The sequence below is a fragment of the Sprattus sprattus genome, assembly GCF_963457725.1.
Source record: "Sprattus sprattus genome assembly, chromosome: 1".
NCBI classification, from domain to species: Eukaryota; Metazoa; Chordata; class Actinopteri; order Clupeiformes; family Clupeidae; genus Sprattus; species Sprattus sprattus.
This window is the reverse complement of record NC_137920.1, coordinates 46,105,529-46,177,617: the sequence shown is the minus strand read 5'-3', so window position 1 is coordinate 46,177,617 and position 72,089 is coordinate 46,105,529. Positions and strand designations below refer to the sequence as shown.

At 41.7% G+C, this 72,089-nt stretch overlaps 1 protein-coding gene across 1 annotated transcript; it reads right to left on the bottom strand.

The window, feature by feature from the left end:
* Nucleotides 1–31,144: 31,144 nt before the first annotated feature.
* On the bottom strand, nt 31,145–66,428 carry LOC308370025 (glycine receptor subunit alpha-4-like; the record flags this gene model as incomplete). Its single annotated transcript, XM_080844584.1, has 11 exons — nt 31,145–31,429; nt 31,852–31,944; nt 32,454–32,595; nt 33,011–33,141; nt 36,250–36,414; nt 37,815–38,029; nt 59,023–59,160; nt 60,175–60,257; nt 61,533–61,756; nt 62,211–62,278; nt 66,320–66,428. The coding sequence occupies 11 exons, from the start codon at nt 66,426–66,428 to the stop codon at nt 31,145–31,147; spliced, it is 1,653 nt and encodes a 550-aa protein (XP_080700710.1).
* Nucleotides 66,429–72,089: the final 5,661 nt, after the last annotated feature.

The following is a 72,089-nucleotide window of genomic DNA, read 5'->3' as shown; positions in this document are numbered from 1 at the left end:
ATGAATAGGTTTATGGTATGGCTAATAAAAGTTTGATTTCCATTATTGTTGGTCAGCTGTTGGCTTGGCACGCACACCTGGAAGAAAGTGTCACTCATTTGGGGTTGAGGAAGTTGGCAAATTGAGATTTTACTGTTAAACGTTATGCATTTTACAAGTAGGCCTAACTGACGCCAGCTAGATGTTACTTTACTTTACATTCTATTATTTTATATTAGATTAGATTTATCAAATAGTTGATAAACAAAGGGGGAGAGCACCCTGGCTGAATGCTTTCAGTTTTAAAATGTTTATAATTTTTGGTATAAGATTCTTTGTTTGAATATTTTGTCTCTTTCTATTAGGGCTGGGCGATAAAACGATAAAAATTATTATCGCGATAATGACTTCCCTCGATAAAGCTATCGTAACATTAATTAATTTTCAATAATGTCGATAGAGAATTAGGAGAATTAGGAACAGCAGTCCATTTCATTTCTGTGATGCAGCAGGAAGTTGCAGAGAAATGGTAATTCAGGGTGGCCGCCGGGCATTAAAAAGTCTCAAATTGCTGCGTTGTCTATGGTTAGGTCAGAGTGTAGACTACTGCGCAGCTAAAGCGTCTACATACATGACTAGATAGCCTACTACCCAGGTAGCAAAAAGTCCGCGGCCCGAAAGCGGCGCTATTCCGCCAGTGACACTCGGCCGAGACTCGGGGTGAATCGCGTTCCGATTCAGGGCCGAGCCTCTGGCGCGAAAGCGGCCCGAGTATGGATAACCGGATGCTAGGGAATCGGCCCGCTTCTGGCACAGATAGTAGCCCAGCAGCATAAACAGCCGCGGCCCGATTACGGTAAAAAAGTCATGTTGTTGAATCGGCCCGATGCCGGATCCCCGAGTCTACTTTTTCCCGCTTATATATGCGGCATAGGCTAGGTGCACGAAATACTCAGTGTGGGCAGTTTGTTTCCTGTTTAGCCAGGGGTGTTTGAACCTGCCACTATTCTGAATGTAATTAGTGTCTACACGTCCTTCTTTATCGTAACGCTGATTCACTAGGTGCACCCAACCAGCTCCGTAGACGCTAATTACATTCAGAATAGCGGCAGGTTCAAATACACCTAGCTAAACAGGGAACAAACGGCACACTAAGCATTTTCGTGCACCAAGCCTATTGGGAGGACAATATGAAATACGTACAACCAAGCATTTTCATACAAAACTTTTACTGAAACAGCAACATGTTAGTCATTACAGATGAATTTAACTAAATACTGTAGGCCTACATTATAAAATTAACAACTTCATATTTTTTTTTTTAATATGGGCTTCGGTTTCACATCTGAACTCTTCAAATACAATGGTCAGTATAATGTTTGTTAAAAAAAAAAAAAAAAAGTCAGTATCCTCAATTGCTATTTCTGAAGTGGCATACTGCTGGGAAGTGTCGTTTTGACTCTCAGTGTGCCATTTCAGAAATAGCAATTGGGGTGGTGCATGAGAGATGTACAACGGTGCATGACAATCATGAATCTCTGCATCTCTGCATCAAACATTTCAATATTCTTATATTTGTCAATATTTGTCAAGAGGCAGTAACTACAGAGTTCAGATGCAAAACACTGTCAGTCCATTTGCAGCGACTTAAACGAAATACTATACATTTATATAATTAACAACTTCATTTTAGATTTTTTTGGGGAATATGGACTTCAAGGGTTTCACATCTGAACTCATCAAATACAATAGTCAGTATAATCTGTTTGCTAAAGAAAACAAAACATAAAGGTCAGTCCTTGTCCGTAGCGTCTTTAGTTGGTGTGTGTGTGTGTGTGTGTGTGTGTGTGTGTGTGTTGAAGGGCTTGTGGCAGTGACTGAAGCGGTGAACTCTGACGATTTCCCCTCCGACTCCGACCTCCAACCCGATCAGAGGCCAGTTGGAGGCAGCGGGTGATCGCTCAATGTCCTTGTCGGTAGCGTCTTTAGTCATTACATTTCTTCTTACAGCATCTGAGCACAAACAAGAAGCAAAAGAGAGTGCTACATCACAATGCATGCTGATGAATTATGCACTCCAACGTCTGCAATAATTAAAGTAGCTATAGCTTACCTATTACCACACACTTCAATGTCGTGCTTTTGAAGGCCGTTTTCTCATTCGCACCGCTCCGCTCCAGTTCACTGCCTTTGCAGATGTTGTTGTCATCATTCGCGTCATAATACGCCACACAGTCTCCTTCACAGTAAGGCCTCCTACAATTCCAAGGTGTTTGGTCTAAAAGAAAAGCATGTATCTCACTACTCATTACTGACTGAATGATTAGTTTGTGATTATTCAACAATTAGGTCTGATCACACTATTTAGAAAGTCATATTTTGCTCACCAATTTCTTTCTTTCCTCTGGGTTTCTTAAAAGCTCCTCCAGGCTAGACAGGTCTTCCTGGGTGGAAAGTGGAAGATAAGAATTTGCCATAGTAGGCAGTGAATCAGTGTGTGGATCCCAAATAACTACATAATTTCCAGGCAATGGCCAGGCTAACTGTCTGTTTGCTGAAAATCTTACACGGTCTACGGTTGAGATAAGGGGCACTGGATTCCTTCGGACTGGTGAAGAGCTCCAGAGAGGAGAAAAACGAGTTGGACCTGCGGGGAGGCTGCAGTGGCTGTGGTGTTCATGGCATGGGTTGGAGACTGATCAGCTGCTGTGAAGGTGATCGTATCATTGGTGAAAAAATCTGCTGCTGTGATAGCAGTTCCAACGCGGGAGGACCAACGCGCCATGATGTCTGTTGCAGAGGAGGGAGATAACAGATTTCCTCTGGCTAGAGCTATATTGACATTTTAACATTACTTTCATTCATTTAATTCAGACACCTTTGTAAAGATGAATGGAAATAATTGCGCAAAAATGACTGCAGTCCAATGGGCCAAGAATGGGTCTATTTAAAACAGCAGTAATTTTCCCAAGAATTCGCAGGGTAAGCACAGGTGTTAATGACTTCCAATAATATTCTGATTCAGTTTAGCAGAATCAGGTCCTTATTGGATGTCATCAATAACACTTCTTGGAAAAACGGCTGCTGTGAAATATCTATCTACTCTATCTTTCTACCTATCTATTCTATCAGAATCCACCAGCCACACTATCTATCTATCTATTCTATATAAAATTGGCTGGTTTCCCCAAGGGATCAATTAAAAGTATCTAGTATCAACTCTATCTCTATCTATAAGTGGCTGGTTTCCCTAAGGGATCAATTAAAGTATCTAATCTCTCTACCTATCTAGTCTATTCATCAGAATCCACCAACACTATCTATCTACCAGTATCTACTCTATATAAAAGTGGCTGGTTTCCCTAAGGGATCAATTAAAGTATCTAGTATCTATCTACCTATCTATTCTATCAGAATCCACCAGCCACACTATCTATCTATCTATCTATCTATAAGTGGCTGGTTTCCCTAAGGGATCAATTAAAGCATTTATCTACTCTCTCTCTCTACCTATCTACACTATCTATTCATTGGAATTGACCAGCCACACTATTTATCTATCTATCTATCTATCTACAGTATCTACCTATCTACAGTACCTGCCTACTGTAAATGCAACAAAGGCATTCCGACATGTTTGTCCTTGAAGGGGAGGAGAACATATTTACGAAAGCCATTGGCAACTTTTACACACTTCAAACTCTCCGCTAACTGTGAGAGAAGAAACACGCCCAAGCAAGAGGAACTGAGGGGATATTTGTAAAATGGCTCAACAGCACGGAACTGGTAGTACACCAAGTATGTGTCGCCATCAAGCAAGATTATATTTTGAAGCAGGCCGATGTCATTGCCTATTTTAACACAATTATCTCCCACTGAAATTTTAACACAAAAGTGACCTGTGTGCAACTCTCTAAACTCCTTAATTGCTCCTCTAACAACTTGTGGTAAAGGCCCACCAACATGTTCTTTCCTCAATCCAGTTTTTACATCGCCATCATGGACCTTTCTGTTATTGTTATGCTCAGACATGCGACGGACCACCTGGGCAACTGGGAAATTTGGCCCCCTCACCATGCGCTTCACATCACCAAGAAAATTCTCAAACGGAAACCCGGATATCCCATCGATACACCCATGCCTTTTGACATCATCGCTCAAATGAACAAGCCCATGTAAATTGTACACCAAATAGCCCTCACCATAAAGTTGACCAAAATGCTCAACAAAAGACACAAGTAATGTCTTTGCACAATCGCATATCCCTTCATCCACTTCTGGATTGGCCAGCATTGAAATGGCAGCCGACAACAGCATAAAGTTATTGTAGACTGGGGCTGCCAGAACATCGACAAGAACAACAGGGCCTGTATACAATAAGAATTGCCGTAGCTCTGTAGCCTTCCATCTCCCCCTTTCTTCAAACGCTCTAGGCTTTCTTGCAAACTCGCACGGAATACAATTCCTCAACTCCACTAAGTTCTGCGACAGCACTTTAACGAGCTGACCAGGCATGCGTGTTGGCAAAGGCCCACTACACCACAGGTCAAACAACCGACGCACAACCCCTAGGCACACCAAATGCATATAATCATGCGGGAAGTCAAGAACCATATCTATACCGAGTCCAGTAAGTGGAGACTGTCCTACATGATGTTCTTCATCTAACATCTGCTGGAAACTAGTATCGGTCCTTAACGTTGCGTCAGTCAGAGGAAAAGTCGGTAACACTTTATAATAACCCTCCATAATAAACCCTTTATGAAGCATTTGTTCATAGTTTGTTCATCATTTACAAACCGTTATCCCAACATCTACAAACGTTAGTAATGTATTTGTAAATGAGTAGTTATGTATTTATGAACCTGTTTTCTAATGATCTATAAGAGTTCTTTATAAGGACATTAGTAAGCGATTTGTAAATAAGTATTAATGTATTTACAAACATGTTTGAAATGATTTCTAATGATCTATAACATTATATATAAGGACATTAGTAAGCTATTTTCAAATGTCTATAAATGTATTTATGAACATGTTTCATATGATTTTCTAATGATCTAAAAGATAATTTATAAGGACATTAGTAAGCTATTTGTAAACGAGTAGTCATGTTTGTATGAACATTTTTCAAACCATTTTCTAATTATTTATAAGATGATTAATAAGGTATATGATAATGGTCTGCTCACATTTTGTAAAATAATTTACAAATGATTAATCAAGCAGGTTTCAATGAGTTAGCAATGATTCGTAAGATCCTTTATAAGGTATGTGATAATGGTCTGCTCACCATTTATGGGTCATCATGCATAAGCTATCGTGCAATTCATAAGTGAAATAATATATGTGAGCACATGTAACACCTTAGTTTATGCCTAATATAGGTTTTTAGAAACCATTTTCTAATCATTAGTAAAGTGTTTTGCATGGGTTAATATAAAGTGTGCACTGTCTATACTTTATAAGCATTCAAAAATGTCCCGTAGCTGAGGAACATACTATAGAAACCATTTACTTATCATTAGTAAAGTGTTTTGCATGGGTTAATATAAAGTGGGCACTGTCTATACTTTATAAGCATTTACAAATGGCCTGTTACTAAGGGACATACCATTAGTAGACACTTCTGCAGCAACTAAAGTGTGACTACATACATGCTCCTTCAAAGCCTCCAAAAATGACCTAAGATGTTAAGTTGTTAAACATTTCAATGGCAAAAACACACAACACAGCATCAAGGAAATAGAGTGAAATTGGAAAACATTTATTTGAAAAAACTACACTGACAATAAATGTACATTTAACCATGCGTTCTAATCTGTTAAATACAACAAGAACAACTAAAATTCAACAATGCAACTGCAACTAAGGTGATCAGCCAGTCACTTGGCTTTACTTATTGGCAGGAGTTTGCCAGACTCTTTGAACTCTTTAATTTTTGTAACAATGCTGTCATCACCCTCAATGGCATCTTTACAGCTTTGTGTAAAACAACTGAGTTTATCCTTCTTGGGCACCTCTCTCTGAGCTCGGCAAATGTTTCTAGGGCAGCAATGCAAAGTTCTGCCATTGGGGCATTTACGACAATGGTGTTGCGGTCAACACCCACAGCTCTGAAAGCAGCGCCCATGGTCCTTCCTTTCCGGCAGATTTTCAAGACCTCTTTGTATCGGGCCACCACCTCTTCAGGATCTTGAGCTTCAAATTAGACAAGGTAAAATGAGTACAGCGCACATCATATATATTCTACGAATTAAATTATCAAACTTCATAAACTTGAAAGCGGGTGTAGACTTTCCCCCGTGTCCCATTTTCTTGCTGCTAAAAACAGAGATGGTTGATCAGTGAAAAATATAGGCATTTTGGTGGCACACTAGTAAGTGTGATGGTCTTTGGAACATAGTTTTCTCAGTTCAAAATCAACCCTTTACTGTTTTTTTGTTTTATTATTTACCATATTAAAAATATATACAGTGGGGTCCAAATGTCTACTGATCTGATGTTTTAACAAAGGTATTTTCCCCGGCATAAATCTAAGTCCTAAGTCAAAATATAAGTAGAAAACCTATTTCAGTGAAATATCTGTTTAACCAATAGCATGGCCCCAGGATATGTTAAATGTACAATTCAAGTGTATTGCCAAACATGGCAAAATTACTTACTCATAGCCAGTTGTTCCCTTAAAGTCTCTCTCCTTGGTCACTTCCTTGAGCATCTCCTGCTGCCGCTCTACCGTTTGTTTGGCCATCTCCAGCTCATGGCGTAGGCTTTTTGTAGTTATTTGTACATTTGGGGCCATTGAGGTCATAGCTAAACGCAGTGGCGGTCCGTGCATTTCACGACTAGGCCTTCAGCGATGTCCTACACGATGTTAAACTGAGTGAATCCACCTCATAATACCATCATTATGACGCCATGGCTCTCGAACCATTATATTTATACAGAAAGGCAGTATAAGTGAGCATTGCATCACCTTAACATAGTCGAGTACAACAGACTTTATTCATATTTCCGGAGCATTTAAAATCAATACACCCGTATTAACAATACATTAAGAGTAGTAAACTCTCAGTTATATGATCGCTTGGATATTACTGTCACAACTTAAAAATAGAAGGCGATTTTCAGGGATTAGTTAACAAAGTTTTATTAAGTCCACCGAAAGTAGCCTATGTGAGCTTTAACAAGTGTGTCCACTAAACATCGCATTGTCCCACCTGCAAAGCAGTTTCATTAAACTTCCCATCCTCACGATATCCAGTTTTTCTTGAAAGTTCCGTCTTGAAAATGGCGTTGTAATTGTATCAAAAACTGGAATTATCAAGTTGGTGTAAACTAGTTTATTTGAGTTGGTTAATGTTATATTTAGTCTTACCAATTGAAACAACTAGCATAATAAGCATTGAAACGATGTACGTCGTTTTCGCATTAGCCAGCTAAACTGAGCACTGAAGCACTGCACCGGTCTGCCTCAGTATCCAATCAAAGGACGTTTACGTGTCACGTTCACCGCGAGGAAAGAAATCTTCCGGGCCTTCTAGAAGGCCCAGTATCGCCAACTCGAAATCTGATTGGTTGTCACAACTGTCTGTTTCAGTTCATTCAACTTAAATTAACTGAAACAGCCAGTTGTGATAACCAATCAGATTTACACGGGCCTTCAATGTGAATTCTGAAGGCCTCAGGGAAGATTTCTGTTCTCGGGGAAGATTTCTTTGAGCGTGGCAACACATGATAGCTGAAATATGATTGGATGAAAGCTCTAACATAAATAAACAACGCTGGAAGCTATGCAATGAAGATAATGGACTATGGGGAATAATTAAATACATATTTATGAAAAGAAAATATTGAAATTAAATTTATTTTATTACATTTACTTTCTGATTATGTTTAGGCCAGCAGAGAAGGCCTTGAAGGCCCTGACGGACCACCACTGGCTAAACGTTAGAGGGAAAGAATAAAACAGACGTTTAAAACAACATCCATATAATCAGTTTAATTTATTTCACTGTCAATGTATTGACCACATGAGCGCTACACACAAACTGGGTAAGCTACCTTAAAGCTTGCCATGGACAGCTACTGATTGCATTCACGTGTTTCAGCTGTCTCACTCCCGAGTGTCGTTCCGACATGCATTAATGTACTTATTTACTACCTAGCTGGTGACCTTAGACTAACACAACTATTTCCCTACTCACTAAATTTGAATATCATTTACCTTTATTGTATGAAATTAGCGGTGTGAAAAAATTAGATTTTATGGACTATATCATACGTTACCCTAATTCTCATCCCTGGTTACACAGCTGAGTTAGCAGCAGTAGCCTATGTTAGGTAACTATCACTATTTTCCTTTTAGCCATTTTTGTGCAGAAAAATGATTTCCTCCTACCTTGAATAAACACACATATCTCATGTACATACTATATATAGCTATCTTGAAATTTGTCTGCTCTAGGCTTGTTTAAACTGCAAATTCTATGTCTCATTATCTCACTTTAAGGTAGCTTACTTATAGCTACCCAATTTGTGTGTAGCGCTCATGTGGTCAATACATTGACAGTGAAATAAATGAAACTAATTATATGGATGTTGTTTTAAACGTCTGTTTTATTCTTTCCCTCTAACGTTTAGCTATGACCTCAATGGCCTCAAATGCACAAATAACTACAAAAAGCCTACGCCATGAGCTGTAGATGGCCAAACAAACGGTAGAGCGGCAGCAGGAGATGCTCAAGGAAGTGACCAAGGAGAGAGACTTTTTAAGGGAACAACTGGCTATGAGTAAGTCATTTTGCCATGTTTGGCAATACACTTGAATTGTACATTTAACATATCCTGGGGCCATGATATTGGTTAAACAGATATTTCACTGAAATAGGTTTTCTACTTATATTTTGACTTAGGACTTAGATTTATGCCGGGGGAAATACCTATATTTTTCACTGATCAACCATCTCTGTTTTTAGCAGCAAGAAAATGGGACACGGGGGAAAGTCTACACCGGCTTTGAAGTTTATGAAGTTTGATAATTTAATTCGTAGAATATATATGATGTGCGCTGTACTCATTTTACCTTCTCTAATTTTAAGCTCAAAATCCTGAAGACGTGGTGGCCTGATACAAAGAGGTCTTGAAAATCTGCCGGAAAGGAAGGACCATGGGCGCTGCTTTCAGAGCTGTGGGTGTTGACCGCAACACCATTGTCCAGAGCAAGAGATGTCTGCGGAGGGCACGCAGCATCATCAAGGACAGCTCACACCCCAGCCACAGACTGTTTGCCCTCCTCCCCTCTGGGAGGCGCTACAGGGTCCTCTGTTCCCGTACCAGCAGGTTCAAGAACAGCTTCATCCCTGCGGCTGTCACCCTGCTGAACTCTGCTCCACGGGGTTAGCCCCCCGACCCCTTCTCTCACCTCCCCCTGTGACTGTTCTCCCCCCTCCCTCCAGCAACTGAACTTTTGCATTATACTCACTTCTCCCACCCCCCCACCCCTACCCTGGCTTGACTGCCACTCACCCTCCTCTAGCCATTGAACATTTGCACTATACTTCACTTCACCCCCCCCACCCTGGCTTGACTGCCACACACCCTCCTCCAGCCACTGAACATTTGCACTATACCTCACCCTTACTTCCCCCCCCCCCTAAACCTGGCTTGACTGCCACACACCCTCCTCCATCCACTGAACATTTGCACCATATGTCTTTTTAATACTGTATCACCTTTACTGCATTACCTGTATTGATTGTACTTTTCCACCTCATTCACTTGATTTCACTTGTTACCACCAGTTTACTTTCACCTGCACTTTATATTCTTATCATACCTCACTCTTACCTCAATTGCTGCTATTCAATTCTGTTTATATTACAATTCTGTGTCATATTCTTACTCTTACTGTACATATCATATTTATTCACTTAGTCCACCCTACATTTGCACATACTTTGCACTTTTATTGCTATTTTGCATTTACTGGTTAGATGCCAAACTGCATTTCGTTGTCTCAGTACTTGTACTCTGAACAATGACAATAAAGTTGAATCTAATCTAATCTAAAAATTGTCATAAATGCCCCAATGGCCGAACTTTGCATTGCTGCCCTAGAAACATTTGCCGAGCTCAGAGAGAGGTGCCCAATAAGGAGAAACTCAGTTGTTTTACACAAAGCTGTAAAGATGCCATTGAGGGTGATGACAGCATTGTTACAAAAATTAAAGAGTTCAAAGAGTGTGGCAAACTCCTGCCAATAAGTAAAGCCAAGTTACTGGCTGATCACCTTAGTTGCAGTTGTATTGTTGAATTTTTGTTGTTCTTGTTGTATTTAACAGATTAGAACGCATGGTTAAATGTGCATTTATTGTCAGCGTAGTTTTTTCAAATAAATGTTTTCCAATTTCACTTTATTTCCTTGATGCTGTGTTGTATGTTTTTGCCATTGATATGTTTAACAACTTAACATCTTAGGTCATTTTTGGAGGCTTTGAAGGAGCATGTATGTAGTCACACTTTAGTTGCTGCAGAAGTGTCTACTAATGGTATGTCACTCAGTAACAGGCCATTTGTAAATGCTTATAAAGTATAGACAGTGCCCACTTTATATTAACCCATGCAAAACACTTTACTAATGATAAGTAAATGGTTTCTATAGTATGTTCCTCAGCTACGGGCCATTTGTTCATGCTTATAAAGTATAGACAGTGCACACTTTATATTAACCCATGCAAAACACTTTACTAATGATTAGAAAATGGTTTCTAAAAACCTATATTAAGCATAAACTAAGGTGTTACATGTGCTCACATATATTATTTCACTTATGAATTGGACGATAGCTTATGCATGATGACTCATAAATGGTGAGCAGACCATTATCACATACCTTATAAAGGATCTTACGAATCATTACTAACTCATTGAATCCTGCTTGATCAATCATTTGTAAATTATTTACAAAATGTGAGCAGACCATTATCATATACCTTATTAATGATCTTATAAATAATTAGAAAATGGTTTGAAAAATGTTCATACAAACATGACTACTCGTTTACAAATAGCTTACTAATGTCCTTATATATTATATTATAGATCATTAGAAAATCATTTCAAACATGTTTGTAAATACATTAATACTTATTTACAAATCGCTTACTAATATCCTTATAAAAAACTCTTATAGATCATTAGAAAACAGGTTCATAAATACATAATTACTCATTTACAAATACATTACTAACGTTTGTAAATGTTGGGATAACGGTTTGTTAATGATGAACAAACTATGAACAAATGCTTCATAAAGGGTTTATTATGGAGGGTTATTATAAAGTGTTACCGAAAAGTCATACGATTCCTTATGTACACACCAGTCTGTATGCATTTCTCACATGCTGAATAGCCAGTGTGACCCTTTACGGCTTTCACAAATGCTCGGGCTGGAGCGTCACACACAACAGAACAGACTTGAAGAAAAAACAGCTTCCCCTTGAACCGAAAACCAGACTGAAGACTAGACAACTCATTCACCAGGTCCCCCAAGTACTCAGTCAACGATTTGGGTTTGCATTCCCCTCCAAAAACACCAATCATGAAGGGAGACTTACCTACATCCTTCAAAATACCTAGAATGGGCCACAGCTGTTGGTTATTACTCTTGAACAATGGGAGCCCATCAAAGTTCAATTGTACCTGCAGGGAATGCTTATCTGGAAGTTTCATCCACACACTATCAAGAAGGGCCGTCATAGAATTTAAAACACCAAAGTAATAGAAGGATCCTCCTGCTACAGGTCTGATTGTGTAATCTGTAACTGTTTTGAGGAGAGTTCTCCCGTCTCTTGGCAAATTGGGGTGGTGAACATGTAGAATAGACAACAAGGCCGTAAGGGCAACCATAGTGACATTAAACTCCAAAGCCCAATGAACTAAATCATCAGTAAGATCAGGCTCACGCTCAGAAGGGCTATCCCCTTCATCAAGATCACTGTCAAGGTCACACTCAAACTCATAACAGTCATCATTGTCAACACAGTCCTGTTCCATATTGTCACCTGCCAGGTCATCGTCACCTACATTTCCACCTACATTACTACAATTCTCAATTTCCTGCAACAAATTAGAGACTGATTTGACAGATTTGCTTCTCAGATTGGATTTAAAATAATGCATTCTTACCCTAACCTGTCAACTTTGAGCTATGAAAGAAATGAAAGAAATTAGCTATCTACCTACCTACTGTACCTATTATAATCCACTATCTATCTATCTATCTATGCATGAAAGAGATTATCAAAATACAGGAGAATGTTCTTACCTTGGATCTGTAGTTTTGAATAACTGTAGAGAAATACTGTAGAAAAAACTAGATGACCTGAGGAACACACAGAGGTTATTATATATATATATATATATATGAATATCTGTGTGAATGTATATACAATATTCCCTGGCCTTCAAGTGATCTAGCTAAACCTGCGTTTTCAGCGCTAACTTCCTTAATTAACTACTATGATGTCTCGACAACTTTATATACTCCTATAATACCGTACGTATCTTCGTCATGGTGGGTTTATTTTTGCAAAAAAAATGGTAGCAATTTTAGAACAACAGCACATGATTAACCTACATACACTGAAGAAACAATAAAGAAAAACGATTCAATGAAACGAATAAGTTATTTTCTTTGGTATTTTGTCATTCAGAATTTCAGATTTGCAATGGGGATTTCTGGGAAATATGTATACCGGTAGTTCAGCGCCTGCAGTACTGTTAATGGACAAGATCATTTAAATATTCGTCTCACGAGAAAGGTAACAGAGTGACATTAAGGCTGCTAACTGTCAATAGCAAAGGAGCAAGACTGCTATACCCTATTGTGAAGGCTACACGAGTAGTAAGAAAAGGCAAGAGAGAAAAGAACTGCAGGAGAAGGTGGCAAAGCTACCTAAATTAGATTACTTAGTTTTTTCAACAAACGTTCGCCAGTCCGTGGAGTCTGCTAGTGCTACGGACGACCCTCCTAGCACGCAAGGCTCGTCGAATGCCATTCAAATAGGTGAGTAGTACAATGGTATTTGATGGGCTGCCATGCCCCCTTTAACAAGTCGCAGTGGAGCACGCGTTTCATTTTGTGTTTTTCAGATGTGGGTAAAGCAGGTGGTGTGTCGCTTGTCAACCGTGTTTTAAGAACGCTTTAGCACACTTTGACCCTGTGTTTAAGTTACCGCGAGTCGGAGCGCGTCGCTATCCATGTTTCTAATACATTTGTCACTGTCCTGTCTACTTTAAAAGAGCAAGAGGACTTAGAGTGTGAGAGGTGTCGGGCCATCCGTGACCACACCATGGCCAGGAGGAAGGAACACAGAACGTGTGTGTCTGTGTTTAATAATTTCGTTAGTTTCATTGTGTCTGCGTTGCTTGTATACACAATTTAAGTATCCTATTGAAACTTCATCTTGTAAATATTGTTAATACATTGTTTACTGTTCTTCTTAATAAATTAGTTAATTACGTTATGTGGGACGTCTGTCATTTTTAAAATCAGAGTTATCGTAAACAGTGCTATCTAGGCTACTTTCTGACAATTTCTAACGAGTTAAACAAGATTTTGTTCTTTGTGTACACACCTGTCACAATCATATCGATTACAAACATCTTTGTTTAGCGTAATAGGGAACGCCAAAGTAACTATAGGGCCCGTCAAAATAGCGTGCACCGGGCCCGTCTAACCATGTTACGCAGTGTGCGAAATACCCATCAATATTCAGGGGGGTCCTCGATAGTTGCGCAATATCGATCTAAAGACAATCATAGCCTATGACAAACTTTTAAACTGTTCACCTTTCGGCGAAATTCCTCGTTTTTAATCCAAAATAGGTCACATGTGTGATTCGTGTAGATCTGCAATAAAAATATAAGTAATCTGCGAACGTAAGCTGTCCTGAATATTTTTTTCAACCTTGTTCGTTTGGCCATCCCATGTCATCTTGACAGGCACGCTTTTTAAGGCATTTACGGTAACGTGTGACGTTGGGAAAGCTGCTGGAACGTTATGCTATCTAGTGTCTACAAATATTTCAGGCCTAGGGTGCCAAAACAATAAGGGAGGCAGAGGCAAGCGAATTTGTGTTTGAACGGCGGTATTTATTCATGAACGAAATACACTAGTTCATCAAAAGGACAGCGGAACAGTCATTTGTATCGTTCTAAACCAGTAACTGCAGGTCACGGTATCCGCTCTCATAAAGGCCACGTCTCCCCTCTGCACCGGTGTAGCTCCTCAGCCGATCACAGCGGCCCTGCACACCTGAATACAAACGCTTGAGGAGCAGACAATCAGCAACAATTGTGGATGCACGTTGTTTTGTAATAAGGAGATGCAGAGTTGTGTATTCAAATTCAGAAACGAATTGACAATAGATAAAAGTCAGTAATAAAAATAGTAAAGAATTCACTCAAAGAACAATCAACTGTATGCCATGCTTATCCTATCGGAGACTGGCGCGCAATCAGTGCACTTGCGAATGACAGCCTCAGCTTGCAGTATGACCGATCGTGACATTATCTTACCTACTGCAAATTATACTTGTAGACAGATACATCATTGAACACATTCACAAAGCACATTCGTATAACAGTGCAAACACGCCATCTCTGAAATTCAAAAAGCACCACGGCGGATGCTGACAATTGACAAATAGCTCACAACAGGCCAAACATCACCACAGCGGGTTCAGGCCGACATAATGCAGAATCAGGCCAAAGCCTCTTACCTTAAGTTAAAACGGACCAAATATGCCTTGCCTCGACAGTTTGTTGTGGCTCCCGTCCTGGTTTCCAGGACGAAGAGAGGCGATGTCCTGCTGCAATCCAGCTTCTGACGAATGGAACTGGGTCAAATGTGTCCAGAGGAGGTCCGTTGAGGTCCACAAATAAGAGTGAAGACAGGCTGTCTTGGCGCAACCTGTTGCGCGTCTGGTTATCCGTATTATTAACTGCGGAAAAACCTTGCTCGCACTCAGCTGACGTGGGGAGATACGTGCGACTTGCAATGCAAATTCTTTCCAAGGTTTTCCCTGGTGCAGTGCCTTGTAATTTCCAGTCTTGAAACTGCTCCACGGCCTCTCTGGTTGGTTCTCCAAGCAGTTTCGCAAGGCTATGCACTTCTGGTTCGCCATGCAAAACCAAGTCCTCATGCGCTCTTGGCCAAAAACGCTTGTCAAGAGCTTTGAGCTTAAGGACCAAATTTGACTCCGGTAATCGCTTAGTTAGAGACACAATCACTGATTCATAAAACTGAGACCGGTTTATTTTCGCCCTGCGAACGTCCAGATGAGATGGTCTGTTCAGCCTTCTTGGTTGATTTCCCCCCACCAGATGTCTTCATGCTCGTCAAAACAGCGATAGTTGGTTGGCGAGACTTGAATCCACGAGTGACATTTCTCTTTTCTGCAGCTTGAGAGACAGGCCCTGGAGTTCACGCAGGATGTCTTTCATGACAGCCAAATCTTCAACGAATCCTGAGTTAGCAAGGTGCTTCAGAAGTCCCCTGTATTTTTGCCTGTCAAGATCATTGCGTGATGTGTCATAACTGGCTGTTTGGAAATGGAGTGCTGGTGCGGGGAAATCTTTCCATACTGCTTTCACGGTTTCAAAGCTGCTGGCAACCCATCGGATGGTGAATATTTGACCTATTCTCAGTATTTGGATGTCGAGCTCGGCCGCTGCTTCTCTAAGCAATCTTGCGTTTCTGGTTGACTGATTGTAGAGCGAGTATAACTTAATAAATATCTCAAACTGATTAGTGCCAGGCGCTTGTTTAAGAGCATCTTTGACAGCCAGTTCTAATCTATGCGCCATGCAGTGCACAGACTGCACGTTCGGAAACTTTTCCTTCAGTCGAACGACAAGCCCACTGTTCTTTCCTGTGAGCGCTGCAGCTCCATTGGTGGCAATGCTTATCAAGCGCGTCTTCAAAAAGTCATCACCCATTCCAGCTTCATGTAGACTCGCCATCAACGAGTTATAAATGGATTCAGCATCGACCCCATCTGTAAGTTCCACTAGATCCAGGAAAACATTGTCTACATCCCCTTTACCGCTGACATCACATCTCATGTAGACTATTAGATATGCCCTGCCATGAATGGTGCTTTCATCAATGGTGATTGACACCCGTGAATCGATTTTTTTAACATTGCAGACGAATTGCGCATGCATGGTCAGATTTGTGGATATTACCAATTTCGGCTCCATTCAGCTCCTGAATTCTCATGAGTGGGTTGAGCTTTTTGAATGACAGCCTTTCCTTTGCCACGGTGTACGCTGTTCTGAACTGTGGTTTTCTTAAGTAATTCGGACTGTATATCAATGAACGTATTTAAGAGGGTGTTCTGCTCTTGCATCTGGGCTATTTCCACTGACCGTGCGTGGGCCTGGCTGTCCCTGTGTTTATAAAGTTTCTTTCGTAGTCTCTTTGCATCCGAGCTAGAAACATCGCCATTGATCCACTCTTCTGCGAGGTGTAAACCCGTCGCTTTTCTGAGAGTAGCAACGTTTTTGCTTTTCTACACACTAAACACCCCAATTTTCCTGCCTTATTGTCAAGCCAACCGTTGCGATCTTTCCATTCGCCCACCTGCTTCGTTGTCAAACAAGCGGGAGAGTCACTGGTGCTAGCAGCAGTGGTAGAGCCAACTGCTGCGGCTTCGGAGCCTTCTGCCTCAACTTCACGAATGGGATCCTCTGTTCTGATAGCGAGCGGGCCCACTCCGCTATCTTCACCAGTATCGTCTACATCTTTGAGTGCCACCTTTTTGGATGTGAACCCAAAGTGTGTGAGTGATGAGCTCTGGTTTAGCTTCCTCTTACTAGCCATTCTTAGTGCGACTTCTTAACGACTTCTCAACGTCTCAACTAGCCAATTTGCATACGTCACAGGGCTGGTTCCGCTTGACATATTTGTGAGTAAATGTTTTGAAATTTGAATTATGAATACTGGACATTGTGAGCTTAAACACATTTAACTGAACATTAGTGACAAAAAAATAATGTTTTATTATTATCATAATTTTTTTTAACATAATTTGAGACCCCCCTCAAATTTTGCTTTTGAGGCTTTCAGGGGGTCTATTGGGTTAATCGGGGGGGTCGGACCCCCCAAGACCCCCCCGTATTTCGCACCCGTCGTTACGCCACTGAGCGAATCTGTGGGTTCACTTTATTTCACATAACCTTGACAAACATTTCATTCAATACAAATGCGTGGAGCCTACAAGGACTTATTCTTAACTTATCAAGATGCAACAAAACCATGAGCTAACAGCGTTGGCAGAGCCCGCGTCTTCCTATTAGACATTCTCTGGCGTTAGTCAATTGAGTCAAGCTTCCAGAGTTAGTTGCTAAAGTAAGCAATAAAGAACCCACCCACGAGCTAACTTTCAAGCTAAAAAGTTAGCTGTCTTGAGCTATAGTCTCAGTTCGCGCCATAAAAGTAAATCACTTCTAATTACCCCGAACATTACTTCTAGAAGGACTCTGATTACTAGAGCTACTAAGCTACTTAGAACTACCTTGATGACCGAATCGATACTTTTAATTGATTGAGTTCTACATTAGAGTTCTTTCAAGGATTCATCCGGAGGGCGTACACGTCTAACCCAGAGTATCGAAATGGTCGAATCAACTTTAACCAGAGGGTAGAAGTGGAGCAGTAGTAAAATATAATAGTTTTGTCAAATCTTTGCTTAAAAGGTAGCACTATTCAAAATAATCTGGAACAGTTATCTATGAGTTCAGATCAGGATGTTTAAGGATATCGAATTAAACTGTCATTGACGTCAAATGTTAATGTTTTATGAAGACAGGTAAAATTCAACTTACCAGTTCAGGCACAGGATCGAAAGGGGCTGAATCATGCTCAGACGCGAGGTTTTGTCACCAGAAGCGGGAACCGTGGAACCGTTGAAATCGGCTTCATGACGGCAAACCGTATCTGAGCCATCCCCCCGCTCCCGCTGCGCACTTCAGCAGGCAAAAGTGACTCGGCCCAATTGCGGTTGCCGCGACTCAGCCGATTCCGCAACTCAACCGACGGTGCCGCAGGTTTTACGGATGCGGCCCGATTCTCCTTGCTACCTGGGTAGCTGGCTAGCCTGCTAGCACTCTAGTCCTGTCAGCACTGTTTCCACACGCTACACCACGCCCGCTAGCAATGTATTCATTTTACCTTACAACGAACCAACAGTTTATGGAAATTAAACGGTGGTCACTTAAACATATTCATCACAGTGTGAGACAGAAAAAAAAATAACGTTACCACTTATTAGCCAGATGTGCTGTAATCTGCTGTTGCTCTGATCTTGGGAGGTGGTCTACCTGTTGCTTTGATCGCTAACTTGCCAATGTAACTCAATCCCTGGAATATTTTGAGTAGTAAAACACGAACAATGTCCTATGTTTCCATTGTGCACTTTATTCGCAAATGTTATTTTCTTGCTGTCGTTCAAAATGATCGGAACTTCTTGCTTTGTTAGGGCTGAATCTCGTAGCCTAGACTTGAGACAGAGCTGCCAAGCGTCACGCTTTGAGTTTGACAGTCACGCAATTTGACCCATTCTCACACCACATGCCACACTTGACATTTCTCACGCTTATTTCCCCTTTCTATACTCTACATTTTTTTTCTCCAAGATATTAAACTTTGGTCCTTGCGGCTTCGAGTCACTCTGATTGACTGACCGAGATAACCAATCCGTCAGTCCTTTGTGCCTAAATCTAACCAACCACGCAATATAAACCAATCAGAAGCAACGTAAGGCGAGTCTTGAAACCCACTCGACTTTTCCCCGCTTTCTAAAAGAAGTACGTAACTCAATCGTGTTCACTGTTGATTTGCTGTTTCTCCTAGACGAACCGGTTATTATCAGACATCAGTTTGTTTACTTGGAAAGATTACTGTATATTTCCACTTTTGATTTGTTTTGAATTTGAGAAATGTTGGGAGTTTACAATGAAAAAGAGACATTGAAACCTTTGGTTTGTACAGGCGTTCTTGTCTGGAGCAAATGAAACAGACTTAATTTTTATCGTCTTATATCGTTATTGAATGAAAATATAAATATCTATCGTGATATTTTTTTACCCATATCGCCCAGCCCTACTTTCTATACTGATCCTTTTTCGTCGTATCTATTGTGGGATATGTACAAGGAGAAGCACGGGACTAAGACGAGAATATTTTTTTTCGGGGGGGGGGGGGGGGGGAATACTTAATACTTGAATACTTAAGGCACTGTAACAGTGAGCCCATACAGCAAAAAATTCGCCCACTGCGTCGGCTAAACCACAAAGAAAGCACCACCATCTCTGAAGACTAATCTCCACTGCATATCGGCTAAATCACACATTATAACATGGGTAGATGAAATCAAGCATTTAGCCACCAGCAAAGAGCAACAGTGGTCGGAAGCAATATCATCAGAGACGAAGGGGACATGAGAAATGTTTTCCACGGTGCACAATGAATGGAGGAATTTAAATCAACATAAACAAACGTAAACAACAGCTTAGTCTATCGAGTCACAAGTCACTCAGTCTTAACTTTAGTTAATTAAGTTTACACAGCATGGGCTTAGGTTACGTGTATTAACCTAACGTTGTTATGCCCAGGGCCTACAAAGGATTTATGAATGATTTAGAATGGTTAAGGCCTGTTTAAATTAAATATTATTTTATTTGTCATTTTTGTAATTTTAATGGACACTTTTATCAAATGAGCAATGTGAATAAATGAGATGGTGCGAGATCTAGCAAGACCTGGGATGTTTACAGCCGACGCACAAATTAATGTCGATCTCCTAGCTAATCATCAACAAACTTTTGTTTGTTACAGACTTGATGTTCCTACAGGCTGATTTTTGGTCAGAGACGTAAACGCAAGTGCAAGAGGTCGCGCATGCGCGACTTTTCACGTCTTGTGTGTGTCGGGCGATTTTTCTAGACTTGCGCCATTTTACATTTTAGAAAAAACTTTTGCAAGTTCCGGAACAAAATAACATATTAGAAAACATTTTTGCAAGTTCATTTTTCTTACGGAAGGGGAATGCCCAAGCTCAGAGGTTGAGCCGGAAATTACAAGGAACGCGCTCGAGTCGAATTCAAGTTCATAGCGATTCAAGATGGACAGCGGTAGAGCAGCGTTTTGTCCGTTCTGTGGCCAATTTAAACATTCTAAAGACCTGCCACACGAAAAACAAAACCGTGTGAATAGTCTCATGTGTTGGCCACAGAACGGACAAAACGCTGCTCTACCGCTGTCCATCTTGAATCGCTATGAACTTGAATTCGAGCACTTTCCTTGTCATTTCCGGCTCAACCTCTGAGCTTGGGCATTCCCCTTCCCTAAGAAAAATGAACCTGCAAAAATGTTTTTTTTAACTTAGAAAACATATTTGCAAGTTCAAAAAAACATTTTTACAAGATGTTATTTTGTTCCGGAACTTGCAAAAGTTTTTTCTAAAATGTTATTTTCGTAAAAAACTTGTAAAAGTGTTTCGAAAACTTGTTAAAGTGTTTTACAAAATGTAAAAATGTTCCCGAGTACTCGTACTCGCAGCCTGCATTCTATCAACGAATGTTACGAGATGAGGTTACTAAAATATTCTGCATGTCTACTCAGTTTGACAGTGCTTCCCAAGTAAAGGTTTGAAAAGAACTTCAAGCTTCAGACTTTCTGTTAGGGAACCTGTTATCTATCTGCAGAGCAAATGTCAGGCTCATACAAAAACATTAACGTGAATGAATTGATGCTTATACCTAACGTATTTTCTACCACAGTAAAACATGCAATACTATGTGATTGTTTTTAGAAACGAATATGATGAGATTACTTAAATGTATTCTGCATGTCTGCTCAGTTTAACAGTGCTACCCGAGGAAAAGGTTTGAAAAGAACTTCAGACTTTCTGTTATGGCCGGTTCACACTACACGATTGTTGAACATTCCCTCACGATTTAACATGTCACACTATGCGATCACAGAGCCACGACTTCGGGCTTCGTCTTGATCGGAAGACTGGCCACACTACAAGATCATGAATCTTTGTATCCATTTGCCTAGGTAGCAGCTAGCTACTTTTGATAGCCTACCTCAAAAGTTTACGTTGCCTATCAAACGTCAATTTCCGGGTAAGACTGGAAATAGACTACTTTAAAACCAACATTTTGTAACCTACATCTATCTATAAATCCAGGAATCTCTGTGTGTCTGTCTGTCTGTCTAGGGCGTATCTCACTGACGGTAGTTATGTTAGTTACGAGATTTCGCATGTAGCTTATGCATGCCATGAACCTGTGCATCCTTGATTTTGAAGATTTTTGAATTTACAGTTTTCGAGATATTTGTATTTTACCGTTTCCCGTAGGAAACAATGGGTTATCGTTTCCCGTCCCGTCGGCACTATGGGTAGTGACGTCACAATCAAACAATATACGCGTAGTAACTATCCTGCCTTCACTCAAAGTTCAGAATAGCGTTGGATACGAGGTCCGCATTCAAATTCTTCTTGGTGAACAGATACAGACTTTTGCTCAGGTAATCTTAAGACAGTGATTGATTTGATCTATTCGTTTATTTTTAAGCTTCTTTTTATTAAGTTTCAAAGTAATGTAGCTTACGCATGTCATGAACCTGTGCATCCTTGATTTTGAAGATTTTTGAATTCATAGTTCGCGAGATAGGCCTATTTGTATTTTACCGTTTGCCGTAGCCTACGGTGCAAACCCATGTCACCGTTGTAGCGATGTAGTCTACTCCACTCTTGCGTTGTGATTTTGATTGGCACCCAGCCTTTTATTCATACACTCTAACAGGTTTAATGAACACAGAGCAAAGGCGATCACACACAGTATCTTCTGAATGACAGCCTCTCCCAGCCAGGGTAAATGCAGACTGAGGTTTATAATATTGTTAACCTTTCCTGCACTGTCCGTCTCTGACCGTAGTCGGAGATTGCAGGGGAGACTCTATTCAGTGCTCCAGGGCCGAAGTATCAACTGTTTATAACTTCGGGGTTAATTCCCGTACTCTTACTCTCTGCTGCTGGTTAGCAAATAACGCCACTGTATTCTTTGTTAGAGGATTTATTCACTACACACCGAAATAACTTTACAGCACATATGTTTTTCTCCGGTCGCTCACACAAAAACCATTCCACAGAATCACCTCTCTTCTCGCTCTCTCATCCTCGCTCTGCCACACCCACCCTGTACGTACGGCTCTTAAAGGAGCAGCGCCATTTTACAACAATATTGCAATAATGAGAAAACAAAGTAGGCCTACAAACGAATTACAACAGATACATCGGGACACTTTTTTGTGAATGATGTCATAGTCATAGAACAGTCGTCGTCATAGATGTTACCCCCTACGGGCACTGCACTAGTTTACAATAATAACAGTTTAACAGGCTGGACATTCGTTATGGGCCATAATGAGGTTTATGCTAGGTTTACGCTAGGTCAACAATGGATACGTCATTGCGATTCCCCCCAAAATTCTGACATGCCAGACTTTTCGTTGTGGGGTTTTCGAACGTCGCAGACGAACACATCGCAGGTCGCAAGTATGTCACACTACAAGACCTCGCCTTGTCGCAGACTTTTCAAAATCGGGCCCGATCCTGCAAATTTGTCTGCGACTAAGAAATCGGGGCAAAATCGGGCTGAAATCGTGTTGTGTGAACCGGCCATAATGGGGAATTAGGGAAACCGCTTTCTATCTCCCGAGCAAATGGCAACACGCGCAACCTTTGGGAGCATGAACTGCTATGAGTACATTTTGCGCAACAATTAACTGTAACGCAGTATGGAGGACTGAAAGTGCCACAATTCAATAAATAAATACACCATCAATAATTATTTAAATGTGTCATTAATTAATTAAAATGGGAATTAAATACATAAATGTTTTATTAAATGTGTCATTCATTAATTAAATAGCAATTCATTTTGTGTAAAAAAACATATTTAATTATTTCACTATTTAATTAATTATGTCATGATCCTGTATTGCAGCGCATCAATAATTTATTTTATCTGTCAAACTCACCCATCAAAGTTAGTGGGCGGGGCTAACGCTGATCTAGTCTGATCCATTGCTTTAGTCTGAAGTGCCTGGAGAGACATATTCACGATAAGCGACTGAAGTCTGTAGCTACAAGACTTATACATTTAACCAAACCTGATTTTGAATACAGCGGTAGCTAATAACTCACTTGATAAATACATCGGTTGGTAGATTAAGAAAATGTTACTAACGTGTTTTTACGTGAGTGAATGTAACGCTTGGCCAACTATTACCTCTGGTTATTACAGCACGTTAATACTTTTAAAATGGAGGTGTTAACAGTTAATTTCCATCAATTAGCATACAGTGAATGGACAGAAGATACATCTAAATCAAATCAAATCAATATTTGGAGTGACCACCCTTTGCCTTCAAAACAGCATCAATGATTCTAGGTACACTTGCAGTTTTTAAAAGGAACTCTGCTGGCAGGTTGTCACAAGCATCTTGTAATTCCAGGCAGTCTATGATTTACCGCATTTTTTCACACCTGCCTAAAACCTAAAACTCACCACCTCGGTTTCAATGCAACTTGGCTGAAATTACAGTTAACAAATACACATAGAAACATTGCAGAACAATGACAGTGTACAGGGTTGTTTTATCTTTTATTTCAATGTAAGACATTGGGGTGATTGCAGGAAGATAGGTGCCAGTCTTCAGGTGGAGGGTCTCTGTATGCTGAGGTCAGTCAATATGAAACAACAATAATCCTTGGCACTACCGTCATCCTCTTACTGAACTACTCTACTACCACCCCATACCCTTTCTGAACATTCATATAGCTATCAAATGAAATATAACAGGTCATTCTTCATGAATGATAATGCAAACATCAATGAATATAAATTAATATCTTAGTATTCAATAGAAGTGAGATCAGTATCATCATTTGGAGGTAGAGCATGCATGGTGTGTCATAGTTTTGGGAGACGACAATATTAAAACAGTGGACCAGACATAATATTCTAATGAAAATCAGGATCATAGGGACATTTACCTCAGCAGCCTAGTCTCTGCCGCTTACACTCCTAAGTGTGGGCGATGTCGAGGACACCGTAAAGCAGTGTACCATTTATATCGCAGCCGTAACCTCACTATGGCTGAAACATTAAGCATGGTAGCTCCTGACCAGTTGTTCAGCTCAAATAAATAAATGAAAAAGAGTACCCCAGTTCCAAGGATCCCCTCTTTAACATGCCAGTTTAGGTTGGATGTTTGTAGTGGATATGTAAACAAATGTGTAGTAAATATATTAACAATTGCATGCCTGTTCTAAGGGATACTTCAAGGGAGCCATAGTGAGGGGGAAGAGCGGCGTAAAGTGGGGGGCATGGCATGTCCTGATCTGCTTTGGGTTGGCTGCTCCGGTGCTTAGTTTGCCAGGTGTGGGTCCATGGATCACATTTACTAGTGTACTACTTAACTTGCACTTACAGTAGTTACATTTCTGCACTTTTTTTCTATTCCTTATGTAAAATGTATTTAAGTAAGAGATGCCATGAAGTTCATGGTGCAGAGCTGTGTTTCAACGGCAGTGCCTTACAGAACATCCTTTTTTTCAAATAAGGCATGACATCTGAACCCCTGCTCTGGTAGTGCTAGGCAGTTCATACCACCAACGTGGAACTACAAATGTACGTTGGATGATGGATGTATGGATGTTGCTATGGTTCCCAGTTTTGCCTCTCTGTAGGTAAACCTGAAGGAAAAAAGAAACACACATTAATTAATTTAGCAGACATTTACAAAATGCCAATCTGCACCATACCAAAAACGCAATGTCACTGAAACTGATGAAGTATATGGTTGACACTAGGGTTGTCACGATACCAAAATTATGACTTCGATACTATACCTGCCAAAATATCACCAAACCCTATACTTACAATACGATACCACAATACAATACCACAAATACGATGCGATAGGCTACTGGTATATTTATCTATGATAGTAATTTAAAAAACATCTGTAAGGTTCCCTTTTTTACCAGCTTGTTCCAGCTTTTTGAACACTTAACAAATGGCATTCGAATCAGTATTAGCCTACAGCAAGATATTATTTAAAACTACTTGGTGACATCATTGCATTGATTATACAGGGCTATGTAGACCTAGTGTCCGTATCTGACATGATATGACTACATAGTTATTTCCATAAGTACGAATTACATATTTGACAGATGTAAAATTCATTCACATTCATGTTATTTTTCCTTCACTAAAAGTAAAAGAATTAGCTCAAGATCCACCCTCAGGCTCCAACAGCATGTAGCCTATTGCATCAAGTGTGTATTATTTGGTACACTTTTGTGTGCATTCTGACCTCATGATCATATAGGCCCACATAAGTGAAATTGTAGGTTATTTAGCATGTATAGCGATTTTAATGTTGACAATGAACTTTGTGATGTTTGACTTTGTTAGGGAAGTTGTTTGCAACCTAGCCAACATGGCTATCACAATAACATGTCTTGCTAGCGGCTACTTGACAAACTAGCAAGTCAACAACATTCATAACACAGTCAAACATCAAGCAACTGAAACACAAGACAAGGCACTAAGGCAGACGTCCTCTTTTACACGGACATTTCCTCTTTTCGAGACCTAAATGCGTCCGGGTAAAAGAGGAGAAAACAAATACATTCCCGTCCCTGTCAATCAACCGTAGCAAATGGCATTACGTTTTAGGCCAACCGTCGCTAATAACAGTAGGCTAGCCCTACACTTTGCCTATGTAACAACAGTTCTAAGTTAACTGCAAAACATAAGATAGCAGAAGATAGCACTTACCTTTACAGGAGGTCGTACGTGTTAAGTTGAGGTTGAACTTGAAGTAGAAATCGAAACCTTGCATGCTCTGGATTTTTAGCGTCTAAGAAAAAGTTTAGTTTGACACCCAGTGTTTAGGAATGAGGCCTGCGTCAATCCACATTTCTGGAATCCATAAGCCTTGACTTGATGTGCAGGGTAACCAATCAGGTATTAGGAATCCGCCCACTGACTTTGATGGGTGAGTTTGACAGATAAAATAAATTATTGATGCGCTGCAACACAGGACCATGACATAATTAATTAAATAGTGAAATAATTAAATACGTTTTTTTTAACATAAAATGAATTGTATTAAATAAATGAATGACACATTTAAGTATTTAATTCCAATTTAAATTAATTAATGACACATTTAAATAATTATTGATGATGTATTTATTTATTGAATTTTGGCACTTTCGGTCCTCCATAACGCAGAACCAAGCAAGCTTTTTAATGCTGTTTGTTTGTTGCAGCGCAACAGCCACACAAAGGGGGACTATTTTCTCTAGGCTACTGAAATGCGATACACAATGTTTTGGTGGCTACAACTTTTGTGCGCTGAAAGGCAACTTACTATTTATAATGTAATTGTACTTAATATGTATAATGTCGCTGGCAACCGTGTTATAAAAGCAATAAGGTACTAACTCGAGGCAGTACTGTATCGTCAATAATGTACTGTTCGAGGGTTTGCTGACGATATTTTTATTACGCGTGTGAGTTTTGGCACTATTCTGACGCCATACAGTACTGCCTCTCGAACCTTATTGCTTAAGAAAGCACCACCTTCTCAAGACTAATCTCCACAACGCTACGCAATAATAAGCATAATGCGTCATTGGGGATGACCACTACAGATCCAGAAAAAATGCACACAATGATAATGACGGTTAACTTGTTTTTTATTTCTGAATAATACATTGTAAAATAGCCTCACAATAAATGAAGATATGGGTGACTTGTGCAAAAACGGGCAAAAAGCAAAAGGCGAGATCCGTAAAATGTGCCCGCAGCAAAGAGCTCGATCACAGGCTTACGAAGAACCGTCCAAGGAAGTCCAAAATGAAATGGCTGCGTCGAGGCAGCGGGTGTGTGCTCGGCTAGCCGCGATAAAAATCAAAGAAGGCCCCGTCAAACACTTATATGAGACGGTGAGGGAGCGGAGAGACACCGTTACTTGCCAGCTGAAAGCAGCGGAAGCACTGAACAGACTGCGTTTGTCGAAACTCCGCCAGCAGCGAGTTAAGGTAGGCTACCACATTTTGTAAAGTTTTAACTGTATCGACACTTCAGCTATTGATTTATTTTTTTACACGTTTTAAAAATCTGACCTCTTACACAGGCTAAAGAAATCAACCTGTTGGTCTGCTACCAGCCCACTGCATGGAGAGCCATACGCTTGGAGAAGCTCTTACCTCTGAGAGAGGGCCCAACGAGCTTCAGCAAAGCCCTCAAGAAAACTCAGGTCGGGCCCGTTGATCACAACTGCGTTTTGAACAGATTGTTTTTTTTTAATTTCTTTTTTAATTTCTTTAACGTGTTGCCTTGTTAGTAATATACTGCCTATGGATGCTTAACGTATCTAGCCTACATTAGGAATTGTGATAAGCCTTACAACGCAATTTGACAGACATTCACGTGATGTTAAACACTACCATGTGGCAAATTCAGTTTTCTCACCTTAGCCCTGTGATACTTATTCTTATATTTCAGAGACATAGGGTGGAGGAACTTTTAGACGATAACATGTGGGACTTATTGCAAAGGTACTAGTGGAGAGCTGAGGCTACACTGAGCTATTCAATAAAAACAGACCAAACGAACTAACCTCACTCGTTCCAGTTTATTTGTGGGCAACATCATGGCCCCTCAAAGATCTATGATCCGCACTGCTGAGAAGGTGATTGGCTGCAAGATGCCATCTCTACAGGACCTGTTCGCCTCTAGGACCCTGAGGCGGGCTGGTAAGATTGCGGCCAATCCCTCCCACCCGGGTCACAAACTCTTCGAGATCCTCCCCTCCGGCAGGAGGCTGCGGTCCATCAGGACCAAAACCTCACACCACAAAACCAGCTTCTCCCCGGCTGCAGTTGGCCTTATTAGCAAGGCCCGGGACCCCCACCTGACTTGTACTCTTGCCCCGCCCCCACACCTCAAGTCTGTTATGCTAACACACATTACATTACATTGCACACTGCACATTCACTTTTGCACTCCTGCCCTGCATTTTTGCATTTTACCTTCCACTTGACTTTTTGATATACACTCTTTTTTATATATATATCTGTATCAATATATACTGTGTTCTATCTGAAGTAGTTATCTTATGTGCAGTGCTTAGTGTGTTTCTATGTTTTATGTTATGTGTATAACTTATTGTGTGTGTGTGTGTGTGTGTGTTTCTATGTTTTATGTTTACTCTATGCACCCATACACCAGAGCTAATTTCAGGTAGGCATATGCCTACTTGACAATACATCTGATTCTGAGATGTAGACATACTCTCGCTTCAGCACCTTGGACAGCACTAGCATGTCCATTGCTTGTCTGTTGTGACCGTCTCTCAAATGAAGATGTGTGTGTGTATGTGTGCTGGACAGCTCTGCCCTAACTACCTCATTTTTTTTGTAAATGTAGAGGCTGGTCAGAGCATAGGTACATTCAAATAAAGTTGAATGCCTTTTCCGTTTGTAAAGTGCGTTTGAGTTAGATGTTTCATGGGCAATCAGCCTACCTAAACAAACAAACCATTTTCCTTTAGGAGCTAGTGCATTCATGTGTAGTTCACTTCAGTATCCACTGGGTGGCAGCAGTGACATGCAAGATATGCCAGACAAGTGCGAGGATCCAGTGTGCTTTAATTCAGTTCACATGTTGTATTTCTGTATTTAACGGCAATAGCAGTGAACTTTGTTATAAGGTTCTTCACAGAATCCAATACCAAGCCCGATGGACACAGTGATAAAGATAAACTCCCTTTAATTCCAATTAAGCAGAGCCCAGCTCAGACAGGGCTGAACTTGAATATTGTGTTGTTTATAGCTTCTGCATTAAGGCTGTGCTGAAGTCCACATACATTCTGAGATCCATTGTACATAAAAATTCGAGCCCACATTTGTGCTTCACTAATGTGGTACAGGACGAGGTGTCTATCACAAGATGCCTGACAAGATGACTGTCAAAATGAACTTTAGTAAACAAGAGATGACTGTTACTGAAGGTTGTAAATCTGAATCATGTATATGTGTGGAATCGTCCTGGGAACTTTAGTCCCTTTTCAAGTAGTTCATTTTTGAACCAAGATTTAACCAGGGCAAATATTATGGAACAAGCTATGATGTGATGAAATGGGGAAAGGCAACCTCTTGTAACCATGGCCACCTCTTGTAACGGTTTAATGATAGAAATGATATGACATGAATTCAGCCTGTGATGAAGCATTCGGCCTGCCAATCCAATGCCTTGACTATCACCAAGTATGAATAGCTCAATGATAACAGTAAGCCTCATCATTTGGAAGAATGAATAGCTCAATGAAATATGTATGCCCCAACATTTGTAAGTATGAAAAGCTCAATGAAAACAGTATGCCCCATGATTTGTAAATGTGAATAGCTCAATGAAAACAGTATGCCCCATCATTTGTAAGTATGAACAGCTCAATGAAATAAGTATGCCCTATCATTTGTAAGTGGGTAATATGTTCATGTTCCTGAGGTATGATCAGAATATGCCTAGTATATTGTGTCATTCAAGCTAAAAATAAACATGACAAAGGGATGTCTCCTTTAAAACAAAACCACTGATTTAGATATTTATTTGAAACACTATTTTCCAAAGGAGGTAGTCTCACCCCATTCTTCAACCAATCCTTCTCCATTGACAGTGCTTAGAATTGACCAGTGGTTTTTGATGTCTTCTTCAGGACATTACAGGCATATGTGCAGGGTGCAGAGGAGGAGGTATTTATATATTTTGAGGAGGTATTCTCATATAAAAGAAAGTAATAAATTACTCTAGGGTATCAGTAGGCATGAAAAATAAAAAAAATGCTTTGTGAAATGTATTAGACATTGAATTAGACATGTATTAGACATCTTAATGCCTGAGTACCTGTATATTCCTTAAAAGTAGTTCAGCATAGTGTTCACCAAAAAGTGGCTTTTTCGCCTGAGAATTCGTTCTGTGAAGTCGTCCTAGCTTGATGTTCTAGCCAGGGGAGATCACCATATCTGCATAATGCCAGTGGCCACAGGATAACTCTCTCCCACAGAAGACACCTTTCTCAGCTGCCTGAAACACCTCATTGAATTTCCAGTCCCTTTCCCTTGTTACAAGATGACACAATATTGTAGCACAATCCTTATTGCCCACCTAATAATGCCTGACCAATTAGAGCACACTGGGCGTCAGGAGTGTGTGTGTGTGGGGGGGGGGGGGGGGGGGGGGGCTTAAAGACACAGGAGCTGTAACAGAGGCTGAATAGAGATGTACTGTATGAGAATAATAATAACTTTGAATAATAATACAAAAATAAAGCATGTAAATCTATTAAAGATACCCACAAAATAAAATGATGAACATTTAAAATGAGCATGATAGGTCCTCTTTAATATAATGACCAAGGTGAGTCCAGTCAGGGCTGGTCTTGTGAGGCTGTGACTTTGACCTTTGACACATGAGAGTTCACAACCAGGAGACAACGTGTTGAAACTGCCAACTTTAAACGCATCGAAAGATAATGCTAACAGTAGGACACATACAGGCTTCTCCTGTAAGACTCACCTCTAACTTCTACAGTTTCCTGCCCTTTCAGCCAGAGACTTTCAATCTTCATTCAAGTAACACCATTTTGAAGTGTTGTTATAGTTCCTTTCGTTATCTTTGTATCTGTAGTTGCCATCTCCATTTAGTCCACATTTCACCAGTGTTGTCTCTGAACCATGCAGTACATCTGGCTATACAAGACTAAATCATAAAAGAGTCAATTCAAAGGCTTTTTTTTGTTGCGCTGCGCCTTATTTAACAGTGTACTGAGTCCATAGCACAACTGTTGAGTGTCGATGTTGCCCAGAGATTGAATCAGCAGGTTAATTGCCAGTGTTATTCATCATTTTGTCAGTTTCCATGGTTCAAAGGATACTTGAAAAAGGGAGTCTCAAATTGAAACCCAGTTGAAACCCAGTCAGTATTATTGACATGCTGTTCATCCAGAGGCATGAAAATCCTCATGACGGAGCACTTTATACGTGAACCAGTAGAGCACGTTGAAGAGCAAGAAGCTAAGTGGAAAGACGGCTCTGGAGATTGTGTCGATGCGTTTGGCCCGCTCGATGAAACGCCTGCGGATTTCGACGAGTGCGTGTCCAGGTGGCAGGTCTACATACATGGCCGCTGTCTCTGACAGGGGCCCATCGCCACCGATCGTGCACGGCTCCTCGCCAAAGGCGCTGAGGTAGAAGGGCTGGTTCTCCGGACCCAGCGGCAGCTCCTGTTGACAAAGAGAAAAAGCCCAAACTTCAGTTCTTAACTTTTTTTATAATCTTTTAAACACCTGAAAAAACTCTTTTAGCCATATTTGTTGCAATTGTATTGCTCTATTATGTTCACTTGCACTGTACTGCTTTCAAATCTATTACATTCATAAAGTTCTTATTGAACTAATTTCATGAATTCTTTGGCTAATTTCACTGTCTATTGTGTTCACTTGCACTGCACTGCTTTCAAATCTATTTAATTCATAAAGTTCTTATTGAACTTATTTCATGAATTCTTTGGCTAATTTCACTGTCTATTGCGTACACTTGCACTGTAGTGCTTTCAAATCTATTACATTCATAAAGTTCTTATTGAACTAATTTCATGAATTATTTAATAATTTTACTGTCGAGTATAGCGAAGTTCATGTTTTACCCGTTCACAGGCACTGCAGTGCTTCTGGCACCCCTTGTCGGAGGGGTTGTTTCCTTGCATGCCGTTGTTGCTCTTTGCTTTGGAGTTTGCTGCCTGTACGAAAAGAGGGAACAACTTTTTATCCCCATCTCAAGATTTACAGTATATGGGGTTATCATTAATTTATTTAGCAGACAAAGCAACGAAGATATATCATACTGTCCTACAGCTTTTTATGCCATCCTCACACAACTCACATAAAAGACAGAAGAAGAAATATTGTCATCCTCAGGATAATAGGTGGAAACATCAACCACATAAGCAACATGTTTTACTCTCCAGAATAAGAAGCTGCATGAACCAGGTATGCATGATAATTAAGACCTTTATCAGGTTTTTAATGGTACACACGACACCCTTGAACACACACGTGCATATATGGAGGCGACACAGGCACACACACGCAGGCCTGAGGTTGTGGTGAATTTATTTTCTGCTTTTTCCCATCCTGGACTGCCCTTCCTCAAGGAGCCCCCCAGGAGCAGTGGGCAGCTTGCGGGACCAGGTGAAGTGAACTGTCCATCTTTGGTTAGGGATGGACATGTGTAATTTTGCTTGCTCACATTCAGATCCGAACAGGAGTTATCACACCACTCCACCAAGTGGTGAAGAGCTGGGCCGAGGTGCTGGGAGGGGCTTGAGAGTAGAGCTAGAAGGACTGTGTCGTCAGCAAACTTGACCAAGTGACAGTTTGGCTGGGTGCACCTGCAGGCATCAGTGTAGTGAACAAGGGTGAAAGAACACAGCCCTGCGGAGAACCAGTTGAAGTGTGTAGGATATTTGAGAAGGTGTAATTGACTAGTGCTCTCTGTGACCTGATGGTAAAAAAGTCCATTATCCACAGAGTAAGTCCACCATCTGGCTGGAAACAAGTGAAGAGTTTCTTAGCAATAACGTGTGGCTGCTGTGTGGTGAAGCAGAGAAAAAGTCTGCAAACAGAAGTCTGTCTGCAGTGTTTGAACATTCCAGAGTCTTGTGGATGGTGTCTTTAGTAAATACTTTATCATTATCAACCCCTCTGCCTGTGCGATATATAAACTAGAGTGGATCCATTTGTGAGACTATTACCTTGATGATATGGTTTATGATTATCCAATATCATGCAGGGCCTTGATGGTACCCTTCCTTGGAATGGGAATAATTATCGAGTGTTCCCACAGCTGGGGAAATATGCCACCGGCCATGGAGCTCTGGAGCGCTCACCACATCCTCTGTGCCTATGGTGAGGGCAGAGTCGCTGGGCTTAAGTGTCTATGGTGAGGGCAGACTCACTGGGCTTGAGTGCCTATGGTGAGGGCAGACTTACTGGGCTTGAGTGTCTATGGCAGTGGCGAAACCACCGGGGTGGCAAGGGGTGGCAGCTGCCACCCTAAGAAAATTGCTTGCCACCCCACTTGCCCTCCAGGTTGTCAGAAGTGTCTCCTATAATATACTCTACATTTATTGAATGGTATAATATTTCTGCTACTTAAGCTGTTGATCTCTTTGGTAACTTGTTCTAAAATCTTTAAGTTCCCCCTCCCGCTTTGTCCGCTTTGACCAAAATATGTCTTCTCCCCCGACAGTTGCCCATCTCCCGCTCCATTCCAGTGAGGAAATAAACGGTTTGAAAGCATTTGAGAAGCCAAAAACAAACTAGAGACAAGCCTACTGTAGGCTTGCAGTGCTGAAAGAATGTACCATAGCTAAATCGTGAATAAAGAAAATGTAATATCATATGTGATAGACAGTTCCGTTGTAATTTCAATCGTTTATTGAATTGCTAGCTTGCAAAAGTCGGCAGCATACAGTAGCTAGCTCGCTTTACAGCTTGCTTGTGCGAACTAGCCTTGAAGTTACCACATTAAGCTTAGCTAACCAACGTCTTACTAACGTCTTTAGTACAGTAAGGTGGACTGATAGAAAATGTTATGGCAGTTTTTTTCTCAGTTTTTATTTTCATTACGTATGTAACCTAACTGTTAAGCTATTCCGAATCACATTTTAGATACCACTAACCGTTTTCTCACAAAAATACTTTTTCTGGCTGTTTTTAAGGTACTCCGTCATGTAGCCTACAGTAAACTCAGTAACAGTAAAAAGTGTGCATTCTTTTGTCAATCCTATCTTTCGCTAGCTAGTTAGTCTAGCTTTGGTATAAATTATTTTGTATGTGATAACCTAATACATACAGAACAAGCCATTAGAAATTAAATTGGCCATTAAGAAAAGTATTTGTCATTATGAAGGGAAATATGTCAAAATTACATTTAGTGCTGTGGGTTCCGAATGCAGTTTTCTTTTATTTTCTTTCGTTAGAGAAATCAAATTTGGACTTGGAAAAAAAAAACTAAATGTTAGTGTTAACACACATCTAATGGGCTCCATTACACCATAGCCTATTTAACTTACCATCCAAATGCCAGTAAGCACTAAATCAGTTGTAAATCAAACTGATGGCACTGTTCAGATATCGGATCCTCTTTAAAACTAAACCACTAGTAATATTGCAGTTTCAGGGCCCAAAAATGAAGTGAAAAGGTCAGAACATCAGGACTTTTTTTCAAGAAAAGGCTTTTTGTGACAATATTTAGACTTGGCAACACATTGCTGTTGTCTGTTTTCACTATCTGGACTTTAAATACATATAGACACCAGGCATGTGTGTGTGTGTGTGTGTGATATGCCACCCTTGAATTTCAACTTGCTACCCCATGTAAAAGGGCAGAGTCACTGGGCTTGAGTGCCTATAGTGAGGGCAGAGTCACTGGGCTTGAGTGTCTATAGTGAGGGCAGAATCACTGGGCTTGAGTGTCTATGGTGAGGGCAGACTCACTGGCCTTGAGTATCTATGGTGAGGGCATAGTCACTGGGCTTGAGTGTCTATGGTGAGGGCAGAGTCACTGGGCTTGAGTGTATATGGTGAGGGCAATGTCACTGGGCTTGAGTGTCTATGGTGGACTCACTGGGCTTGAGTGTCTATGGTGAGGGCAGACTCACTGGGCTTGAGTGTCTTTAGTGAGGGCAGACTTACTGAGCTTGAGTGTCTATGGTGAGGGCAGACTCACTGGGCTTGAGTGTCTATGGTGAGAGCAGAGTCACTGGGCTTGAGTGTTTATGGTGAGGGCAGACTCACTGGGCTTGAGTGTCTATGGTGAGGGCAGAGTCACTGAGCTTGAGTGTCTATGGTGAGGGCAGAGTCACTGGGCTTGAGTGTCTATGGTGAGAGTCACTGGACTTGAGTGTCTATAGTGGACTCACTGGGCTTGAGTGTCTATGGTGAGAGTCACTGGGCTTGAGTGTCTATAGTGAGGGCAGTGGGCTCGAGTGAGGAGATGATTGCAACTATGCCACCGGCCATGGAGCTCTGGAGCAGGAACTCAACTACGTTTCAGTGAATGCAAGAACAGAGACAGTCCTGAAGTCATTCATGTCCTTTAGGACATGGCTTGTAGTTCTTCTATTTTACTGCGGAGCCGCATTAGCCAGGATGACTGAGGGGAGCGGCTGATTTTTACGTTTCTCCCGCTAGTTGTTTCAACCCTTTTGTTGCTTTTTGAGTCTTCTTTTCTAAGGGAGACACACTAAAATAATCAGCAAGCATCCGAAACATCTAACTGAGCAATTAGTAACCCGTCACAAGCATGTGTGCTATCTCCAGCGCAGCAGTGAAGTGATGCCAATGCTTCTGCACTAGGCAGGGAGAGCATGTCACATTTTCTGCACAGTGAGCACAACCAGTTGGCAAAAAATGTCTATCAGGTTATGCTTTTAAGTTCTTTGCACTTGAGACCCACTTTTTCGCTTTTGCTCTCTCTTTCCCATTTTCACACTGCCATTATGCATGAATATTTTTGTTATGCAGGAACCTTTTTTTGACATTATGCATGAAAAAGTTGGCCATTATGCATGACAATGTGTGTGTTGGCTCTGTTCCTATTGCATGATACATGGGCCATTTAACTGTTATTAGGCTATGTACTTTGCATGGGCATGGGCATCGACCTTGCCTTGCCTCTTTCAATGAGAGAGAGAGAGAGAGAGATTCAGATAGACTGAGAGAGTGAGAACAATAATGCAAAGAAAGTGAACAGGATGCTAGCATGGTGACTTCTTTAAATAAACAGCCAAGGACTTTAGAAGCGCGCAAGAGAGAGAGAGAGAGAGAGAGAGCGAGAGAGAAGAGGCAGCGGAGAGGCATATTCTTCTCAGGTCACTGCTCCTCCTCAGCACCAGTTTATGAGACCAGACAGACTGCACTGCCATGCTCCACTTGCCTAACTGGTGTCACGTAAAACAGGTGACGCACAACAACAGAGAAGAGAGGAGAGCAGGAGAGTTGTGAGTTGTTTTCTTCTCTTTTCTAAAAAATGTACTCACCACTCTGAGACGCTGCTCCTCTCTAAGCTTCTTGAGCTTTCTGAGTTGGAAGAACTCCTTGTGTTGCCTAGAGACAAAGTTGACGGCAGCGTACTCAAGCAGAGCAGCGAACACGAATAGTAGGCAGACTGCCATCCAAATGTCTATGGCCTTCACATAAGAAACCTGGCAGGACAAGAGCAAACAGACAGATAGATGTGAACAACTTGTAAAGCTACTGGACCTAAGAGACTGCAGTTATGTAGACAATAAAGATACAGGAAAAATAAATTATCTTCCTTCATGCAGTCATGACCACGACCATCACGTAGATTTAACTATGCACCAACATGATTACTTATTTAAATTATCATTCTATTTTTGGTTTGGGCTGCATCAAATATTTGTGAATACCTTTTCCCTGGTGACAGTGGACATGGAAGTGGACATGGTTTATGTTTAGCTGATTATACATTCAATACATTGTTCAAACTAAATATTTGGTGTCCTATTTTATAGTGAGCTTCCTTAGTTTGCAAATCTGTGATACAATGAAAAGGCTTATGAGCTATAAAATGGACTAAAAAAGATTCAAATCCTTTTTATAGAATGCCAGTTTAAGGTCAAGTTAAAGATATTATAATATATTCTTCACATTTATGTTTTCTTATTTTATGATTAAATGGCAAAAAGTCAGATTTTTTTTTTTTACATTTGACCATTTTTATCATAAATCAGTGCCTTGCATTAAAAGAACTTTGGACCATGGGTACACAGATGTAACCCCCACAATTCTGTAAAAAAAAAAAAAGAGGTCTGCATGCCCCGGGTATTCCTAGCACTCTCACAAATGGGACAGCCTTCTCTGACCCAGCAGCCAACACCAGGGGCCTTTATGAGCTACAGCCAGCATTGATGGACAAAGCCCAAAGCACTGAATTTAAAGGTACAGTGTGTATGATCTACAGCCAGCATTGATGGAAATAGCCCAAAGCGCTGAACTTAAAGGCAGAGTGTGTAAGATCTACAGCCAGCATTGATGGACATTGCCTAAAGTGCTGAACTTAAAGGTAGAGTGTGTAAGATCTACAGCCAGCATTGATGGACATAGCCCAAAGCGCTGAACTTAAAGGTACAGTGTGTAAGATGTATTGGCATCTAGTGTTGAGGTTGCTGAACTGACTAACTGAATTCCCCATCCCTTTCCAAGTATGTATGAAAACCTATACAGTGACCTTTAAATGCCATAAATTGCAAAAGGCCCTTTCTAGAGCTAGAATTGGTTTATCTGTTCTCCATAAAAAAGGACCCACCCCCACTGGAAATGAAGGGCTCATTCTAGCCAAATAAAAACACAATGATTCGTAGGCTGGTTACATGTGATTATACACTAATGAAAACATAATTAAGAATACTATATTACTTATCGGCTAAGAAATAGATCACCCTAATTCTCCACACTGCACCTGTAGGGACACTTTAGAGACTGAAGTTGAATGTTTTAATGCTGGTTACGTGGCTTGGCAGGAAAGCACCTGTACACTGGCAAATAAATCAATCAAAAAGACTGAAGCCCTCTCTCCGACCTTGGGTAGTGATGCCCTGGAGCCAGAACTTTGCGTTGTCATGGTGAGCACCGTGGTGATGCCCAGACCCACTCTGGCGGGAGCGGCGTCCATGTTGATCCAAAAGGAGACCCAGGAGAGGATGACGGTGAGCAGGCTGGGGATGTACATCTGGATCAGGTAGTAGCCCATCTGACGCTCCAAGTGAAACTTCACCTCAATGCAAGTGAATTTACCTGAAATCCCAGACGGGGAATGAGGGGATATCAACAACCTCTTACTCTGCAGTTCACATGGCATGGAGACATTCAGCTGATACCTTAAATACGTGTAAAGTACACTGTATAGGCCTACTGTATAGAGACACAGTAAAAGTGCCTAAAGAGGGAATGCCTTTAATAACCAAAGCTGTGAGTCTGAGTCTGCTGTTGGGTGAAATGTGTTTATTAATGTCGGATGTCTTGTTTTGATACTGGGTGTAGTTGGATAGATGTGTTTATTGATGGCTGATGTCTTGTGTTGATGCTGGCTGTAGTTGGGTTAAATGTGTTTGGTGATGGCGGATGTCTTGTGTTGATACTGGCTGTAGTTGGATAAATGTGTTTGGTGATGGCTGATGTCTTGTGTTGATACTGGCTGTAGTTGGATAAATGTGTTTGGTGATAGCTGATGTCTTGTGTTGATACTGGCTGTAGTTGGATAAATGAGTTTGGTGATGGGGGATGTCTTGTGTTGATATTGGCTGTAGTTTGATAAATGTGTTTGGTGATGGCAGATGTCTTGTTTTGATACTGGCTGTAGTTGTTTAAATGTGTTGGGTGATGGCTAATGTCTTGTTGGCTGTAGTTGGTTTAAATGTTTTTAGTAATGACTGATGTATCATATTGATACTGGCTGTAGTTGTATAAATGTGTTGGGTGATGGCTAATGTCTTGTTGGCTGTAGTTGGGTTAAATGTGTTTAGTGATGAATGATGTCTCATATAGCAAATAAAACACATTAACGCAAGTTTTGCCTGCCATCTGACATCACCACGATGCCTCCCGTCAGTGGTGCACCTGGATGCGACTCCTGCCTCCTGCTCATCCAGCAGGTAGTAGAACTCAAAGTCAGGTTAGCGACGCTCTACCAGATCAAGCTGGATGAGCAGTTCATTGACTCCATTATCTCCGTGGGTCCTCATCACACACACACACACACTGGTCATCTCAATCCCTCTCCACCCTGCATGCACACAAACCCAGAACACACACTGATGGGGACCCAGCCCACCCTGCCTGTGAACTCACCTCCTCACCAGCCATGGAGAACAACAGGCAAAAGCAAGCGGGATGGAAGACGCTCGGGACGACACACTGAGCCAGGCCCACCCCTGCAACTGAGGAACCGCTACACTGCACTGATGGATCAGGAGGAGCCTCCTGGGCCTGATGACTCCCCTCCTCAGCCCGCCCCGAAACGCCCCTGCAGACCAGCTCCAGAGCAACACCAGCATCGCCCACGCCGCCCTGCTCCCCATCCTGGGCCCTCAACACAGTCATCATCCTCCCAACGACTTCTCCCGCTGGATGTGACAACCACCTCTCTGGTCATCGGCAGCTCCATGGTCCGAGATGTCCACATCCCCCCTTCGACAAGCGGCCCCTGCAAGGTCCACTGCTTCCCCGGAGCCAGGGTCCGTGACATTCAGCGTAGACTCCCCAGCATCCTTGCTGGCTACACCAAGGTTAGCACCATAGTTGTACATGTAGGTACAAACAACATCAGGGCAAGACAGTCAGAAGCCCTGAGGGCAGACTTCAAAGCACTCCTCACCACCCTCGCAGACACAGGAAGACGGATCGTCATCTCTGGGCCTCTCCCGACCTACCAGAGAGGTGTGGAGAGATGGTCCAGACTGTTCGGCCTCCACACCTGGCTGCAAGCGACCTGCGCCTCATCAGACACTAGCTTTGTTAATAACTTTGACTTGTTCTGGGAGAGGCCCAGCCTGCTGAAGCATGATGGCCTCCACCCGAACCGGAGCGGAGGCCAGTGTGCTGTCAGACAACATGAGGACCACCCTAAGGAACTGACATCCTGTAGAAAACATCACAGACTCATGCCCCCCAGGTAGTAACTCTAACACTTTCTATGAAAATGATTCTGAATCTGTCAATGTTTTCTACAGAGCATTATATGATTCCACTACCTCAGAACAGGCTGCTTCATATAATTTTATGGCATGCACCTATAATCCTATTCCAGTTTTAATCTCTACTCGACGCCTAATTAAAAACAAAGGCCACAGTTACAATAGTAAAAATAAAAGCCCAGCAAATATTCTATCTATTCCCCGGCATATTCCTCCTTCCTCCACTATATCCAGAAAATATTTCAATGGCAATACTAAATATTAGGTCACTATCAGGCAAAACATTTCTCATTAATGATCTTATATGTGAACGTAAATTAGACTGTATGTTTTTAACAGAAACCTGGCTAAACATAAATGGGTCTGCAGCTCTTATTGAAGCGTCCCCTCCCAATTATAGCTTTTTTCAGTCCATTAGAAATGGTAAAAAAGGGGGCGGGACAGCCACCATAGCCACGGATGCCCTGAGCATCTCCTTCGATGAGTTTGCCTCATTTGAATATCATGCCATAGTTCTTAAGTGTCAGCCTCCTGTTCTGTCAGTAACTGTGTATAGGCCACCCAAGCAATGTCCCACTTTTCTAACAGACTTTTCAGAACTACTCTCCATTATCCACACAAACTACGATAAGATTATTATCACTGGTGATTTTAACATACATATTGATAATGGGAACGACTCAAAGGCCCTGGATTTTATGAATCTCTTAAATTCCATGGACTTTACCCAACACATCACTGAACCCACTCACAACCGTGGCCACACCCTTGATCTAGTTATTACGAAGGTCTTACGACTGTTATATCGTCTATCTGTGACCTTGCTCTTTCTGACCACTTTTGTATTTTCTTTACAGCACTGGTACTTAAAGTTAAAAATAGTGCAGAAAGTTTTATTAAAGGCACAATATGCAACAATTATGCTTCAGGATTAGGGTTAGGATAAGCAGTTTAACCTTAAAATAACAGCTTAAAAAAAATTGGGGCGCTACAATGACTTTTAATATGGAGAATTGCGTCCGTGCCAATGGCATAGCAGGGTCGATAGGCATATAACTGCCTTCTGTAGTTTTGCCTGCCGATGCCCGCCGACCTGACTTTGATTACCTTCTGCCGATCTAGTAAGTAGCTTATTTGCCGTCTTGCTTAGTCTTGTGTTGCACATGATTGATGTTTGACTGTGTAAGGACAGTCGTTGAGTAATTAGTTTGTCATAATGTCAAAGTCAGCACATTTCAAGAGATTTCGTTAGTTTTAGCTGCTAGCATACCTTTAGCGAATAGCTATTAATCCTTAATGCACCTTTAAGAAACGCTATCTTAACTCTGCAGCAGCTGAAAATTTCAAAATAATGATAACTAGACAAGACACAACTAATACAAAAACGCCAGAGGCGGGGCCATCGTGTGTTAATGATCTAGTAACTACTCTAAATACAAAATTAAGGACAGCACTTGACTCTGTAGCACCATTGAAACAAAAAAAGGTTTTAGCCAAACAAAAAGCTCCATGGAGAAATGAGGAAATTATTAAACACAAGAGATCCTGCAGAAGGTCTGAGCGTGCATGGAGAAAGACCAAGCTACAGGTCCACCTTGATATTTTTAAGGATCAACTCTCAGTTTTTAATAAAGCAATAAGAAATGCTAGGAAGGATCATTTCTCTAAGTTGATATCTATAAGCTCTAACAATTCCAGAGTCCTCTTTTCAACAATAGATAGCCTTATAAACCCTGCACCCAAAGTAGATGATAGTCTTTTTTCCACCTCCAAATGTGAGGAATTTGCAGCATTTTTCAGAGATATATTTTTTAGAAATAATATTGCTCAAGAAATTCCAAATGTTTTGCTTTCCGATCCCCCTCCACCATGCTGTACCAGCACTGACTGATATAGAAACGCTGAACAAAGTAGTGTCACAAATGAAGCCGTCTACATGCCCTCTTGATCCCATTCCCACCAAATTTTTTAAGACCATCTCTGACTCTGTGTCTAAGGACATTCTAGCCATTATTAACTGTTCCTTGCTTACAGGTGTTTTCCCATCAGAACTTAAAACTGCCCTGGTGAGACCACTGTTGAAAAAAAGCAGTTTAGACTCTTCTGTTCTAAACAATTATAGACCAATCTCCAACCTTCCTTTTCTTTGCAAAATCCTAGAAAAAATTGTCTTTAAACAGTTAAATATTTTCCTAGATGCTAATTGTGTCTTTGACACTTTTCAATCTGGTTTTCGATCCTATCATAGCACAGAAACGGCATTAGTCAAGGTTGTAAATTATCTCAGGATTAATGCTGACTCCAAAAAGCTATCTGTCCTGGCCCTTCTTGATCTTAGTGCAGCCTTTGATACTGTTGATCATGATATCCTTATTGACAGACTTGAAAATTGGGTTGGCCTCGCTGGTCCAGTCCTAAACTGGTTTAGGACCTATCTAACAGGCAGGGAATACTTTACTTAAATGTATGGATGTCACAAAACTTTCTCCAGCTCAACCAACATAAAACAGAGGTATTAGTCATTGGTGAAAGAAATGAAAGAGACAAACTATCTGCACATTTAAAAACACTAGCACTTAACACCAAGCACCAAGCCAGAAACCTAGGTGTCATATTAGACTCAGATCTCAATTTTGAAACCCACATCAAAAATATAATTAAAACATCTTTTTATCACTTAAGAAACATTGCTAAGGTGCAACCGTTTCTCGCTCAGGCTGACACCGAAAGACTGATGCACGCGTTTATCACAAGCAGGCTAGACTACTGTAACTCTCTTTTGTCTGGTCTACCAAAAAAAGCCATTAGTCAACTACAAACAATACAGAATGCAGCAGCGCGAGTCCTCACTAAAACAAGACGGAGAGCGCACATCACACCAGTATTAAAATCCCTGCACTGGTTACCTGTTAGTTCTAGAATAGATTTCAAGATTCTCCTACTAGTTTATAAATCACTCCATAGTCAAGCACCTGAATATATTACAGACATGCTCTCAAGGTACACACCCAGTAGAACCCTGAGGTCCTCCGGCACTGATCTCCTAATAGTACCAAAAGCCAGGATTAAGAGACATGGGAGAGCAGCTTTTAGCTTCTATGCCCCCAGCATTTGGAATACTCTGCCAGAATACCTAAGAATGGCTGAAACGGTTGATACATTTTTTTTTTTTTTATCATTTATTTATTGAAGGAATTGCACAATACAGGTTATCTCAAGCAGTATCTCAAGCAATTTTCCTCCATGTTTTCATTCATTTTTTAAACACGAACAAAATTACCCTCACCCACCCTCCCCAATCACCTCTTGGCAGTTAGTATGTTAATAAAGACAAAAACAAAACTAAAACAGTTCTCAGTCATGAATGTACATTCTTACAGTTATGCATCAATATTATTCAAAACATAGGCCCTCATATGTCCATAACACCGTTATTGGCTCAAATATAGTAAATACTTGCAATGTGTTGACCATTCTGTGAGGCGATCAAATATCAATAGGAAAAGAAAATAAGCGATAAATAAATAGGCAATGAATAGATAGAAAAATAAACATCTAGGAAAAGATGGAGAGGGGGGAGGGTCTCAGTTACAATTAGGGACACTCACCCAGTGGGCAACTCTTTCAAACTTTCAAAGTACGACAAAAACGGTTCCCATTTCAAATAGAACCTTTCCACAGACCCTCTGAGTGTAAATTTTATCTTCTCCAACTTTAGAAAAAACATTACATCTTCCAGCCAGACCGAAGCTGATGGGGAAGTAGAAGATTTCCAAACTAACAAAATTCTTCGACGGGCCAAAAGTGAGGTGAATGCAATGATGTCTGACTGGTTTGCATTTAAACCCAGGGTTTCATCCGCTACACCAAATATTGCTATAAGTGGACAGGGTTCCAGCATCACTCCAAGAGCCTCGCTAAGGGTTTTAAAAACTATTGCCCAGTAACCTGAAAGTTGGGGACAAGACCAGAAAGAATGGACTAGGTTGGCTGGAGAAAAAGAACATTTATCGCAGCTAGCGTCCGTCTCTGGGTATATGCTGGCAAGCCTTGCCTTGCTTAAATGAACTCTATGTAAAACCTTGAATTGAATAAGCCCCAGTCTGGCACATGATGATGAAAAATTGACTCTTTTCAGTGCCTTTACCCAATATTCCTCCGGCAGATCTATACCAAGCTCATCTTCCCACCTACTTTTATATTTGTTTAAGCTTTGATCTTCAAGAGACATCAACTGAGAATAAAGTAGAGAGATTAGACCTTTATTCACAAAGGTGAGAGTAAGTTTGTCCAGCACTGTGACGGCTGGGAGATCGGGAAAATTAACAAATGCACTCTTAACAAAGTGGCGAACCTGTAGATACTTAAAAAAAGAACTGCGCGGAAGGTTATATCGTTTACACAAATTTTCAAAACTGTCCAATATGTTATCTGTATATAGGTCTTTGATGTATATGAGACCGTTCAAACTCCATTGTTTAAACGTTGAGTCAAGTGTAGAGGGAGGGAAAAGATGGTTCTTATTAATCGGGCCCAGAACGGATGCTGATGTTAGCTTATAGTGACAGCGAAATTGATTAAAAATTTTGAGAGTTGACAATACAACAGGATTGTTTATAAATTTAGAGAGCCGTACTGGCAAGGAGGAATACACTAAAGCTTGGAGAGATGTGGAACGACAAAACTGAGCCTCAAGTAGACACCAGTTTGTATCTGATTGATGGAGCCAAAATAATATCTTTTGTATGTTGGATGCCCAATAATAATGGATAAAGCTTGGAAGGCCCAATCCCCCCACCTCACGATCTCTTTGGAGAATGGACTTCTTAACTCTCGGAATTTTATTCCCCCAAATAAACGATGTTATGGATTGGTTGACGGATTTAAAAAATGACTTGGGTATAAAGACTGGCAGGCATTGGAATAAATAAAGAAATCTGGGAAGTATTGTCATCTTTACAGATTGTATTTTTCCTGCCATGGTAAGTGGCAGACTGCGCCATCTTTCAAAGTCAGCCTTCATTTGATTGACTAGGGGGCCATAGTTAGCTTCAGACAGAGAGGAGAAGGAGCGAGTAATGTGTATACCTAGATATTTGAAACCATCTTCAGATATGGGAAAGGGAAATGATCCAGTTTGAATATGTAGAGCTGAGTTGTTAATAGGGAAGCATATGCTTTTTTGAAAATTTAATTTATAACCAGAAAAAGCTCCAAACTGATTTAAAAGCGACACAATTCTGGGACCACTAGCCATAGGATCATTAATATAGAGCAGGAGGTCATCTGCATATAAAGATACACGGTGTTCCATTTCTCCCCTCTTAATGCCTTGAAATAAAGATGTTGATTTAAGTGCGATAGAGAGTGGCTCAATTGCAATGGCGAAAAGAAGGGGGGACAGTGGGCAACCCTGGCGGGTGCCACGAGTTAGTGGAAAATAGGCAGATCTACAATAGTTTGTTTGTATGCTTGCTAAAGGTGAATGGTATAAGAGCTTTACCCACTGCACAAATATTTTACCAAATCCAAATCTCTTCAAAACATCAAATAAATAAGACCATTCCACTCTGTCAAATGCCTTCTCTGCGTCCAGAGAAATAACTACCTCTGGACACGGAGAAGCCCTGGGCGAATAAACTATAGCAGCCAGCCGTCGAATATTAGAGAAGGAATGGCGGTTTTTAATAAAACCTGTTTGGTCATCTGAAATTATTTGAGGGAGGAGGCGCTCTAAACGGCATGTTAATAATTTTGCCAATATTTTAACATCTACGTTCAAAAGAGAGATGGGGCGGTAGGATCCACACTGGGTTGGATCCTTGTCTTTTTTAAGAAGAAGGGAGATAGACGCCTGTGAAAGGGTGGGGGGTAGAGTACCATTTTTCAAGGATTCTTGAAACATTTTTAGAAGGATTGGTGTGAGCTCCTCTTTGAATTTCTTGTAGAAATTTGTAGGGTACCCATCAGGTCCTGGGGATTTATTACTCTGCATTGCCATGATGGCACTTTTAAGCTCATCCTGTGTAAGAGCTTGATCTAAAACCTTTGATGCCTCAGAGTCCACAGTTGGTATTTCCAAACTATCTAAGAAGTGCTCCATATCTGTTGTATCAGAGGGAAATTCAGAAGTGTAAAGAGAATAGTAAAAGTCTTTAAAAATATTATTAATTTCTTTTGGCTTGTTTGTGGTGTTTTGGTGGGTATCTTTTATCAGGGGTATAAGTCGAGAAGCGGCTTGACGTTTCAATTGATGAGCCATTAACCGGCTTGATTTATCACCATATTCAAAGTAGAGACCACGTGTCTTAAGAATGAGTTGCTCTGACTGTCTGGTAGAGAGATAATTAAATTTCGCCTGCAAATCAGCCCGCTCCTTATATAATTTAGCAGAGGGAGTCTCTGAATATTTCTTGTCCAGTTCTAAAATGGACTGCTCTAGAGATTGCATTTCCTTCTTACGTTCCCTACTGGCAAATGAACTATAGGAGATTATGAGACCTCGTAAGTACGCTTTCAGGGTTTCCCACAACACAGAATATGAAACAGAATCAGTTTCATTAATCGTCAAGAATGTATTTATGTTAGTTGAGATAAAACTACAAAATTCCTCACTTGATAGCAGAAGTGGGTCAAATCTCCATGGAGGTCGCTCTCTAATGTTTAAAGGAAAGCTCAGATCCAACAACACAGGTGAGTGATCAGATATAACTATAGCGGTGTATTCAATCCGTTTGATCATTGAAATAAAGGAGTTATCTATAAAGAAATAGTCTAGACGGGAAAAGGAACGATGGACATGGGGGAAAAAAGAGAATTGTTTACTGAGTGGATTCACAATTCTCCAAGGATCCACAAACCACTCTGTTGCATGAAAAGTGAAAAAGATTTGGCCATACCGGAAGATATTTTCTTGGGATTGGACCTATCCAGCAATGGGTCAATAGCACAGTTCAAGTCTCCTGAGAAATTAGCTGGTGTGTATTTAGATTGGGTATAAGTGACAATATCTTATTTGCAAAATGAACATCGTCCCAGTTAGGGGCATAAACATTCACAAGTACAACAGGCTTCTGAAAAAGGGAACCGGAAACTATGAGAAAACGGCCATTGGGGTCACTGATTACACTAGAGGGAGAAAATTGAGTATTTTTGGAAACCAATATAGCCACACCTCTGGACCTGCTAGTAAATTTAGAATGAAAGATCTGACTAATCCAATTTGTACGGAGTCTATTATGATCTTCCAATCTGAGATGTGTTTCTTGTAAAAGTAATATATCTGGTTTTAATTGTTTTAAATGAGAAAAAATTTTAGCTCTTTTAACAGGACCATTAAGCCCCTTGACATTCCAAGATATAAACCTCACAGGATGGCCTTCATCAGCGTTCATCATGTTGGCAACAATAACAGACATATAGGGCAAGCAATTATAAACAATGTAAGCATACGCTGTATTTGAGAACACATACTGAGAAAAACAAAACAAAAACGACCATTTAAGGTAAGCTGCCATGGTGATTCCCCAGAACACCCATTAATAACATATACCCCCCCAAACCTAGATCTACTTCCCCAATTGAAGACGATCGCAGGTATTACAAAACTAGAAACTTCCAAAATCATTTCCTTTAAAACTAAAACTAACGTTTTGATCGAGGGTGGCTCCCTTCCTAGAACATTCTCATCACCTTCAAAGCACAGCCCGCTTAGCTACAGAAAACATCAGTTGAGCATGTACAATAAATAAAAAAACATTCTCATCTGCTGATTGAAAGGATACTCAGTCTTATTAAAGACTGTAAAGTAGGCTTAATTAAATGCAGCAATGCAGCAATCAAAGAAAAAAAAAATCAACAGGTTACCTCAATAAAGTAGGCTAAACCAACATCAACAGTGCCAGCAGTGGGCTACGTGAAAGTATCTGTATTTGTTATCTGTTAAGACTTAAAGTCATTCAACATCTCCTTGTTTACCCCAGTGTGAATCGTAAAACTCTTTGGCCGCCTCTGGTGAGTCAAAGAAGTGTCTTTTACCTTCATAGGTGACCTGGAGCCGGGCAGGGTACAATAAGCCAAACCTGATCCCTTTCTCGTAGAGCAGAGATTTAACATCCCTGAACGCTGATCGTTTTCTCCCAAGCTCGGCACTGAAATCTTCATGGAAAAACACACGACTTCCACGGAAGACTAACTCCTGCCTCTGTCTGCTGACGCGATGTTTGTCTTGAAAGTAGTGGAAGTGGACCAGGAATACTCTTGGTCTCGATCGCCGGCCTTCATCGGTTGGTTTAGCTCCAATTCGGTGTGCACGGGAAAGCAGGAGAGGTCCCGTGAAGAAATCTGCGCCTAGTACCTCATTAAAAAATTCGGCCATGAATTTAACAGGGTCTGAACCTTCCATATTTTCAGGGATGCTGACCACTCTCAGGTTGGATCTCCGCGACCGATTCTCCAGGTCATCTAATTTCCGTTTCAACAGCGTATTCTCCCCCTGCAATGTTGCTATGGTAGTCTCAACACTCACCAAACGGTCACTGTATTCACTTAAGTTATCTTCAACCCCACGAATGCGTTTGTCGTGTGATTCGTAGTAAGACTTTACTTGCTCAAGTGTGTTGTTCACTGGGGTCAACGCGGTTTCAAGCGCATTTTTAAGCGCAGAATGCACTGCTTGAGTCATATCAGTGAGGAGAACCGAACGAAGTTTCTCAAGGTCTTCTGGTAGTGCATCAGGCACCGAGGCCGTAGCCATGTTTTCAGTTCTGGTTGAAGGATCGTCTTTTTCAGTTGCTTTATTATTTCTACGGTTTGTTTTGCTTGTCATATCGGTATCTAGCTATGAACAAAGTTGTGTAAAAGGTTTAGTCAACATACAGATAACTGCAAGCATATGTTAATAATGAAGGTGGAACAAGTATTTAAAATATAAACGGGAGCCACACTCAAACTGTCAGGACTTTGGGCGGCGATTGCCGTAATTTGGCACATTGACGGCATCTAGTGGCCAAAAGGACATTTTAATTTATGGTTGTGTTCACATGTGCCTTTGTTTCTCGTTATGTGCCCTCACCTGTTCCCAATTGTGTGCCCTCACCTGTTTCCCATTGTGTGCCCTCCTCTAACTATGTGCCCTCACCTTTAAATACCTGGTTAGTTTCCCTGCTCTGTGGCTGGTCGTTGTATTGTCTTTGTTCCCCATGGTTGAGAGAAGTGCTCTCAAGCGCCATAGTTTTGTCGTGCTCTCAAGCACATTGTTTTGTAGTGCTCTCAAGCACATTAGTAGTATTTAGTTTATGGCCTTTTGCCCTGTTCTTGATTTTCTGCGTTTTTGTAGTTTCTCCTGTCGAGAAATCTTTTGTGTTTTTGAAAATAAAAAGAAGCTAAGCTCAAGACGACATCCTGCAACTGGGTCCTGTCTGTAGCCCACTGGGTTAAGCGCTGGTTCCCCAAATCCAGCAACTCAGGTCTCATCCCAGAGAAGAGCCCCTGACAGAACGACCAGAGACCATCATGGACCCAGCAGATGTTGTCCAACAGCGATGGTTGAAGCAGATGAGAGAGACGCTACTGGGGATACTGCTTCATGGCGAGAAGGTCTTGGAGCAGGAGCGGGAAGATATCCTCCAGCAGCGGGATCCCGCTCGCCAGCGGGAGGACATTGCTCGTTACCTTCAGAGGATGTCAGGACTGGAGCAAATTAGGGCTACTCTGAAGAGAGACGCTGCCTCTACTCCTGCTCACTTGACGACAGCCGCTGCTTCCCTTGTTCCCGCTGCAACCTGTTCCTTCCCGGCACCTCCTGGAACCCCCTCACCAGTGCCAGCACCCCGGCGTTTCCCTGTGCCAGCACCCCGGCGTTTCCCTGTGCCAGCACCCCGGCGTTTCCCTGTGCCAGCACCCCGGCGTTTCCCTGTGCAAGCACCCCGGCGTTTCCCTGTGCCAGTGCCTGTCCCTCGCCGGGCTCCAGTTCCAGCACCCCGGCGTACCCCTGCTCCACAGAGTACTGCAGTTCCTCTGGATATCTGGTCCCTTCCGGTCCCCGACCTCCCTGCTCCTATGGTTCCGGTGGTCGCCAGCCCGGAGGTCGCAAGCCCAGAAGCCCCCAGCCTGAGTGAACCAGGGCCCCCAGCTGCTGCCGTTCCAGAGGCACCCAGCCTGGATGCAGCAGTCCTGGAGACCCCTAGCCTGAGTGAACCAGGCTCCCCAGCTGCTGCAGTTCCAGAGGCACCCAGCCTGGATGCAGCAGTCCTGGAGACCCCTAGCCTGAGTGAACCAGGCTCCCCAGCTGCTGCAGTTCCAGAGGCACCCAGCCTGGATGCAGCAGTCCTGGAGACCCCTAGCCTGAGTGACCCAGGCTCCCCAGCTGCTGCAGTTCCAGAGGCACCCAGCCTGGATGCAGCAGTCCTGGAGACCGCCAGCCCCGGCGAAGAAGGCAGCCCCGATGCCGCCAGCCCCGGCGAAGAAGGCAGAGCCGATGCCGCCAGCCCCGGCGAAGAAGGCAGCCCCGATGCCGCCAGCCCCAGCTACTCGGGTTCAATCCCCGAGAAAAGCCCTGACAGAGTGTGCATGCGTGTGTGCGTGTGTGCGTGTGTGTGTGTGGCTGTGTCTGTGTGCATCTTTTTCTGTGTCTTACAGTTGTGTGTACGTGTATGTATGCACGTGTGTGTGTGTGTGAGTGTTAAAGTGTGTGCTTCTGTGAATATGTGCCTGGGCGAACCTGGCAGTCCGACTGCTGCCAGCCCGAGCGAACCAGGCAGCTCGAATGCTGCCACCCCGAGCGAACCAGGCATTCTTGCCCCCGTCTCCTCTGTCCTAGGTTCCACTGTCCCAGTATCCAGTGCTGCCAGCTCCAGTGAACCTGGCTGTCCCGGTGCCGAGTCAACCCCAGCCACTGGTCCTGCAACCTCAGCCACTGGTCCTGCAACCCCAGCCACCGCAGGTGCTACAACCCTGACCTCATCCTCTGACGGGGTCTTCCAGTTCCCGGCCAAGGAGGGGCATCTTGGTCTCCTCAGCTCCATCAAGGCTTCCAGTCGCCTGCCAGACCGTTTGCCTCGTCCTGGTCGTCCACCTGACAAGACTCTGCCTCGGTGTGGCCATCCGCCCGGCCGGCCACCAGACACTTTGCCCCTGCTTGGTGGCCCGCCCGGCCGTCCACCAGACACACTGCCTCGATGTGGACGCCCGCACGGCCGCCCACCAGACACACTGCCTCGATGTGGACGCCCGCACGGCCGCCCACCAGACACTTTGCCCTTGCTTGGCCGCCCGCCCGGCCGCCCACCAGACACTCTGACCCTGCTGAGTCCCCGCCGTCCTGGCTCCTTACCGTGGACCCCCTCCACCCACCCGGTATGGACTTTTTGAGTTTTCTTTGGGTCGTCTGGAAGCCGACCCTTAGAGGGGGGGTTCTGTCAGGACTTTGGGCGGCGATTGCCGTAATTTGGCACATTGACGGCATCTAGTGGCCAAAAGGACATTTTAATTTATGGTTGTGTTCACATGTGCCTTTGTTTCTCGTTATGTGCCCTCACCTGTTCCCAATTGTGTGCCCTCACCTGTTTCCCATTGTGTGCCCTCCTCTAACTATGTGCCCTCACCTTTAAATACCTGGTTAGTTTCCCTGCTCTGTGGCTGGTCGTTGTATTGTCTTTGTTCCCCATGGTTGAGAGAAGTGCTCTCAAGCGCCATAGTTTTGTCGTGCTCTCAAGCACATTGTTTTGTAGTGCTCTCAAGCACATTAGTAGTATTTAGTTTATGGCCTTTTGCCCTGTTCTTGATTTTCTGCGTTTTTGTAGTTTCTCCTGTCGAGAAATCTTTTGTGTTTTTGAAAATAAAAAGAAGCTAAGCTCAAGACGACATCCTGCAACTGGGTCCTGTCTGTAGCCCACTGGGTTAAGCGCTGGTTCCCCAAATCCAGCAACTCAGGTCTCATCCCTGAGAAGAGCCCCTGACAGAAACACGTCCACTCACTCCATGTTCTAACCGGGAAGCCTCAACGGTTGATACATTTAAACATACACTCAAGACATACCTCTTTGATCTGGCTTATCACTCACTGAAAAAATGTATTTGATAGAGATTATTTCCAAACACTGTTAATGACTTAAGAATATAATAATCAAGTGAGTTGTATTAATATATTCCTTGTATGAATTATGTGCTTATGAAAGCAGGAGCATGGCTTTTCTCTGTGTGTGTGTAACTAGAATATTAGGTGCCACAAAGTCTGCATATGAACAAGAGCATGTTTAGACCAGAGGAGATAAGAAGGGAACTCTGCTTCTTCCGACCTTGTGCAAAACTGCCATCCTTGCAAGACAGGGAGCCTCGGACGTGAGAAATCCACCACGTGATCATCCCTGCTCAAAGCTAAACTTCTGACTATATAGACTTTGTGCGAAGAGTTTATCAGGGCTTCACTGTCAGCCTCGGCTGGGAGGGGAGCCCAATTGCAATTGTTGTTGTTTGTCTGTCTAATAAATATACTTTCATGCAGCTCCGGAGTCCTGAACTAACTAGGGTGCTTTTTCACCTATCATAATTGGGGGCTCGTCCGGGATTCCAACAACCTCTTCGACTCTCCTTGCTGGGCTAATCATCAGGACCTGAACCGTACGGAGGAATACGAGACTCTGTTTTTCTAAAGACCTCGAACACGAATTGGAAGGAGGCCAGGGCCTGCCAGCAAGGAGAGCCGAGAGTGAAGGAATTGAATTTGACTATAGGGGGTGGACTCCGAGCTGTCTGTGAGTATATTGGTTGTTTTATGTAAGTGTACGATAGTATTTGGTTCTTGGTTGTTTCGGTTTTGCGTACACTTGTCTTGAAGTGGGGTTGAAAATAACTTTTTGCATGTTTGCCGCGGAGTGGCAGGGGAAGAGAGTCAAGGACTTTTTCCTGTTTGCCTCGTGTGTTGAATTAATTGCTAGAGTTAAAGAGACTCCTGTGTGTGTTTTTCATGTTTTGGAGCGCTAAGGTTATAAGCACTGTTCACCTTCCCATCACCTTTCTGTCAACCACAAGAGTAGAAGGAACGGAAAGAAGGAAGGGTAGCATTCGTTTTTGTAATGCTAAAGGCTATATGTAAAGTGAAGACACCTGTTGCCAAAGAAAAGGCTAGCGCGCGCTAAGGTTATATAAGCCCTGTTCACCTATCCATAAAGACAAGAAGGAAGGGAACCGTTCATTTTCAAAACGTTGAGGCTATATGTAAAGTAAAGAGACCTGTTGCCTCATGCGGTTGCCTCGTGTAGGCACCCATGTAAAGGATAGCGCTTTATCTGAACTTGAAAACCTTCTAGGCCTATTTTATCCGGATATTTCTGTATACATTCCTGTTCGCCTTTGATGAAGGGAACACACTTTTCACCTTATGTTTTCCTGTTGGGGTCCCCTGGAAGGACTCTGAGTGCATTGTTAAAAAATAAAAAAAGGGCTATAAAGAAGGATATAGTCTGAAACGTATAGAGACATACCTGTCTAGCCGGATTTTAACAATAAGAGAAAATGGGAAACAAAGGATCTAAAAATGATGACATATCCCAGTTAGAAGGGGACATGAAACATATGGCAATACAAGGAAATGCTGACTGTGTAATGCACAGACATATGTGGAAACAAGATTTTGGATTTTAAGGAGTCTCTTTAAGAGATAAAGAAAAAGAGTCAGAGATACTCTAATATACTAATACTTGTGTGTTATTTTTCTGTGGGGTTGAGACAAACTTTTTACAATGGGTAAAACAAGATAGGCCTAAATATAGTAATGATTTATGTAATTAAAGATTTCTCATTACTGAGATGCCTTGACCCGGAACCAGTAGGGGACTGATCATCCCAGGGAAATTCCCTGGCCTCAACCTCCTCAGAAAACGAGTGAGACGGAGGACCTCTGGTCGGGCTCGGGTTGACTCAGCATTGCGATCTCAAGAACAAACTATGAAAATAGAAACATAACTAACCCTAGTGTGAAGAATAAACTAAAGGTAATTTAAAAGGTTTCAATATCAGTTAAAGGTATTAAGAGAAATACATAAAATGACTTAGAAATAGGTAAAAGTGCGTCAAAATCAGAAGACGTACATGATAAAGAGAATAAGAGATGGATTTAAAATGTCTACAACAAAAAGAAAATTGTAAACACAGCTTTGAAAATGTTTTTGCATTATTGGTTGCGCCAAACAGAGAAAAGCTTACGTTAATGGTGGCGAGAAAGCCAATCATTTTTGTTTTGGTTTACTTTGGCAAGAGAGACAATGATTTTTTGTTTTGTTTTGTGTGACTTTGATGCCTGCAGAGCAGTAACCAGAGAATAACATGCACAGAACAGAAAAAGAATGAGACATCTAAAAGCAGTCATACACATAACCCATTACTTTTGAAGAGTCTGAAACGGGACAGATATTAAAAATGCAGATTATGTTTAAAAAACATGCTCCACAAACTTATTAGGAAAAGACTTGATGTGGGTTGGGCATTAAAATTGTTCCAACAATACATGGGTTTTAGAATAAATTAAACAATGGTGTCCCAAAATGTTATCATGTATAGAATATACACTGTTTAGCACAAAAAAAGATTTAAAGAGAAATGTAAGCCTGTGACACTAACTACATTAACCTAGATTAATGCATTGGACTCACACAGAATGGGTGGGGGCTGAGTGCTGGCTCAAAAGACTATATTCTCACAGGCCATGAGCTCAAACTTAGCTACAGTTCGAGAGACAGTCAATTGTTGTTGAACATCTTGTGCTGTTCTCCAGATAAGAAGATTTTAGCAGAAACAAGGCCACAAAATTAGCAGCTGTGGTTCACTAAAGTAAAGCTATCTTTTAAAAAGCACCTTTGCCAGACACAAAAAAATAAATTATACATTTTCTGGAAATAACTTAATTCTGTAGATAATGGATTCCAAACCATGCGTTAGCAACACAAATGTTGCAGAGTTTACCTTATTCTCAGCCCATGTCAGCTGGAGATATTATTAAAAAGCCTGAAGCGGGAAAGCAGGCATTTGAACAGTTAAAAAAACTGTTGGTTAGTTCTACTGTCTTAGCACATCCATGACATGACAAAGCTATTCATACAAGCTGTAGACTGGAAAAGGAAAAAAAAAAGGTTATATGATATTTGTGTTAATGCATAAGTGGGGACTTAAAGTTGAGACCAGTGGCATACTATTCCACACGGCTAGATCAGGTAGCCCAAGCAATGTCTGAATGTTTACAAGCCTTGGCGGTGCAGACCTCTGCTCCTATTGTACTAAACAGACTCTTACACTGAAAGTTCCACATGCTTATTTTTTATTTGATTTGTTTTGCTCTCACAGCCTCATATCACTTTTGAGCACTGCGTGACATTTAAGCCAGCTACACTTTTACGTACAGCCAAACAGATAAAAACTATGGCAACCAGCGCTGACCTACAAGATATGCCTATTCCAAAAGCTGATTTAACCATTGTTGATGATTCAAGCAAACAATCCTTGAACACATAGCCACTACTTCCACACTATTCCGCACAGGGAGCGGAACTTATTGCACTGATAGTGCACGCACATGCAAAAGAGTTTCATTGGGAAACCACAAAACAGACAAAGAGATTGACCATAATTTTACTCCATATATAGCTTTTGCTGCTTGCTTTTCTTGATTTAGTGTAAAATACTTTGAGCTGCAACAACCATCTGAGACACATACACATTTGAAGAATTAAAACACACAATACTAAAACATATGCTGCAATATTAATATAAGAGGGGATAGTAAGCATCTATTTTTAGTTCTTGTTTTTATTTTATGAGAAAGAAAGGTTAATCATTCATCATTGATTTTATATTGTTTTACTTCTTATTGAATTATGTAGTTTGAAAGATGTTTTAACATTCAGTTATAGATTTTATTGAGTTAAATCCCAACGAAAGAAAGAAATATTGTCTAGCCATAGACAATCACTGCTCATACAACCCCCAGTCAGCCGGACTGGTAGAAAAGAAAGAACCGATCTATTGAAAGCCAATTCCGAAAGTGAAATTAGTGATATTAAGCATGCATGTTGATATCACTGTTTGAAATGATGTATGGAAGAATCTAAACTGCCTAAGCTCTTAAACCATTTGCCAAAACAGACGAAGAGATTGAAAATACATGGCAAAGATGATGTTTGAAACTAAATGCTCTCAGACTTCTCTCCCCTACACAGGAACACTGTGAGGCTGAATCCAAGGGTGGGCCAGGAGATTGGGTCCTAATCAACAGCCTCTAAAGAAAACACTTCCACTTGCCCAAGTGGGACAGAGCGTACCAAGAGCTACTGTCAACATCTACCACAGTCAAAATAGCTGAGAGAGCCACGTGGATACATCTGACTCACTGTAAACGGGTAAGCCTGCAGATGGCGGATGCAGAGGAGTAAGGACCATCTTTCTTTGCTGTTTCCAGGTATTGCCCGCAGTGACAGAAAGACCAGTCTACAAAGGGGGGTTGATGTATAGATTCTTCTCGTCTCAAACGCTGGCAGTAGATATAGTACTGTCCTGTGGGATTAGAACCGAGTGGAAATTGTGGAGTAAAAGGTCTATTCCTCTGCAAAGTCATGGGAGGTTACGCAAAATGGGCCAAAGTATGTGGGGGACTCCTAGTAACGACTGTGGGATTTGACATTGTTGGTCTAATAACATGCTTATAAATGATAGCTATACAGCATCACTATTCACATTTTAACTGGCCCTTCATGCCAGACAATGCTTCACCACCTCCACACATTATTAGCAAAGATGCTCTGTTTGAATGCTATTTAAAACCTGGGGAAAAGAACGATGCACACCTAGGACACTGGACACAATGTAAAACCATTACATATGTGCTTGATAATGGAAGAGAAATACAGTTAAATACTTCATCTGAATGTAAAACTGCGGGATGTGCTTGAATGGCAGACTTCTTGAAGTACAGGATATAGCTATAGCTGATATGTGGTGGTTATGTGGGAATGGTGAACTAATAGCTACACTGCCTGTGGGTTGGTCTGGGACTTGTGCTAGAACAATGTTAGTACAACCTTTTCAGATTACCCCCAGGTCCAAGATACACCAGTACCTGAGGAACGTTTCAATGCATTCCGTACGAGGGAGGAGAGAAGCAGGGGATGACAGCGGGATCTCGACAGCCTGGGCATTCCCCAGGGCATTCCAGACGACTAAAAGGCCTTGAAACCAGCAGCGAATGGCCTGGCATCTACCCTCTGCCCCTGGTGCGTCATCGGAGCACACACAGATTGGATTAATTTCCTTTACTACGCTGAGATGATATTCCAAAACCTGACCAGAGACGGACTACAAACAATCAGAGAAGAACTACACGCCACCTCCAGGGTAACACGGCAAAACACGGCTGTGCTTGAGATCCTCACTGCCGAGAATGGAGGCATTTGTGTCATACTTGGTACTGACCAATGTTGCACACATGTCCCTGACAACACCAGAGATGGGAAAGACTTAGATCTGATCCTACAAATAAAATGCAAGCGAGTTCTGACACGCATGATTGGTTTAGTGCCCTGTCGACAATGTTTTCCTCATGGGAAGGAATGTTGATGTCTTGTGTGGGATTGATTTTGGGTATTCTTTGTGTGTTGGCTACCTGTGCATGCTGTGTAGTACCCAGTATACGAAAGATGGTGACTGGAATGATAAAAACTCCTGACGATGAATACCTTGCCTTCTGATAGAAAGTTTGCTTAATAATTACTTACTAAGGTAGATGAAACAATGCTCATTAATGACCTCTGTTCCGAAAATCCGTGTGATGAAGCTCAGAATGATGATTTTGAAGTTATCCATTGAAATTGATGAAAAGAAAGATGATTTGTGATTTTGATTGTGTTTGTAATTTTTGATTATCCATTGAAACGGATAAAAGGAGGGATTGATAGAGATTATTTCCAAACACTGTTAATGACTTAAGAATATAATAATCAAGTGACTTGTATTAATATATTCCTTGTATGAATTATGTGCTTATGAAAGCAGGAGCATGGCTTTTCTCTCTGTGTGTGTAACTAGAATATTAGGTGCCACAAAGTCTGCATATGAACAAGAGCATGTTTAGACCAGAGGAGATAAGAAGGGAACTCTGCTTCTTCCGACCTTGTGCAAAACTGCCATCCTTGCAAGACATGGAGCCTCGGACGTGAGAAATCCACCACGTGATCATCCCTGCTCAAAGCTAAACTTCTGACTATATAAACTTTGTGCGAAGAGTTTATCAGGGCTTCACTGTCAGCCTCGGCTGGGAGGGGAGCATAATTGCAATTGTTGTTGTTTGTCTGTCTAATAAATATACTTTCATGCAGCTCCGGAGTCCTGAACTAACTAGGGTGCTTTTTCACCTATCAGTATTAATTTAACATATTTGAAACATTTATTTATTTACGAATCCGTGTCTCTTTACAAGTGTTTGTAACCCCCAATTAAGTATCGCTACATAAAATGTGTTTCCTGTTTGCCGAGTGGATGCATGTACGGCCCCGGCAAACAGAACACAACAGAAAACAAAATGCCCTGTTGTCATGTGATGCCCTGTTGTCATGTGATGCTCTGTTGTCATGTGATGCCCTGTTGACATGTGATGCCCTGTTGACATGCGTTATGTGATGCCCTGTTGTCATGTGATGCCCTGTTATCATGTAAAATGTATCTATTTTACATTTATGGAACGTTTACTTATTTATCTATCTATGTCTCCTTACAAGTATTTGTCACCCCCCCCCCCCCCCCCCCTTTATTTCCCTTCTTTCCTACTGTGAGGCGCATTGTGTTACCTTTGTGTATGAAATGCGCCGTACAAATAAAGTTTGATTTGATTTGATATTGATACTGGCTGTTTGTATAAATGTGTCGGGTGATGGCTAATGTCTTGTTGGCTGTAGTTGGGTTAAATGTGTTTAGTGATGACTGATGTATCATATTGATACTGGCTGTAGTTGTATACATGTGTTGGGTGATGGCTAATGTCTTGCTGGCTGTAGTTGGATAAATGTGTTTGGTGATGGCTGATGTCTTGTGTTGATGCTGGCTGCTGGCTCTCACCAGTGTTATAGTGCTTGGTGCAGTATCCCAAGTCATTCTCCTCTTTCAGCACAAATTGCGGCAGCATCAGGTCATCTGCCACTTGCACTGGGCCCTCATCCAGCCACTGGAATATCAGATCATGCATAGTGTAGCCAACTACAGTAGGAAGAGAGAGAGAGAGAGAGAGAGAGATATTCAGAAAGACATAGAAAGATAGAGGGAGGGAGAGAGAGAGACAGAGAATTTAAGAGAGACAGAGGGAGAGGAAGAAAATATTAAATTGCACACACCCATAAATCCCTCTTTAGCCTGCATGTCATAAAAGTAAACCACTTTTCATACTGGGGGCACAAACAAGCAATATAAGATTTTCTGACATGCTAATGTCATAGCCCTAATGTTAATTCATTCAGTTGTTTGGTTTAAGACACCCTGAAAATAGCCATGTGTTCGTTATATTGATTTTGAATGCATGGGACTACATGTGTCATTTCAGTCAGGATAATGATTGGATTCGGTTTGAACCAATAGCCATGAGGATACAGCATGTATCATATTGTTCAAACTGCACTTGATGATATTATGCTCAACATAAAAGTGTGTGTAGGCCTATCGTGTGAGGTTTGCTCCATCATTAATACTAATCTATAAATATAAGCCTCTTCACCTCATGGATCATAAATCATCTGTCCTTAATTATATTTGTCCTTCACTATATCAGAAAACAGTTGTATAGCTTTTATTTATGCAAGAGTAATTTGAAATAATAATGCATTTATGATGGTGCCTTTGATGAGTATTGGGACAGATTTTGTAGCTTGGGCCACCATTTAGGATCCCTCTTTGTGTAAAAAGTCGACAACAATAGAATTAAATGTAAATGTCGAAAATAAATAGAATTAAATGTAAATGTAAATGTTAAAACTAAAATAAACATGTGAAAACTATTGGAGAACACTAGATGCAAGAAAAACTGTCCTTGTTGATGACTATAATTGATGATTGACCTTATAGTCTTGGCATGACTATGGACGATGAGGGTATAATGAGAAGGGATAATTCAGGGACTAAATCTATCTAAGGTAGGCCGATTGCAACGGCAGACTGGAAAAGGCAATTCTATCTTATGTAGGCTGATTGCAACGAAAGACTGGAAAATGTGAAGCTTACAGCTCTCAAGTTGCATGGTGCATGTCTGGATGTCCATAGGGAAGTTCTTTAGATCCATCGGACAGGACAGGATTAGAGTAAGCCTAACACAGTAAGGGAAAATAACAAAAAAGACAGAGGCAGAGACAACCAGGACATTTCTGTTAGGAAATACATACAAACACACTAAGGAGTGGATAGAGAAACAGACAAAGAGAGACCTAGACAGCCAGCAGTATTTCTGTATGAAAACAACTAGAAAAAATCCACAGGGAGATGGGGGGGAGAGAGAGAGAGCGAGAGAGAGAGAGAGATGAATAGAGGGAGAGAAAGAGAAAGAGAAGATGAAATGAAAGCTATAGCTAAAGGGGAAAAGAAAAGAAAGAGAAACGCAAGACGTGGGCGGCAGACGCACGCCAGGGCAGGCAGTCTGGCAAGCTGTGTGTGGGGGTGAAAGACAAACACATTTTGTTGGAGGAACTAGAGGCAGGCAGAATCTGTCACGCAGCAATGTGGGCTAGTTTGAGAGGCGGTGCCAGGGGTCTTGCAACAAATCGAATCAAAGGAACAGACAACCCCAAAACAGACCCAATTTCTTTGGACATGTGACAAGATGAACAAGACCACAGCGCATTGCATATCTCATTGTACAAAACAAATGTATTAGATCCTAAAATAAAACTGACTTATTAAAATGAACTTGAGTCAGATTTAAACGGTGGAAAAGACAAGGCAGCCTTGTTGGACACTGAGAAGGAAACTGTAAGATGTTGTAGTGGGAAGATAAAGGAAATGTAAGAAAGCACAGAGAAAACCACAATGTCAGTGCTATTTGTGGTACAAAACTAGGTTAAGTATTCTCACGTAGCTCGGTACAAATGCTATTCATGAGTGTTCCTGCACTGAGTGCTTCTAGTTTGATCTTACCAGATGTCATGGCACCAAACAAACTCTACAATAGTTTAGCTTAGAACCCCTGTGTATGGCAGGGCTAAAAATGGTGAAGAGTGAAGCTGGTGAGGCAGTCGTACTAGAACAGTGGACATGGCCCCAATCTCAAATGCATTGTGTTCAGAACTGATCAAACTGGGTCGGGGTCTGGGTACAGTTCTGGGTAGAGAGCCACCAAGAGTATTGTGGGGTCAGTCATTCAACACCTCTAAGCTGTTATATATCTTTCATTGGTATACAGAATGCTTCTCCTAGACTTTTAAAGAATCCTGCTCTCAAACCTGTTTATAGGCACTTGCAAGAAACCATGTGGATCCATGTGCAATTTTTTTAAGTTAAAGTTTTTAAAGAGTTATCTGTCTTTGTGACTTTTTTGGAGTATTGTTGTGTTGCTCCATAATTAGATGAGTATATGAATCTGTGCTCACCTGATGCTGTAGAGAACATTGCCGTTGTTAAATATGCGCAGGAGTTTGTTGTCAGTGGTGACCTCGTGGAAGTTGGCCCCCTTCTCGTTGGCAAAGAAGAGATCGGGCTTCCAGATGGAGTCCAACATGGAAGGGTCCAGGTCTAGGGAGTCGTCCGGATATTCCTTGTAGGCCAGTCGTGGGTCGTTCCACTGTTGCCGCAGAAACACATTTAAGCGATAGTCCTGGGGAGAACAGAATGTGTTCATGAGTATCCATGGCCATTGTTGCTGGCATTGTTTACATTTAGGTGATGTTCTGAAAATGGTAGAAACAGGTAGCTTCTAGTTTCCCTGGCTAGATGTTCATGATATTACTGACGTGTAAGTGTCAAGATAATCAAAAAGAAATTTGAAAGGGCACATTTGGAACAATCATTGCATTTCCACATAGTAACTGTAACTAGGCCAAATAAATAATGGTGTAATTTCCACATAGTTAAGAAAGCCAAATTAATAAAGATGTCTTGCCTGCCTTGGAGCTTATTAGCTTTAGCACGGTTTTAGTTTTTTTTTTTAGAGAGTTTGGTCAAAAGACTTCTTCTACACAGCTCAGAATCACTCAACTCTATTTCCCTTAGATCAAGACACAGTGAATCCTTTCCCCCGCTTCCCACTAGTTAAAGTGATCAAGCCTTACCATTGTAGTTTCCGTGATGGACCCAAAGCTGTTTATGAAGATGTTGCAAGTGACATTAACAGGAGGACCTGAAAAGGGTTGATGACACAAACTGGAGCATCAACACTGTTACAATGCAGAATACACGTTCAGAGCACAGATGAGTCAAATAGGAAGGATGGGTCTCTGCCTGTGAGCATAAAGACGACCCAGAATCTACATGAATGCATGATGCAGTGAAAGTAGGCCTCTTTAAAAATGAGGTTACTCTTATTATCCCTTATTTTCAGCATGGTCGTCAGTCTTGAGTATGCAGGCTTATCTTACACAACGTGTGACTTGCAATTTACACCAATCCAGCAGAACCTGTGGCATGCACAATCTAGCAAGTCATGCTGTCAGCAACTAAAACAATGCAAGAAGCAGAAACTGCTGGCAGCTATTTGAGAGACTCCGCCCCCCCACCCCCCCCCCCCCCCCCCCCCCCCAGCTAGACATGTTGACTTTTACAATATGCTGCAATCAGGGGCGGACTGGGGGGAAAAAGTGGCCCGGGAGCTACTGTCAGACCGGCCCACTCAATACACAGCGCGCGGCCCGCTATGTACACGGCGCACTGCCCACTCACGCTGCGTTGCCCAGTCAAAGCATCGCACGTATCGACCAGTCAGTGGCCTACTGGGAAAAGTACCCATACACTTAACATTATTTTGGATGACTACAAAGAAATTACATCATATATGTTTGTTTTTTAATACAATTTGGATTCACCAATTTGCCTGAATGGACACATGGAATAAAATGACACTGGCTATTGTAACACTCCAAGGTAGGTATAGTTTGCTAGATGAATATGCTTAACTCTGGGCTAGTATCAGATGGTAATACGTATAACTACAAAGCCTACTGGTTAGTACACTCAAAGTGTATTAGATAAATACAACTGAAATTAGTGCTGTCAAACTATTAAAATATTTAAACACAATTAATCGCAATTATTTTGTATCTATTATAAATGTCCCTTCATTTATTTTTTATCCATATTCTTTTTTTCTTTGTAATGCTCTTATCAGCATGGAAAAGTGGATTGGCTTTCTTTATGCAAATGTTTTATTTGATTGAAAAACAACATTGCCAAACAGGGCGGTACAAAATAAAATTCTAAAGTGCACATTTCAGGTTAACAAGGACTCAGCCTATGGTGCAGTCAAACCATGGCTTAATACATTTTTTTATTTTTTTTTCAAGTTTGCTGTGAAGATAGCAGTCAGGCCTCTTATTTAAGAAACAATGAACCGTAACAGTTAGGTTACCAATAGAAGGTAAGCCTACTACTTCTTTGCTTTTGGCCAGCTACTCAAACAGACAAGCCTGTTGACATTTTCAGACAACAGTGAAGCTTGCTTCATTTGCGCAACACAAACAAGCCCAACTGGGGTCTAGCTGTATCCGGCGTGGTGCTGTAGTTTTTCTAAGGTTAATAATAGTTGCAACAGCATGTTAAGAAAACTACACAGTTTGCGAGGCCAAAAAGAACGTTAATCTCGCGAGAAAAACATTGACGTCGTTAAAATGGGTTTGCATTAGCGTCGTTAATAACATGTTTATCTGACAGCACTTTTATAATACATGTGCTCAATTGAAATACACAATTTTTATACTTAGTATAGTAAAGTGTAACTTACGATGTGCGTTGTACCCTGGCTCTTATCTTGGCTCTCAGGAAGAGCTTGACAGAGGCAGCGACGAGTTGTGCCTCATCTGCAATCCCTCACAAACTGGGTTGAGCGCATGCGTAGGTCTGGGGGGCGCTCTGTGTTATTGCTAGGGCTGACTGCACACGTCACTACGGTTGCGTGCCCTGGCGGGGCGTGTTGAGTGTATGTATGCAAATCCAAATATAAAAATCCTCTACCTCAATCCGCACAGCTGAGAACACTTCGGCTGTGTAAGAACCAATTTTCAGGTGTTCATTAATAAGGTGGAGATCTTTTCTTACGTTGAACTTCCAAAGTCCATAAAACACATTTAAGAAGACACTTAAAAAAAAAAAATCGAAAAATAAGCACCATAAGTGTGAAGACAGATCGCGACTAGGAGTATAAAATCAGTCAGTGCCTTTCGCAAAATAGAGCCTTTAGAGAAAACTGGGCTTGGGCTGTTATATACGGCATAAATTATAAAATACAGATAGACGCAGGGAGTGGGCCGGTTAGTTATGGTGATGGGCCGGTGTTTTGGGCCATCGGCCCACCGGGGATTTCCCCGGTATTCCCGATTGCCAGTCCGCCCCTGGCTGCAATTAGTGCACAGGATCCCCAGTAAACAACAGAGAGTTTTTAATGTTTCATGGCGTGGCCCTCAAGAGAGAGTATGATTTATTGATTGCGTGTTAGCGCCATTAACCATATTTATGGCAAATCGCTCAGGATTGGGCTGGTCACGTGATGCCATGGCTAGGCAAATGTGGAACAGGGTTAAAATATGCATGAAACAAGAGAGATGCTCAGAGAGAACTGAACAGGATGTGTGTCACTATGAATCTGCTGACTGGATTGGCCGAGAGGGTGGGGGGAGTAAGAGAGAGAGAGCGAGTAGTGAAATGTGTGTGACAGCAAGAGAGCGGGAAAAGGGGATGAGGGAGGAGAGGGGGAGAGGGGAGGAGAGAGAGAAGGAGACAGAGAGAGAGAGAGAGAGAGAGAGAGAGAGAGAGAACGAGAGCACCAGCAGTATGCAGGTCTGTGGGTTAACATGCATCAGAACTGACAGCAGAGTCAACTCCTCCAGCAGCTGGCTTGTTTACACTGATTTTAAAGGCCAGAATTAAAAAGGGACATCACATCTTCTACAGTGAGATCCCCTCTTTATTTGATTGACAGTTAGTCTGTTAGTACTGGTTGGCTCCACTCTCTTTCTCTTAAGGGGGTTTGTCAAAAAGGACACACACAAACAGAGGACTGCCTGACTGCTATGTGAGTGGATAAAAGAAAACACTTATAGGTTTTGAAGTACACTTATATAAAAGAGCAGTATTGTTGAAATTTGTTTCCTGTGTGTGCATTGTATCATTTAGATATGTAAATACATGAAAAAGAGTACTGACATAAAAAACACTTGAGTTTGAATCTTTTCTCTCAACAGCAATTCATTAAATGTGTAGTCGATAGGGATGAAAAATGTAGAGCAGAATTTCTGAAGTCTTAAGGTAGTCCTTTAAAACAATATGTACATAAATCAAATTAGACCACATTTGATTAAATTAATTGTCCACTCCTATTGTGAATGGCCTCTAGGTGAACTATGAGCATAAATCAGCATCCTGAAATTAATTTTCTAAATAGCATCTCCTAGTAAAGACACAAGGAAGATAACACGCATTCACACATTTCTTCAGAACAGTTTTTTGTTTTTTTCTCTCTCTCTCTCTCTCTCTCTCCCTCTTGCTCTGTCTCTCTTTTACTCTTTTGGCCTTTTCCCATTCATGAGTTGGAAGGGTTGTGTTCAACTGGTGATATGGGCTTATTAAAGTTGATTTTTGAAATTAGTTTGACTTGGTTTTTCAATGTTTTTTAATAAAGTAAGGTTTTAAAAAGGGTATTTTTCTCTCTCTCTCTCTCTTTAGTTCAGTGTTAATTTTAACATGTGCAGTGAAGTATGAGATACCTAGAGGCTGAGTATGTGTCACTCACAACACTGGGTCTCATTCTGAATGGATGGGAGCTCATTCTCATAAAGCTGTCCAGCTTACCACAAAAGAAAGGAAACTACACTCAAGTAGAGAGTTATTTTGAACATGCTCCATGTCCATTTCATTACAGTCAGCATTGCACTTCTGTGATCCATTCTGAAATGGGCAAAACTATGGCACAGCCGTTTTTGTGATTGTATGGATCAATTCCAAACAGCAGCAATAGGAGCTGTAATTCAACGGCAGAGATTTAACTGCAGAATTGTAGAACTTTTCAGTTTTATCAAATTTAATTTGTAATTGAGCATGAGCGAGGGCCAGTCATGGCGTCACGTCTTCACCAGGGTGGGGTCAGAGGTAAGGGTGATGTGTTCTTCAGCGTGGTGTTCTGCATGAGCCTGGGTCTTTCAGAGGAATCCATTCTATGAGAGTAAGTGTTTACCTTTAAAGTTTGGTCTGATGCGAGCGTCATAGCCTGAGGTTCTGCCCATCAGCTTGTCCAGGAAGTCAGAAGGGCGCATGGGTTTCACCGACCTGCCAGGAAGCTTCATCTGTTCAGCTCCTGAAACAGGTCTGGAAAGAAGCAATCAGCCGTTAAATCGGTGGAGTTCACACCTTTAATCAATGAATTTCACACCTTTAATCAATAGATTTCACACCATTTACTCACTGTTTTGTGATGTCAATGCACTTGGTTTGATTGCATAACCATCTGTATTTTATATGCACTGCGTTTGCTAACTTGAGTATTTGTGCCTGTGGTGCATACTGGGAGTGTCTATGTGACTGATATAGCACCTGGCCAATTAATTCATTTAGGCAGGCAGTCATTTGGGAGAGAAAACCGATTAGAGGCTAGGGCTTGTCAGTTTAACCATTTGAGTTAAGTTTATTCAATTTTGAAATAATGGTTTAGTTCAGTTCTTCTGGTTACTATGAGAATTGAGATATTTTTTTCTCCCTCCCTCCCTCTCCATCCTTAGCTCTCTCTCATTTTCTATTTATTTATCTTTTGTGTGACCATTCTACACTGACGACTTGGAGGCAGTGGTGTAGTCCAGGGTATGTAGGTATACGGAGTATACCCACTTATTTTTCAGTCAGCATTGCGTATACTTATACGTTTATCCTGTGCTGTATGGGCTGCTTAAAAAAATTAAGAGTATACCCACTTCTCCAGGGACCAGTACAACACTGCTTGGAGGGGGGGGAGGGGACTTCAAGTCCCAGAAACTCATCCAAGCTATATTTATTCATGAGGAATCTGAATAGGGACCCATATGGTTATCCAAATATGGCTTAAAGGCTTTACCTGTGACCAGTGAGAATGCAAGAGAGAGCATGTGTGCATTGTCTCAGAAGAAAAGCACGTCCTTCCAGAACATTTAATTAAATAGAATCTCTTTTGCTCCAGTGAAACCGCTATTTGTTAAACTGTTGACAACCTGTTGACAGCTGTAGGAGTAGAAGGAGGGGTTCTGCACATCAAAATAAAGCACTGCAAATTTGTATCTTTGTTGTGTTCAAATTTTAAATTTTAATCGTTAATGTTAACGTTCAGCCCTTAAACCCCAAGTTCATATGGTTGTCTGTGTATTCAATATGTTCAACTATAATGGTCATAGAGACACTCGTAATTTATCAAATTGACATCTGTCCTTTGTCAAACACTCCATCTGTACAAATCTGTGGTGTAATTTAGAAGCTGAAAACCATTTGATTTCGCAGCTTAAATTGAGAGTTGTTGTAAGTGTTAATATTTAATGTTGGACATGAAATACCAATTGGTCAGAAGAACAACAGCATATCTCTCTCTCTCTCTCTCTTTCTCTGTCCCTCTTTCTTATTGTCCCTATCTCATGCAAATGTTGAGTCAAAATCAAAAATAGTGCAATTTGCAATTCAAAGTGAACATTCACTTATTTTGTATACTAAGTTAATGAAGATAAGAAAGACATTGTGTCCTCCTCGACCATGCTGTCATTTAGTTTTTTGAGAAGCACATCATCTGCCAGCATTTCACATCCTCTAGACCAGATACATAAACAATGTGTGCATTTGCACATTTTGGTTTACATTAAATCTACCAGAACGGGAATTAAAAGATTGGCACGACCTGTTGTCTCTTGAGCTAAATGGGACACGACTGTTGGATGTCCCGGTGTCCCAGGGAAAGCAAAGACCAGGACGGACCCACAGATAGAAGCACATTTACACACAAACCATCATTGGCCTCACTGATGTCTTTAAAAAATGTAGACAAAAGATAAATCAGTTCAACATACAGTCCATGAAATATCCTTTAGAAAGCCAGCAACTGTATTTCATTCTGCTCTTTCTGATAATAAAATACAGGTAAAGGCTCAAAAGCATTTTTTTTGTATTCTCAAATTTATTTTACAAAATTTTACATACACTGAACCAGTTCTTATTCTGTTAGGTCCAATGTGGAAAAGGTGGTAGAAGTTCAGAGGTTTTCAAATGATAAACAAGAGCTAACCACACAGGACACCTGTAACTACAGTTAACGTACTTCAAGTCTGTACAGTCATTCAACTGGAGGCTTTTTCAAGCAAGGTTCACACGCTTCCACCCCTGGCCCAAAGACAAACACCCCAGCGGCTTACCCAAAAAGACCCAGAAGTGAGCAGCACAGAGATAGGAGTAAAGTCCGTGTAAGAGGCGCGAGCTTCATCTTCTGCCTCCTCTCCTCTGTGTCAGAGCCCTGGTGTAAGCAGCTGAGGAGCCGGCGCTCAGCTGTCAGGCATTCACGGCTGGAGTGGTTGGCGTTGTTGGAGTGGTGGGGGGGATGGACACTGAGGGGGAGCATACTGCTGCACTGTGACCCTGACTTCATGTCCTCATGGAAACTTCACCATCCTCCCACACCGCGGAGACTGCTGGTGAGTCCAAGATGGTCTCTCTCTCTCCATTATTCAGGGACTGGGAGAAGTTTATATGTGTGTGTGTGTGTGTGTGTGTGTGTGTGTGTGTGTGTGTGTGTCATTGCGCGTTGTATCTCTTTTTTATGCCCGCATGTTAGCCTCAGGAGATGCAGCGGGAAGATTTAAAGAGGCAGCATCCCTTCAGATGCATTTTTTCATGAGCGAAATACCCCTTGAACAAACACTTGCAGTGTTTACCACGGAGGATGATCTTCCAGGGATAAACACTCACTCCGCAGACGTGATCTGGTCTGAAAGATAGCCTCCACTCCTCTTTTCATCAAACAGGTCTTCGTTTATCAGACTTTAGCATCCACTGTACAAATAATAAATATTTAAAATCCCCCATTGGGGATTGGGGATTCACATTGACTGCAAGCAACTGGAGCGAGTTGGAGGCTGGAACAATGCTGGGAAACTCCCTTACATAGTGAACTGAAGTGTTGAAAAGATGAGAACAGAATCTCCAGTACCTTTATGGCCCATCTAAGGCTAGGCTTAGAAGTCACAGTACACAGTGTTAAAAATGTAAAAAAAAACCTCATTAATCATAAAAAAAAATTAAAACAGCTCATGTAGATAAAGATGTATTTCATGATTGTATTTTTGATTCTTTAAAAAAAAAAAAAACATTTTACAGTTTGACAGCAATAAACCCAAGGAGATGAGAGATGAGCAGTGCCTGACCTTGAACATCCCCCCACCCCCCTTCCCCGCCTCCCACCTCACCCCCCCCCATGGGATCTGCAAAAGAGGGGTGGAGGGCCTGGGGCGTTGGACACAGGGGGCTTTATGAAATCAAAAATATAACCATGAAATGGACAATATGTAAAACCACATTGTATTGGCCACATTTAAGGAATCTGTGGAGTCCTAGTCTGGTTGACCATCTCTTCACATGAATCACGTCTATATCTCACCAATAAACCTTTTAACCTCCAGCAAGGAGGTTATGCGATCGGGTCCGTTAATTTATTTATTTGTCCGTTTGTCTGTCTCTGGACAAGATTTCTCATAAACTACTGGGCGGATCTTTCTGAAATTTTCACAAGAGGTGGATCTTGCTCCTGGGACATCCCCATTCAAATTTCAGATTTCAGGATGATCCGGATCTGAGATTTCTGACCTCCAGCAAGGGTTGACGTTGATAGTGTTTAGACTAATACACGATCTTTCTCTCAATGTCCCAATACGATATTGATCCTAACATTGCTTCGCGTGACTAACTAAACGTAGGCCTATGTGATACGTTGTCACTGTAATCTAAAACTGTGCATTGGGATCGAGCAAGTGCTTGATACAAGATTTACACTGAGTTTTGGTTGTATACAACGTCACTTTGTGAATACAACGTCGTTGAAACGCAGTACTGCAAATATGCATACGTCAGCACAATGTATGGGAAAAACCCGGTCCCGGAAGATTTTGTCTTCAGAATGGAAGAAATTGTGTTCTAGTTTTTGCTACTCCAGGGGTCCCAGTATGCGAAACAAATTAACGGACCGTTGCTGGAGGTCAGAAATCTCGGATTGCTCTTGTTCTTTCTGCGCTCACGTGCAGGGGCCAGTGCTCTGTGGCAGTACTGAGGTGTTTCTCTTTCTGGAGGTGGGAAGAGCCAATGATCATTACAGAGCCACGGCCCTGCTCTCAGGCATGGAAGAGCATTTGGATTTGCAGGGTGAGTAAGTAGGACACTCTTAATTTTAAATGCGTTAAGTCTTCTGTGGAACGCTCTGGAGCCCACAGACCTAGATTCAGTTTGCCATCGCCGCTGCTCCTCACAGCTCTCCAGCTGAGGATGCCCCCCCCCCCCCCATGTGAAGCACCCAGCAGCACCATCACGCCCAGCCCCACCCCATGCCCCTAACTACAACCCTGACCAACCCCCACCCCCTCATGAAGCCCCCTGTGTCCCACGCCCCCAGGCCCATCATCCCCCTTCTGCAGGTCCCATGGGGGGGTGAGGTGGGAGGCAGGGGTGGGGTCAAGGTCAGGCACTGCTCTTCTCTCCTCTCCTTGGGTTTATTCCTCTGTGACAAACTACACTGTCATCACAGGAACTGGGGGTGGGTGCTGCTAGTATTGCAGTTCCTGCTGTTATGTTTATATTCTGTGGAGAATGTTTATATTCTTTCTAGAATGTGTTCACTGACGCTTTTGGCCTTACTGGTGAACATTCTTCAATCAGACGTGTCACATCGCTGCGTGTTACCACATTCACTTTGTTAGCCACAGTACGGTCAAGGGAACTGACCTCATTATGACAGAAGATGATGGGGGGGAAGCGATAATGTGGCATGGATTAGAATGGTGTTCCTGGCTTGCGTGCAGTCTTCACCACTTTCAGAAGATGAATTTCAGTTTCCCCCTGAAGAAACTAACATTCACGATACTGCAGAGTAATATTCACTGTCTTTCCACAATGTGCTGTACTAGTGCATTTACCACAGAGGAGTAATGTTCACTGTCTTACCACAATGTGCTGTACCAGTGCATTTACCATAGTGCAGTAATATTCACTTGCTTACCATAATGTGCTGTACTAGTGAATTTACCACAGTAGAGTAATATTCACTGGCTTACCAAAATGTGCTGTACACAGTTACCACAGTGGTAAATTATACTCACATCTGATCTCTCGAAGGAAACTATGGGCTACACACTCTCTTCAACCACCTTTTCCAAGTGTTACGTCTTAACACATCTGTGCCTGAGCTCCCCAGCTGTACATTCATATTCATATTTAACAAAACTAAAATGCTTTTATTGTGTACAGGCTTATTACAGTGTTCTATTGTATCTTTTTTCCCCCAGGGTAACATTTTAATTAAGTAGGAATCTCAGTGCACATGTATGAAGGATGACAGCTATGCATATCTAATAAACCTTCTTGGAAGCAATTGTAATACATTGATGTGAATCCTTGGTTTACAATAGTTAACGTTATTCTGCCCTGCTGTTGTTTTCGATTATTAATATAACCATAATATGAACAGACTGATTCAGCATGAAATCCTTTTTCACCATGTTGTTGCCACCGTCTCCTGAAACCTACTCTTCCTTTCAACTTGTGGCCATAGAAAAAAAGCAGTTTTATTTCTTCCCTTGACATTTCTGACCTTGGGAGGGACTGGAACCACTGAAAGTGCTTAAATAACTTGGCTGTAACCTGGTGCATGTGACAGCAGTTGAAGAGAAATAAAACATTAAGAGGGACCGCCTTGGTTTACAGTGTCAGGACAAAGAGGGAACAGCCCCTCAGATTTT